At 42.6% G+C, this 71,591-nt stretch overlaps 2 protein-coding genes across 5 annotated transcripts; one reads left to right on the top strand and one right to left on the bottom strand.

Moving 5' to 3' along the window:
• Positions 1-21,762: 21,762 nt before the first annotated feature.
• Positions 21,763-55,503, top strand: tp63 (tumor protein p63). 4 transcript variants are annotated; one of them, XM_023155539.3, is made up of 14 exons: positions 21,763-21,830; positions 27,031-27,165; positions 29,713-29,842; positions 40,072-40,329; positions 47,793-47,979; positions 48,068-48,183; positions 48,476-48,585; positions 48,668-48,792; positions 48,992-49,074; positions 49,157-49,281; positions 52,533-52,678; positions 52,932-53,079; positions 53,956-54,049; positions 54,148-55,503. In XM_023155539.3, exons 1-14 carry the CDS (start codon positions 21,778-21,780, stop codon positions 54,442-54,444), a joined length of 2,007 nt encoding a protein of 668 aa, XP_023011307.1. In that variant the 5' UTR covers positions 21,763-21,777; the 3' UTR covers positions 54,445-55,503. The 4 variants fall into 4 exon arrangements, with proteins under 4 accessions (XP_023011307.1, XP_004552887.1, XP_004552886.1 ...); XM_004552830.4 differs by lacking the exons at positions 21,763-21,830; positions 27,031-27,165; positions 29,713-29,842 and adding an exon at positions 36,318-36,491; XM_004552829.4 differs by lacking the exons at positions 21,763-21,830; positions 27,031-27,165; positions 29,713-29,842 and adding an exon at positions 36,318-36,491 and having other exon boundaries at positions 48,668-48,804.
• Positions 55,504-56,825: 1,322 nt separating this feature from the next.
• zbtb11 (zinc finger and BTB domain containing 11) lies at positions 56,826-68,712 on the bottom strand. Its single transcript, XM_004552827.2, has 10 exons — positions 68,151-68,712; positions 67,173-67,420; positions 66,015-66,246; positions 64,910-65,931; positions 62,772-63,089; positions 62,269-62,689; positions 58,751-58,868; positions 58,512-58,670; positions 57,792-57,967; positions 56,826-57,595 (listed from the first exon to the last, which is right to left on the bottom strand). Exons 1-10 carry the CDS (start codon positions 68,458-68,460, stop codon positions 57,054-57,056), a joined length of 3,546 nt encoding a protein of 1,181 aa, XP_004552884.2. The 5' UTR covers positions 68,461-68,712; the 3' UTR covers positions 56,826-57,053.
• Between the last annotated feature and the right edge of the window lie 2,879 nt (positions 68,713-71,591).

The following is a 71,591-nucleotide window of genomic DNA, read 5'->3' as shown; positions in this document are numbered from 1 at the left end:
TGTTCAGGGTTGCAGAAAAGCAACAGTCACTGTTGGTTTACACTGTGGTTTACACTGAGCTTAACACTTTACAGCAGCTTCTTAACCACAGTGAACCCACCCATTCTACTGATACAGGTTGTTTTTTTGTTTTGTTTTTTTCATTTTGGCTGGTAGTAGTAGATATATCTATCTATCTATCTATCTATCTATTAGGGGTGCAACGATACACAAAATTCACGGTTCGGTTCGGTTCGATACTTTGGTGTCACGGTTCGATATTTTTTCGATACAAAAAAAATGTTCATGCATTTTTAATTTGTCATTTATTAAAATTATAAATATATATTTTAACTCAAAAGTATAGTTTTTAAATTTAACCCTAACCCTTGTGCGTGTTTTTTATTTTGACAGCGAATGCGCACCTGCGGACCACTTATGTGCAGCCCTGGTTATTTAGCTTGTCATATTGCAGCCACAGAAATTCTTTTGTCCATGAAACCATAAAGCTGCACTTTCTTTTTGCCTTATAGTCTGATTTGTCATAACTTTTCCGTTTTGTGGTAAGCTTTTCTTTGGCTGTCACTTCTTCACCCTGACCTGTCTTATTTGGCTCAGCAGAACTGAAATGCTTTTACACACGCACTCACATAAGCTCAGCGATTCTCTGCGCGATCAACCTCTCACATGTTTAAGCTGCGGGAGATTTCACTTGTCATGTTTGCATAGTAAGCTAACGATTAATAAGACGATGTCAGAGGAATTGGTGCACAAATTATCATCACTCACAGATCAGTGCTGTCGCTCTCTATACACAGTTCGCACGATTGCAAAGTGAAAGCAAAAAAACAAGCGCAAATTCAAACGCGACTTCAATATGTCACATATTGACAGTGGCTCACCGATGCCAATGACATAATTACCCAGCTACATTTCTGAAAGAATGCAAAAGCATTGACATATATTTTTCCTACAATAGCCCGACGGGCAGGGAAGAGATAGATTTTGGTAGCCCGACTGAAAAAATCGCTAGCTCCGGGACGTCGGGCTAGCGATATTGCGAGCCCTGTATCTGATTGAGGAATCACTCATCTTTGGAAAAGAGAGTTTATTACAGAGAAATGGCTCTTTCCAAAATAAAAGCTATACTATCCGCTTCTTCTGGGCTATATTCTCAGCAGCATAAGGAGAATCATGTGCTAACAGCTGTCTAAATGACTCGGCTAAAGTTAGTAGCATGCTTGCTTTTTTTTGTCTGCTTCCACTTGTCTTTGCACTAGGATGATGTCGGCGTAAATGTGCAGTCATATTCTTTGTGTTCCCACTAGTGCTTTCAGGTTAATCTCGTTGAAATGACCTTAACGCCACAACACGGCAAATCTCCGTTAACGAGCTACCGCCGATCGCTCCGTGCATGGGGCTAGACGGCCAACACGTTAACGAGCTAACTGCGCTAACACACTAGTTCACACCAATGTAATTGAGCATTGCATGGCACATCCAACATACTGTTTTACTTTAGTCCATGACTCGCTTACCTTCAGGGTCATACGTCACATGAAAACCAAAATAATTCCAAACGCCAGATCTGAATGAGGTTCAATTTGCCTGTTGCAGGGAGAGCTTACTTCTGTCTCGCTAGCTTGCCCTGTGCTCTTCCTTCTGACTATGCTGTCTGTGTGGAGCGCTCAGTGGATCTGCGCTCGACAGTGCAGCCTAGGCAGAGTAGTCGAACACAGATTCACTGAGCGCTCAACACAGACAGCATCGTCAGAAGGAAAATTGATAAAATAAATTACAAATGTTGTATTGTTCGATACATATGCGTACCGAACCGAAAGCACTGTATCGAACGGTTCAATATCGATACGAATATCGTTGCACCCCTACTAACTATCTATCTATCTATCTATCTATCTATCTATCTATCTATCTATCTATCTATCTATCTATCTATCTATCTATCTATCTATCTATCTATGTGTGTGTATATGTGTGTGTATATGTGTGTGTATATGTGTGTGTATATGTGTGTGTATATATATATATATATATACACACACACACGATTAATCGTTAGAAAATCGCGATCTCGATTCATACTTATGTGCGATCTCATTTCCAAATGACAACAATTTAAAAAAAAAAAAAAAAAAAAGACGACGACGATTGTACCACATTTTGATCTGGGACAATCTGCATGAAAACAAGCGCTCACTCTTCCTGCTCAACAAATGACAAGGGCGGAGCCTTATACCACGTGATACAGAAGTTGTGCCGTGTGATGCTAAAATTAGCAGGGAAAAAACAACGGAGAGCACGTCAGGGATGACGAGAAAGTGACAGGAGAAAATCCGTCCCGGTCAACCACCCAAACATCAATAACGGGAACCTTATACAGCGCTTCCCTATACACGCCGAACTCCCGCAGGCACAAAGAAATTACGGAGGCTATCACTTATCACCTGACCAAAGATATGGCTCCCATCAACACTGTGCAAAACGAGGGATTTAGGAAAATGATCAACACCCTAGACAAACGCTACACAGTGCCGTCCCGCAACTATTTTTCTATTGTTGCACTACCTGCTCTATACACGCAGTGTCGAGCAACGGTGGAGACGGAATTTCAAGCAGTACAACATTTTGCGGCAATGACAAAATGTGAGATGTTTGTTGTTTTTATGTTTATTTATTGTTTTTATGTTCAGTCTCAACTGTTACGAAGTTGATGTGCAGTTAATGAGTGCAATAAATATTTATACTGGAAAAGAAAATCGTGAGAGAATCGTGATCTCAATTCTAAGCCAAAAAATCGTGATTCTCATTTTATGCAAAATCGTGCAGCCCTAATAGATAGATAGATAGATAGATAGATAGATATATGGAGAGAGAGAGAGAGATCATCTTTATTTGGCCAAGTTTGTACACACAAACAAGGAATTTCACTCCAACCTACTTTTCTCTCTGCATGCAAAGAAAATAAATGCTTTTTCAATAGACAAGTTAGTATATAATTAATAATGATAACTGCATACACCTTGTCTAAACTAACTAAAACACTAGAGGAAGTGTAACAAAAACTGCTTTTTGCTCTGCATCTATAAATGTTTGTGTATGTGTTTACATTTATTTCACATTCATTTATATTTTATTTTATGTTGTGGTTATTGTGATGATTAATGTTTTTCAGTATTTCCATTTCACTTCATACTCCTATGTCATATCAGTGTGAAGTTGTGTATTTTATTCCCAAAGATGAACTTTGTCAAAGTAAATGTTTGGACTGTATAATTTGGTGGTGCACTGTTATAATATAAGATGCATATAAAGTAATTAAATTGGCCATATCCTTCTCAACTACGACCCTGATGTAATGCTATAGTTGTACTTTATCTCCTCTTCCAGTTGTGGCGTGTTTTAAGGATTTTTAAAGCACTTTCAGGCGTTTTTCAGTTAGGCTTAAAGAAATAAAAAACCCCTCAGAAATACAAAACTGTTCAGCGCATCAGTGTGAAAACACACCTCACATGACCCATGTGTCAAAATAGTGTTATTATCCTCTAAGAATGTTAACCGCACTGGTCTGAGCCAGTGGCTGTTTCTGCCCTGTGGGCCTGTTTCCTCACCAAGTGGAGCAGTTTACGAGTGAGGTTAAGATGTCAGTCTCAGCCCTCCTTTATCTGTCCCCCAGCCTGACCTCCGGCACAGGAGGGAAGAATGCGAAGGCTTGACCCTAAGTGAGCACTCCGCCTCTCTCTCCCTCCTCCCCGACCCACCTCCACCCAAGCAGCAGGAGCAGCAGCCTGTGGGCTCCTCGTGTCAGCCACTGTGTCCCCAGCAACCTCCTCGCGGTTTGCAAATATGCCCTCGATATGGCTGGCATGTCGTACGCACATGTCCCAGCGGTGGGAGATAAATTTGAGAGCAAGGAGATGTCAGGCTGGCGACAGCTGTGGGCTACAATTTCACCAGATGTCTGCCGTTGCTAACCTTCAGCAGACATGAACTGGCCGCCCCCTGCACGCACTTTACATGCACAGTAAATATTTTCTCAACACGAAGCTCAAAGAAAGCGCAAACCAGAATTTGTTTGTCACAGCTTGCATAGCCAGAGCCTTCTGGGCCATGATTTATAAGACGCGCAGGCACGTACTGATGAAATGCAGCCGGTGTTTGATTTGAAGAGAATCACAGCTGGAGCTGTGACGGGAGTCTCGGTATGGATCTGTGCTCCTGGTGCTCACCGGATCACATTAGGGATGAAATTCCTGCTGGAGGGGAGTTTTGTTGTCCACTCTTCAAAAACCTGCTGGTGGCACTGTGATGCTGGATGGTGGATGAAAAGCTTCAATCTTTAGCTTAAGTAAAAGCTTGAATTCCTATTGCATATGTTAAACTCATACACAGTGAACACAGACAATTTAGTGTCATAACAGACCAACAGCCAGTTATAAATAACATCAGAATATAAACACATCACATCTCAGAGAAATGTGCAGTTAAGAATTTGATTTCCTGCTAAATCTGAAGTTCAATCTGTGTCTCCCTGTGGTCAAAATGACCCTCAGCACCACCCAGTCCTTGTCAATGAAGTCATTTTCATGTGTTCAAGCATCATAAACAGCTGAAGGAGCATGCAGCGCTAGCAGTAGATGTGGACAGATGTGGCTAACAGCTGCCTCCATAGTTCAGGTTGCACATCTTGATGCTTGCAGCAGAATCCTTACTGCTTATGCTATTTTGCTCTGTTTTACAAAGCCTAAAAACTGAGCAGTAGCTTTGGTTTGCTTAGTCTTAACCTACTAATTTCCTCACTAGCACTCGTGAATTCTGAAGGCCAACGCTGCCAAAGTGGCGATTAGGCATCAAAAATGTTTGTGTGCCTGTTTGCCTACATGCAAAAATGCTTTTTTTAAACACATTAACCATTTCAAGAATTCAGGAAGCACCTGCTGTTAAAACTGCGTCAGCTGTGTTTTCAACATCGTGTGAAAAAGAAACATCTGAATAAAATGCACACACAGGATCACAGCTGCTCAGGTCCACCTGTTAAGGTGATTGTGAATGAGTGCAATCTTGTCCCACTGTGCTGGTATAAATACTGACGCTTCATGATGGAAGTGGGAAATCACCTCCCTGGTGTGTGTGTGTGTCTGTGTGTTGACACCCGATGTACTGCTGGTGTCAACACACAGATCTATACAGCTGAAAATGTAACAGTATCCCATAGGGCTGTGCGATATGACCAAACTCTCATATCCCGATATAAGAATTCTATCGTCGGATAACGATATAAATCACAGAAATGTAACAAAATCTGTAAATTCTGTGAATCTCGGGCAGCTCGACTTGCGTGAAGTGTTTCCAGCTGCGCGTCATGTAGCTGGAGTCGAGTGTTTTAACCGATGCATGAAACTATACATTTTTAGACATAAGTTGTAAAGGCCGCCGTTTTCTTTGTGAGTATTTATTACACAGCGTGCTGCGGGGAAAAGCCTGTTCTAACGTTTGAGTCTAAGGTTTATTTTTTAGCACCTGGCGGCTCTTTTTTACTTCTCATCCGTAAACACTCTGCATCTTTCACGTGATTCAGTTTATTTTGAAAAGTCTGAACAGGATCTTGAGCTTTATTGTGAAAGGTTTATGTGGAACATAAACAAGCGGACACGCAATGCTGTTACCGTCGTTGTTGCTAACCACAAAGCATAAAAACAGGCACTTGTCCGTCTGTAGTGTGGTTATATAAAATAAAAGAGAAAGAGAGAACTTTAAAAATTAATATAGCCACTACAGTGACCATCAAAACGATGAAAAAATATTTCCGTAAACAGTTTATTTTGCGACACCACGAAACAAACGATAGCGTAAAATGAAACGATAGACGTTTTTATATCATCATCCGATATATATCGCTATATCGAACAGCCCTAGTATCCCAACTGAATGTAAAATAGAGCATTTAAATGAATAGTTTGTACTGAGGCTTGATATTAAGGATTGCCGTTGTCCATCCTCACTTCAGTTAATAATTGATTTTTCCAAGTATGAAACACTTGGACCGTGGCAAAGACTTGATTTCGTAGAGTTGTGATGATGAATTGAGACGTGCTGTGTTTAGACTTTGATTCATGATTCATTACTTCGAGTCAGGTTTGTTCTCAGGGTTACTTTTGAATAAGCCAGCCTGTGAAGTGGAACGGGCAGCAAAGTGTGAAAACTAGGACCTCGGTCTCTTCAAACATAATGGAAAAATCTTTGTACAACTTTTGAAAAATAATCCAGGGCGTCCTTAGTGGCATGTTCTAAGATTATAAATTGTAAACTTTGCTAAATTAAGGTCATATAAAGATTTCAACTTAAAATTTAGCAGATCTGTTTTACTTTGATGTTCAACATGACGTTTCCTACAACTCAGAACATGAAATGAAATTTGAACCATTCTGTAATATTCTTGAAACAGTTTGTAAGCTGAAACTGAAGCAAACTGTAAGCGAGAGTACGCAATAAAAATAAACAGTTAAAAAGTAGATGAAATATTAATGCAATAACATATAAAGTTTAAATTAAATAATGCAACATTAAGATGAAATACAGAAAAAAGTACATTAAAAAAATAAAATCTCTTAAAATGAAATTAAGTGCAATTAAGTGAATAACTACAGATAAATAATGTCTGTAAAGCAAATGCTTTCAGGTCTTCCAGCAGGAGGACAAAAGGTAAAAGCTGCAGTTTTAACAACCAGCAGACCTCCTGCCAGCCAGTTTATGAAGTATATACTCTGTACTGATTGACTAAAATGATGTGGAGACTTAAAAATAGAAGGACAGAACACATTACACCTATCAGCAGAGCTCTGAATGAATTGTAGTACATTAAAATGTTTTTAATTAGCAGAGAGTTACAGCAGTCGAGTTTGGCAGATAAGAAAGCAAGCATCAGTTTCCTTGAGTCACTCGTAGAGAGCGGAGGCCGTGCTTCAGTTAAATTCTGAGTCAAAGCTCATTCTTGGGTGTCTTGCTTTACGGCTTCTAAGTAAATCATTTCTGTGATGAGTATCTCTCTATGCTTTAGAACCTGTTATTATAATTTCAGCTTTATTATTGGTTGAGATGTGAAAGTTTTTGTGACACTAATATCTAAAATGCATGTCAAGTTCTGTGAGACTTCTTAAACATCATAGCTGTCATCACTGCTTTATCTGTTGTGTGCTGGGATCTTCCTGCCACCCTCACAACAGAGTACAAGCATTAAATATAAATTCATGCAGATGGAAATTCTCTTTTAAGTGTAGCAGTCCTCACTGCATTGATACGCTCAAAAATCACGCTATTGTGTTTGAATAGTGAATAAATGGGATTCAGTTGCAACGTGTGCAGTTACCCACCTAAAAAGGTCTGCATTGCGGAGATTAATCACAGATATAAATTTGTACTTTTTGTAAAACAATTTCTTTTAGTACAACAGTATTTGTATAACTCGTCTGTGAGCTCCTTAGCGAACTTCTTATGGGGGCAGGATGGGGGGAGTTCTTCAGAAAGGTGCTCTGACTGATGAGTAATCTTGCTTGTCGAGTTTCAGAGAAGTGAAAAACGTTGGTCCTGACTGTTTTATGTCATTCTATAGAGACGCTTTTAGGATGACGAGATGTCTTCAAATTAAAATGTATTCATTTTCTTTGCACATGCTGTCTTTTTGTCACTGGTGTTGCTTCTTTGTTGCTCTTTGTGCAGTGTTAAAGGTTTTTATGACTGATTATTTCCCCGGTCTCTTCAGCACGTGTAGACAGTGAGGTAAAGTTATCGTGTCAAATATCACACATTTTATAAGATGTGACAAACAATAAGTAACATAAATGATGCGATGAACCATCTGAGGACATGATGATTAATAATGATGAAGAAAACACGATATTTGCCTAAAATATCAATAAGCTATGCAAAACAAACTTAATGAGCAGTTTTTGATAAGGCTTTTCTATACATGTGAGTCACTGGTGTTACCTACAGCCTCTAAGTAAGAGTAATGGCTCTGTTATCTACCTGTAAGGAAGATAACACTGGTTCTGATAAATGAAAAGAGTCGCTGGATTTACTATGAGCAAGTCTTTCTAGAACTTCAGGAAATGATATATAAAGGGAAGTTAAGTGTTTTGTTTTTTCAAAATAATAACCTTTCTGACCTAATAACAGCCTTACTTTTTTATTTTTGCCAAATTTATTTTACATCCTATATCATATATTACATTTATCACATATTTGGTAGTTATATGCATAAAATTACATTAACAGTGGTTAAAACAACACGTTTGTCATCAAAACGCTCAATACTGTGGGGACGAGCACGAGGATATGTTGTTTTATGTTCACATGGAAATAACTTAAGCCTAAAGTGTTTTTTGGGTGTAATATTTCTGTGAAAACAATCAATAGAATAACCTAGAGTACACTTTACAGAGAACAGCAGGGCAGTTGATCCTGAAATTGATGGAAAGATGGGCTGGTTCTGCAGTTCCAGAGAAAAAGCCAGGACTGGGGTGTGGGAATGGGTTTGTTTTTTTTTCTCAAATACACAATGAGAGACTGCGTTGGCAGCAAGGCTGAGAGGCGTTTGTGTACCTGGCTATCGTGGGTGCTGTTATCCACATTTCAACATCTGTAGTTTTGTGATGAATCTCAAAGTAACTTAGCTTGAGTCACTGTTCCAAATAATCCCTTTTTTTCATACTGAATGAATATTCTGCCTCACAGTTTTAGCCCCTGTTAAAGCTTCCTTCTCATAAAGCCTACTTTCCTTTGTCCTTTGAGCCTGTGAGCTGCACTCACTCAACTTTGTTGGCTCTAAGTAAGGAAGCTTGACAGCCTGAAGCATCAGGTCTTTAACTTTGCATACACTTAACGCATTATTCAAAACTAAATTATGTTAATTTTGTACAAATTAAATTTTTATAGGCTGACATGAATCATGATAGAGAGTAAAGATAAGCATAATAGCTCATTTTTTAATACATCAAAAGGGAGAGGCGAGATTGCATTAACAACTTGCTTCTGCAGCCCAAGGATGACAAAAAAATCTTAACAGCTTCAGTTTAACCACACAAAAGCGCTCATTATGCACAAGGTACTACAGATGCCAGCGCTTTAATCTTCCACCAAGCTAAAGTCCAGAGTTTCAAACATGACATAGATTAAATGCATTTTAAGTGTGTTTTAGTATTTTTTTAACTTGCAGATGTCAAACTGCATTCGCTCTTTGAAATGTTGTGGTTTAGTAATGATGCTAATACACAAAGAGTCACTTGTAGCGCGTTTATGAGTATTTCACCTTCTGGAAAAAAAACTCTACTCAGTTTACAAGAAACTCACTTGATCACAGTCCATACAGCGTAGGTTAAAGGCCAGCATCACTAACAGGCCGGGTCAAACAGATTTCAGTGAAGTCGTCATTGTCGGGTGTTTTGGGTTTTTTTTTTTTGTTTTGTTTTCTCCAATTGTTACTTCCATCCATCTGATTTAAAATCAGACCAAACATCTGTTTTGGAGATGTTGGCAATATTTCAGATATTTGGGGGTGAAACACTTAAAAGTATTTGGAGCACTGTCAGAATGAGATGTCCTGTTATGGAATAGTTACCCATAAATTACAAATTGCAATAAAATAAAAGCCTTATAATCTGTTTCAAACAACTGTCCATAATTTGTGCCACACCTATGGAAGAATTCATGTAAGAAAAAAGGTTCTTGGTGAAGCAGAATGACAGATTCATGCTGGAAACATTATTCTGATAACAGTCTGCTTCATAAATGACCTTACTCAATGACTGGAAGGTTAATACACTGGAGTAAAAAGTGAACTATTTTCCTTTATTAATTGCAGTAGAGTCAACTTTTTAAAAACCGTACTCGAGCACAGTAAACGTAAAGTGATTTTTCAGCACTGCAGACAGGCTGATGGCAGTAATGTCAGCATGTGGACGGAGTTTACATTCCAGCAGCATTCAGTCTGCCATGAGGCAAAAGGTACCATCATTGGCATTTCCTGTTGTACGGAGGCGTCTAGAGCTCCGACTCTGGCACACGTGCGGCCGCCGACACTCCCCGGTCACTTCGACACCATTTGAACCAACACCAGAAATGATCTAAGCTACATTTCTGTACTTCCTGGCATTGCTGAAATCTGTGCAACCGCTTTTAAAAATTGTTTTGATAAGTGGGATAGTGCGGTGTTTTGAAAGGCCTTGCATGATGAAAGATAAGCTTCTTTTCTTTGCACGATGACTCGGTGTGAGTAATAGTAACAGAAGGTGCGATGACTCCTTCTGCGTGTGTGTGTCCATATGTGTTTGTGCTGTTGCCTTCACAGAGTCACCTTACAGTAAGTTTGGCACTTGAACTGTGTCCGAGTTCACTCAGCCGTTAATCTCTTTGCCATCCTCCTCTGCACTCTAAAAACAGGCCGTTCGGTTAAGTTTTGGTGGATTCATGTAGTTAAAAAAAAAAAAATGTTTTTTAACCTTTATTTTGGTTAACTTTTCAGAGAAAGTTGTATGTACTCTATGTATGAGATGGAGCAAGATAGGATTTTACCTGATAACAGCAGTAAATTTATAATGAATTTCATACAGAAAATCAAATGTTTTCAGCAGAATTTAATGCAAGGCATGTTGGGAAATATAAGCAAAGACGATCCCAATCTACTCTACATTATTATTCATAGCTGTAATTAATCATTTTTTCTGAAGGTACGCAGTTTTGTGGACAATGCTGAAATAGGTTTCTTACACGTCATCACATATCAATAAAATTGTATAAATCTACTGCATATAAAGAAATTATAAATGGGCTAAAAAGGCATATGCTTCTAAAATCTGGACCTGTGGATTATTTTAGAACATTGGATTTGAGAATTCCCATTAAACTAAAGTGTATTGCAATCTGAGCTCAGATAAGCTGCTGATGTCGCGAGTCTGACCTCTCTGTACTCTGCAAAGAGTTTAGTGTCTTCAAATTACTTGATTTGAAGCCTTGAACTGATGATTTTTTTTATCAATCAGTTTTGTTTTTATCTAATTTGTCAAATAAAGTCAGAAAATGCTCAAATACAAATAAACATGTGACAAAGAAAAGCTGCAAAACCGCACATTCGAAAAAGTTGAAGTGTTCAAATTTTGCATAATCATGTGATTATGAGCTCAAGTTCTAAAGGTAGTGATTTACTAATGCAGCACTGACAAATGTGTATTTAAGTTAATATTAAAAGAAATGGTTGCAGTGGAAGTGATTAAATAAATGCAGATCAGAGGTTTTCCTGCATTCAAGAAAAGGTGCCTCAGAACTTAGTGTTTTTACAGTGTATCAGCACAGAACACCTGAGGGTGTTAAACCGTGTGTGTGTGTGTGTTGCAACTGAGCACAGTCACTTGGCCATGACGGGATGGGGTGGGGCTGAAAAGGAGCAATCTGGCATTTGAAGATTACATGGAAAAGCTGACTGATGACATATTCATCACAGTTTCCAGTCTTCCATTTTTTCCTCCCTCCTAACAAAAACCAGGTGAATAATGTGTTCTTAAACACAAAAATGTGTATCGTGTAGCACCCAAAACAGCAGTGGACGCACACTTGTTTAAACTTACCTTCAGCTCGATGCGTTTGCTTTACAAGTGAAAGCTCAAGGATTTGTCATCACGTTGGGTTTTTTCTCTCTGGCTAGGTGAGAGTGACAGGGCTCTGGGATATGTTGGACGCCTGTCAGGATTGCACACATTTCACAGAGTTTATGTGCTTTATGTAGCAGTAACCGTCTGCGCTGTAGGAGCTGAGTGAGGAGAGAGCCCGATTGCAGAAGCTGAATGGGATCTGCAGGCCCCTGAGGCTCAACAAACCTGTCCTGCAACCTCCTCAGCCAGCCCTCTGTGGTCTTAAGAACAGATTTGTTTTTCAGACCTGTTATTTTCCTGCTTGGTTAATGCTGACTTCTTGTATTACAAACTGAAAACAAACAGAGAAGGCAGCTACAGTGGATTTCATGCAGACACGGCAACACAATTAGTGCTCCTTCTTAACCTCCTACACCCTGATTGGTCACAGTAATTGTGGCTTTGTGCCATTGTTGGCAAAGAGATATTTTCCTAGGAGTTTTACCATCTTCTTGTTTGGTATTACCAGATGAAAGCTTACTCTTTTGCTGTTGCAAATATGAGTAATTAAAGAAAAAAAAAAAATCAGATTCGGTTGTTTTGTTTAGCTGTGTTTAAGCAAAAATAATAGAAAACTGGAAATTATGTTTTGCTTCCACTCTTTTCAGTTTAATAGTGGTACTGTAGAAACAAAGTGGGCCATTCCTGTATTTTCAGTATATCATGTTACTCCACGCTCTTAAAAGATCAGGGCCTCCTGGTTACGTCTCATTAATCAGTGGAAAGTGCAAAGCGTCTAAAAACATTTTGTCTTGTTTTTTTGTTGTTGTTGTTGTTTTTTGGACTGTTTAAAACCCGCACACACTGGAATGGGACCAGTAAACAAAACTACCATCGTCTATGGGGAGCAGTCAATGTTATGCAACATCGTCATTCAAAACAGTGACTCAGAATTTACCGTGTCCGCTGGTACAGTGTGTTGTCACACTTGCAGTGAGTAAGGTCGTATGTTGAGCAATGACGAGTTGTAGTGGATTAAAAAATAAGTTTGATCACACACCTTTACAATAACAAGAATGACATTCAACTCTGTCTTTTAGTTTATACGTTATTAAACAAAAACTTCAAAGATCTTTTGTTTTATACATTGTCACGCTGTGTTTTTTTTTTGTTTTTTTTTAAATCTCAGGTTACGTTTCTGAGATGGTTTTAAAGACCCCCAGAGATCTTCATGGCTGGGTTCATCACTGATTGGTTAAATGTACGGTTACATTAATAACCTGCATTGTTTTGTCAGAATCGCTCCAGACACCACTTACCAGTAGCCAGAATTCTAGATCAGATATATATGGGGGAGCAAGGTAATGAAGCGCTACTTATATCTACTCATAAGTAGCAGTGGTAGTGAATTCCAATTTCTGGAACTCTAGACAGAGATGCAGCTTGCAGCAAACTAAATGCTAACTTAAGCACTCTCACAGTAGCGAAGCTAAAGTCAATTTTATTTATATAGCACGTTTAAAAGAACAGCTGTTGACCAAGGTGCTGTACGTTTAAGATTATCAAATGATATAAAAACATAGGAAGACATAATAAAAGTTAAGAAAAAGAATCATAAAATTAGAAGATTTGAGTAAGAAATAAGACAAATAAAAGTAGTACAAAGTCATTCTGATTTAAAAGCCAAGGAGTGTGCCAATTTAAAAGATCAGAAGCTAGCATGTTGGTGTTTAGTATTTACCTTGTCTGTCACTTATCACATACTGTGTAGTGGACTTTACAATGAGTTTTAAGCCACTTTGTAGTGTCCTCCAAACTTATATTGTGTATTAATATATTATAGTCTATACAGTGCAATAAGAGTGCCTGCCTCACAAAAAACAGTACAGCAGTGTGAAAATGATGGGTCACTTCCCAAATATTTTATAGCATCATACATTATGTTAATGAAAAAAGTAAAGAAAGACAGCAGTGCAGCACACCATGAACTGGAGTTATTTTCTATTTAAGAATGTGAGAAATTGGCTGTATTTATTTATCTAGCCAACACCGATCGTCCTGTTTACACTACGTGACTGCAGTGACATTGCACTAAGAAAATAAACTAAGAAGTTAATTCTGTGTGCTGCAAAATGTATTTGGTTGCATGGCTCTGATCTCAGACCTTGCCGACAACATGAAAGGAAGAACTGGGACGAAGGTGGGTTGCAAAGTGACAAATGACCAACAACTGTAGGCAATGATTACAAAATACAACCGGAAGTTACCTGACATATCCCAAACCATGACCCAGGAATAGGTTTTAAACCAGTGGTAACCTCTGGAGCTGAAAAATCTGCTGTTCCTCCAGTGACCACATGCTGGCCCTAGAAGTGATGCAATCTGCACATCTTCAGCTCATAACATGATAACAGCCAGGTACAAAAACCTCATGGTGCTTTATACTGTGAGGTAAACACCCCACAATAATCGAGAGAATACCCTGACAACCAAAAGATCCCCAATGAGCAGTCACTTGGTAATAGTGAGAAGAAAAAACTACCTTTCAACAGGAAAAATGTCCGGCAGGTCTTTGTGTTATGATTTTTTTTTTCTTTATAAGAAGTTTGATTTTGAGTTGAAAGGTTTTGTAAACAAAAGGTTAAATGACCTTAAAATTTTTTTGCACTGTGTGTAAAAGCCTGCTAAGTGACTCAGACTCCACTTATGTGATGTGAAGCTGAAGGTCAACGCTGACTCCGCTGATTAACAGACGCCACTTATGAACTTATCAGATGTTCAGATCCGTTCTCCTTGATCAGCATCTGTATCCTGAGCGCTCTGCAATACATCACCTGCTGCGAAGGCTCTTTGCTGCCCTGGCATGATTTGGCAGCAGTTCGATACATCGTGTACGGCTATAGCAAGAGTAAGACGAGAAGAAGAAGAGCTGGGCTCTGCATGTCTGTTTCGCACAAGCTCGTACGACCATGCCATGACACCTTAACACATGTACAATTGCAAACCCTCTCACTGCCAGAGATTGACGTGACGTTATCTCGCTGGAACCTGGCATACCTGACACTGAAAACATTCCCTTCCCACTACCTCCTGCTGTCTGGGATCAACTTTCATATGTGGTCATAGCAGTGTAAGTTCTGTAAGCCTATCAATTAGCAAAGAGGATTACACGGTTCTTCACTCGGGCTGACCTCATGTCAGCAAAAGAAGAATGAAAAACTAATAAAAAATCAAGGTCATTGTTGAATGGCGAGCTCCGTGGTGTTTTACTGACTGTGACTCATGGAAGGAATTTAACAGTGAAGTCAACACTGACAGAAGCAGGGCTGTGCCGTACACTCTCTGCTGAATTATCTGAATACTTGAGCCACAAAAATGACAAAATGAGAAATCACCTATAAAAAAAAAACCCCAAGATGTCCCAGTTTTTTTGGTGTACATAGTTTTTTACGACGTGATGAATGAGATGCACAGCATGTTAAACGTGTAATTGTTTGATGGTTTGGTATGTTACAGACAAACTATATCCATCCACTCATCAGAGTCTCGAAGAAATGCCTCTGAAATATCCACTTTCATTTAAGCGTCCCAGAACGTCGACAGCGTGTTTTATTTTTAAAGTGTATCCGGTGACAAAGGACACTTTAACCCCTCACTTAGATTACTTGTGGACGGGTGGAAGCATCATTATGTTCTACCATACATGCTTTTTAATAGGTTGAGGGCCAGACCAATCACACTTGTCAACCTGTTGCCAGGATACCGGCGGTGTGGTTGCTAAACACCGGTCCACAACTTTTACATCATGGGCTATATTTCTGAAAGTTAGAGTATGAAAGTGTATTATATTACCTTACAGAAGTGCTGAAGCAGGTCCCGGCAGCACCTGCTCGTCCAGTGTAAAATATCATCACCCCGCTGCTCCTGAGGACGGACAATTTCCTCATTTAATTCCTGCTCTCAATTGAGGAGACGATCGCCATCTAATCCTCAAAAATGGTCTGCGCTGGAATGATTAGTGAGGCAGAGGAGCATGTTTAGAAGCAGGAAGCACCCTGTAATTCATCTCTGCGATAATGGTTCGGTTACATTTTATCTTTAGTTTGCTAATCATTAACCGCTTTTATTTTAATGTACTTCTTGAATGTCACGTTATAACAAGATTATTTGTGTAATTAGGCTGTAAGTCTCACTGTCAGCTTACTGCTACCAGTGTTTCTGCTCCTTTCTCCACTGTAAATGTAAAATTATTAGCACGGCTCTGTGCTAACAGCGCACCATGTGTGATGGTAACTGACTTCAAACGGCAGCAAAGACAGGTTTAGTGTTGGATTAGCTGTGATTGATGGTTTGTGGTTCACTGGTTGTCTGCCTCTCAGATCTGGGACCGGTTGTTGGAGAGCTTTGATTGTGTTTACCAGAAGTGCTCTGCGCCAGTCGGTGAAGGGATTCAGTCCCCTGGGAAAAAAAACAAAGCGATCCAGTCGTACTCGTCTGAACTGGAGCTGGTTCTAATCCACAGTTTCATGTTTTTGTTTAGTCTTCAGTCCCTTGTGGCCTGCTGCTTATCCATGTCTCTAAACTGTACATAAAGTACTGTTTGAGGAATCGCTGTGTGAAATGTGTCAGTCCCATTGCAAGTACTATTTATTTATACCTCCTGTATTGAGCGTTAATAAATGAACAATTGCAATTTAAGCAGGGATTTAGCTGCAAACAGTAAACGTCCACCGTGACGTATTTATATGTAAACAAAACAACAAAATGGACTCATTAGTCACATGTTCCTTCACTTTAAGAAGACTTCTAGGCATGTTTATACTTTCTGGGAGAAAAATGGATTTTAATAAGATCCAGTAAACCTGATGTCAGACAGTTTTGACAGTTTTTTGTTGCTCTTTAACGCACAGCTTACTTTCATTTTCACTCACTGTTTGTTTTTAGGAAAGATTGAGTGTGGGTTAGGAAAAGGCCATATTTTGGAATAAAATACACAGCATGCTTGAAGTAAACCCCAACAACAGTGAGATTAAATCATGTGGCTGTGAGTAAATTTAGATCAACTGGGATATTAAATCAATGACCAAAGAAATCATATGTATTGTGTCCCTTAAATGAGGAAAAAAAAAAAAAAAAAAAAAAAAAAATATATATATATATATATATATATATATATATATATATATATATATGTGTATAGAAGTTAAATGCATGCTGAAACATGCACAAACATTAGCTATGTTTCTTCAGAGAGACTCATGCTACCTTTCAAGTGCACTGTTTGCTAAAAGTTAATGATGGCTACTTCACACAAATTTTATTTGAACAATCTTACAGAAAATTATAAATGATCATAGTGGCTTTTTTTTTCGTTCTATAGCAGATCTCAGCTAACGGGAAACTGCTTTTGACAACACCTCCAATCTCTTCAGCGACTTAGCACGGACGCCGTAGATCTGTTACATCGGTAATTACGATACCTCTGAAATTGCTATTCTCGGTATGCAGTTTCCCTGGTTTGTTTAACTTAGGAATCACATTTACTTGTTCTACCTTTACCTGCATGTTAGTGGTGTGTTTTGGTTTTTGTTTTGCCTCAACATACTAGTTAAACATTTAACTAGAGGGATGCTCTTTGCATCATCAAACAGATAAACGAAAACTTCTGGAATCTGCCTTGGTTTGAAAAATGAATGCCACTTTAACCGCAACAGCATTAAGAGTTCATTTCTCAGATATCCCTTCTTTACATTTCAACTCATCAGTCTGAGCATAACAAACATTTAACAAACAAATCTGGATTCCAGCTAAAAGCAGTCATACTGGATGTATTTTTCAACTCTGGCTCACTGTCTTTCAGTTGCCGCAGGCAAGGTTGATTTTCCCAACGTGGCAACAACATGATCTCAGGTGTAAAAGTCACTGTGACAAAAGACGCATAAAGAAAAACTTGAATCATATCGTGGGAAAGCATCAATAATTGTCTGGGAGTCTGAATATTACTACAAATGAATCAGTGATTCAATAGAAATACAGGTTCTGTGGGTCGCATGGGAAAGCTGGAGGCAGTTCACGGCTGTTTATCTTTTTTGTCGTTATGGAAGTACAGGACTGGTTGTCTGAGTGTCAAAATATTCCACCCTCCAGGAAGTGAATTTATGCTGGGAATGTTTTGATTCGTTTTCTTGTTTACTACGTTTTTCATCCCTTCCCTCAACGGTTCTTCACACTGCCCGAACACAAGACTTCCCTATAGAGGTGACAGGAACAATGCCAAGTTGCTGGGCAGTTTAGTGCATAGGCTGTAAATTAGCGCTTCTCAGACACTGCATTGGACACTGGTAGTTTTGACTCATCTGGATTTCCCCTGCATTAGTCACCAACTAGAATATACACACAGACGCACACAAGTATGCCCACATAACCCCCACACGGCGTGAGAGTGATTGGCCTCAGCCTGGTGTGTGTGACTGACACTGATAATGCAGCACTCCACAGTGCAGCGAGCGTCGCTGCTACCTCATCAGCTGCTCCACCAACTGCTCGTTGGCATCCTGTATGTAAACTCCTGACATTAATAAGGCTGTGTGAACCGGGTATATAATGCCTTCAGCACGATGAACACACCAGAATGAATTAAGCACACCGATCACTCAGGCTGGTTGCCATTTTTGGCTTGATCTGCAGATACAATTGCAGATTAAAGCGGGATTAACGCTCTCTAACCAGAGGCCTGTGAGAATAATAACCACTTTAGACATATGTGCTCTCCCACTGATGACAGTACCAGAGATGTCCCTGACGTAGCTGCTAACCCATAAACACACACATACATCTCAAATGAAGTAATAGTGGCTCGGTGACTGGTTTCCAGCGCCTGGGCCTTAGAGTAATTAATGATGTAAGGGTTTCGTGTGTCAGTGTAAATATCAGATTTAATGATATCTTGAGGTCAGTTTGTCCTTGTTGTGCTGGGAGGTGGTCAAAGCTGCAGTGTGTGTGTGTGTGTTAGGTTTAGAGAGGCTTGTTGCTTAAATAACCTAATAATCACCATGGGATTTTACAAGTGGGTTTTTACGATAGTCGTGTTTATGTGAGCTGTGATTGGTTGTCATTTTTCAGCTGGGAACCATGTTTCACAGAGCAACCCAACAACGGTCGCTGGTATTTCCAGCAGTGACCTTGGGGGAATAGTTGCTCATACTTTCGCACGGTCGTTGGGTGTGACTCATTTCAGACTTTCACGTCTCTAAAAATTTCATAAAAATTGGCAGCTTGTGGACTTTTTTAAACCAAATTAGGACTCAATGTCATTCTAAAACTATGAGCAGTTAAGCCTAGCTTTACTCATTTTAGAAATCGGATCAGCAGACAAGCAGCAGAACGGCGGATCCTCTCAATGATTCGGTCATATCACAACACGGTCTCACATTTGATCATTTGGTGTTCACATCCGTTGGTGGTTTTTTGTAGAAGATCGTGCACAATGTAGCGCCACAACTAAGCGCAGTGTTTGTTGCTGGCTCTGATGAGGCACTGGGGTTAAATTTCCATCTAAAATTATTTTTCAGCTTGTTTTCAGCTTCTTCTTTTTTTTTTTTTTAATTATTTTTGAAGAAGTGGCTGAAAGTCACAGCTCAGTCACATCTGATGTAACTTAGTGTGTGAGTGAGTTGCGCATATTGTTCTTTTATTTGCTTTCTGCTTGTGAACTTATGTTTTTCGGGTGTTTCTTGTTTACCCGCTTTTGTGGCAGGTTTAGATGTGAGCATCATTAGGAGCCTCCAAGGCTACACGTGAAAGTGTATTTATGTCGTGTCATTCATGTAGCGTTCATAAACTACACCCATAAATTGAAGTTTACGTTTTTTTACTCGTTCAAAATATGAAATGCAGTTAAGGAAAATATTAATAAGTATGTGTCAAAGCTTAGGTAAGTTAAACCCAACTTTAAAAATTACACTCCTGGTGATTTACTGTTGGGGAAGCCCAAAACCTCCTTTGCTGGTGCGAGTTCTTTGTTACACACAGGAAATACCCTAAATATCCCGAATATTAACACTGTCGTTTTAGGTATTTACCCCAGTTTGCACCTCAAAGACAACAACAGAAGTCAGGATAGGTAAACCTAATATATAGAATTAAAACTGTCACTTGGAAATGGCAGTGCTGCTCATCCACTGTCTCTTAGCTGGTTGCTCCAGACCGAAGTACATCAACACAGTTTGGATGGATTAGCAAGAAATGGTGTCTGGAAAGTCACTGGTCCATGACAGAGTAAGGCCATTTTGACAGCTATGAAATGTTTTGAAATATTGTTAATATGAGTGAATTATTTAATTGTTTTCATAGCTGCTAAACTTGCGATCGCTCTGTTTTCATCGATGTGAAGCGAGTGTTGTAGTTGCTTCCGTGAGTGCGTTGATGTCTTCATGCTTTCCAGTTTTTTTGTGACCACGCTGATTCATCAGCTCTGACCCTACACTGCAATGCATGTGTATTTTAGGTTTACTCCAAGCTTGCAGCAGTATAAAAGGAGTGGCTAATGGCAATCATGCAACTATTTATACAGGTGCACCTGTTCAGCCTTTCTAGGGTTGATGGGGCTCTTTTCCATAAACTAGTCAGTACAAAACAATACATAGCCTACAGTAGAATAAAAAAAATACTTCTTGGCTGTTCATTGAATTTGTCACATTTAGAAAGAGATGGTCATTCAGGCTTCAAAAGACTGGAGTGGGAGATTCATGAGTGGATATTTATTGGCGGGATTGTAATGTGACCAATTCTGGGTTTGTTTTTACAATAAACCACAAAATGTGGTCCTGAATGCTTGGGTTCAAGGTAGTTACAGGTCTCTCAGAAGTCCAGTTACCTTCAACTCAAATGCCCTGGATGACTGAGAAAGCACACAGTCCGTCACCAAAATGTGACATGCATCACAAAAGCGTACGGGTTTACTTGATGAGTGGACTGTCCAGATGTTCTTTACACTGAGAAGCAAACAAAGAGGGTGCTTCATTCATTACGAACTCAGCCGAGTGTGAAAATGCTGATATGAAACCTTCCAATACAGTATGTTAAAAATAGCGGCCGTGTGTCCACAGTGTCTCGTCACCAGGTTGGCACACAGTATCCGCTGTATCAGTGCCGTGTCTCACAGGTGCACCGCGGGCAGAGAGAGGCTCTATATCTTTATTAAAAGTACAAGAGAGCAGCATAAAGGTTTGTGTTCCCTGGATACACCACATCTATTTATTATCATTCCTCCTGCGGTGACCCTTCCTTTTATTTTAGCATACTGATTCATCTGCTGTTCATCTCTGAAAACCACACAACACCTCTAGGTTTACATTGCCATACTGCTTGGCTAAGAGGGTGGTTGAATTGGAAGTATGTGCCAGGATGTGGCACGATTTCAGCGTTTGCCTAAATATGAGTTTATGTAGGCTACTGTAATGATGAAGTATTTTTATCTGGTGTCTGTTTAGGTTTAAAGGGGATTCTCATTTTTAGTTTTTTCACGAGAACAGTCAGTTCTTGACCTAAGAGTTTGTTTCACTTCCTTAAAATTGCTGAATCGGCACACAGTGAACAGTTGCTGCTATTTGGGGCGCGTTTGTGGAAATATTCAGCGCGCCCGAAACCCTCTCAGTATTCGCTGAGAAGCGTGACGCAACAGACGTGCTCTCGGGCCGCAAAATCCGCTCGGGAGTCTGGGTGGAAATATCAGAACAAGGCCAGAGACATAGATGGAGGAGTGGGGTGTAAGTGGGGAGCTTTTCAGGATAGTGGCTTCCTGGTGTGTGGGTGTTTGTGTGTTGGGGTCAAATGTAGTTGCTTGATATCTATATCCTAGCAACTGAGAGTGAGTGATATCTTGTACAGCTGGAGCAGGGGATTGGTCAGAAAGAAGGCACAAGCCCCGCCTATTTTGGGTAGCCTAAGAAAAAATACCTAAATTCAAAACATCTCTCAAACTTTCTGCACTCTGCACTGTACCCTCCGGCACTTTAATCCAGGCCTGGTTGTGTTTTTAACTGTATTTTTTTTTTATTGTACTTTAATTGATTCTCATAGCTCAAACACAGCTATTGATCCATTTATGACAAGCTGATCATTCTGAAGCTTTCAGCAAAGTGAACTCTGGCATGACAACATGAATTCACCTTACACAGCTGTGCAGTATTACCCTGAGTTTCCCTTTCGGCGGTAAGTACCTAAAGGTTGTTGAAATTGATGACCTATACTCACACGTACTTATAGGGTAGACTGTATTGAGGTCATGTTTTTTTGCCTAATTAGTTAAACAATATGTGTTGCGTGGATTCGAAGTGTAGCTATACTCCTTCATAATGAGCCTTACATTAAGTTTAAAAGAATGATGTAGGACTTGCTGGCTGGGAATCTCCCTGCTCCTGTTTGACCCGCGCTGCAGTTCACGCTGTCTGGAGGTCCAAAACGGCCTGAGAACAGTTGTGTCTGCCTGGATCCTCAGCTGCTGCTGCTTGGTCCTGATATATTTATAAGGGCAGCATACTTATGGCAGCAATGCATGTGTAAAGGGCAATCAGGGCTGAAGGCAGGCAGATTACATGACATCTGGAGGTCCTCTTCTGGAGATTTTTGAACCTCAATGGGAGTGCATGTGCTAGTACTGTAGCTCTATAGGCTTTGATAATTGCACGTTTTGCACCAAAACTACCTACATGAGTGTTTCTTCTCTCATTCTAAAATATTTAAATTCTTTAAATTCTTTGCAGATTGGATGTGTTCTGTGTGCTTTTTGCCCCTTTAAATTTACCATCACAGCACTCTTGTAGTTGAGTTTAACAGTTACATTTGTAATTTTTTTTTTTAGTTTTTCTGTTTTGCTTGATGACATTTTTGACCGTTCTGGCTGTGGCACAAATTTGAAAACAATGTAACTGTTTTTGAAAAGGGATGAAAAGTATCTTCCTTGGCCTGTAAATCCCTCCACCTGTCTTGTATCCTTTGCCTTCTACGCCTTACCTTCCCTCTTGCACCAGATGATCAAAATAAAAGGAGGAGAAACTCTGGGGCTTTCTATTGTTTTTCACTCGTGTCCCTTTTCCAGCCTCGGCTGACGGATGAGGGGGAGAAGGTCTTAGGCCTTTGAAAAGTGATTAATAATGACACTGGAGAAGGACCCCGATCGGCTGGGCTGTTTGTTTTGATTGCATTTTCATCGGTCGGTGTGCACAACCTGCCAAGAGACAATAGCCATCCCTGTTTAGTGCTGACCTCTGCCCCAGTCTCGTCTGGAGGCGCTGCACTGTGTTTAAGTGGATGCTGAACAGCCTTTGCCTCGGGCTAACCGAAAACCTCTCAGAGTAACCAGACACCCAAACGCAGACAAAATGCAGCCAGAAAAGGGACAAAGCCCATCTTGAAACTTCGTTAATAAAATAAAACTGCTTTGAAATGATGATGAAAAAAGATAGAATATTGCATTTATGTGGTATGCATTTGAACGTGGACATGTGTGCCTTATTACAACAATGAAAATTATTTTCTTAAGCACAAAGTAGTGCAGGACATCAGCAGGGTTAGGCTGCAGATCTTCTATTTTATTCTTCCATTAAACTGTTTTAGTGTATTTATAGGCTTGGATGGCTGTACACGCAGAACCTGATAAACAGCTTTAGTTCTGGATGCTGACTGGTGATCAGACAATACCAAGAAGCAAAGCTAATGGACAAGTTAATGGGATGTCAGTTAAACTAGTTCTTCTGTATTTTAAAAGAAAATTAAAGAATGAAATGGAGTTAATGTGAGGCACAGGTCACGTGGATGACCACACCTAAATCCTTTCTCCTTGAACACAGATGACAACTCACCTGCTCTACCTGCCATTTACCTGTTTTTTTTGTTTTTTTTTAAAGTCATCCTTTGTGATTTTTTTTCCCCTCTTTGGCACGTTTCCTTCAAACTCCTCGTGTGCTCTTGTGCAGGCAGCTAAGCCACCAGGTTTTGATTTGTGTACTGCTGTAAATGCTTTCCTACAAAAGCGTGTTGGCGCTGTTCAAAGTAAAAAAAATAATAAAAATAAATCAATCACTATTTTGACATCTACTCTGAAGAGATACTGCTGTGATTTGGATGTATTCATAACAAAGCAACATGTTGATAAGGATGAAGAGATGGCTTTTATGAATCAGTAAGCCCTAACATAATGGATCATTTCAAGAATATCACAATTTATTTTACTATTATTCTTTACAAATTATTTATTTATTTATTTTTTGCTCTTTAATCTTCAGTGCTTCTGAAGAAACCGTATAAAATCCTGAATTTAAATGTATGGGACGATGTTGCAATTGCAAAAATAGTAGAAAAAAATAAGCATTTAAAACCTTATTCTGGGGCAAATTCTGCATTTTTAAAGCAGTTTATATTATATTATGAATTACTGTGAAAAATATTAATAACTCGGATGTCGATGTCACATGTTTTCTGTTGGCTGTACAACAATATGCACAAATAAGTTGATTAATTTTTTTTTAATTCGTAGATTTAAAAAACAAATAAATCTTGGCATCTATCTGTCGTCAGTTTAATTCCTTCTGTGACTTAATGCTTAGTCTTTAGCAGGAATGAGTTCTTAAGCAAAGGTACTAACAGCATATTGTCAAATAATGCCTTAAAAATTTGTTATGGAAGTACTGAAGGTATTTAGTGTTATACTTTTACACGTTTTATCCTTAGACTGTTAGTCTGGATGAACTGAAAGGATTTTACACTGTAATTGCAAACATGGATTTATTGGTACCTTCATTATGGCCATAGATGAATCTTTAGAAAGTCTTTATGCTCTTTATCTAGCGATCTTTAAACATTTAGCCTGCACAAAATTGATGTGACACAACAGATAAACAATCGCTGCCATCAGTAAATGTCATCTTAGTGTCTGTAGGCTGACGGCAGTCAACGAGGTGCACAGACCAGGATATCTGTGTTGCAGTTGGTTTGGGTGGGGCTTATTGCGTACAAGTTTGTAGCAGTTTTCATTTTTACATTAACGAAACATTAATGTAACATCACATTTGCTCTCAAACATTTTCAACAGCTGCCAATTTGAGAGTGTACAGCTGTAAACCACTGGTCAGTTTGAGTTCTGCAAAACTCATATTTTAGGTTTTTGTTATATATAAAAATCAAATGCATTCGATTTGCAGTGAACTTATTTTGTAAATGTGCTAGGTTGCACTCACATGTGAGTAGTTGACAATATTTAGCCAGTCAGAGAGAGATATACAGTATGCTTTATTCTTTTTAACATTCATATCTTTAAAAAATATATATTTATATTTTCATTACAATTTAAACACAAATCATAAACAAAAAGACTTTTAAAAACTGTAAAACATGTAAATATATTAAATTTGTCTGTTCAGTGGGGTCCAGTTGGTGTGTGTGGGGTCTGTGTTAGCAGTGTAACATAAATTTAGGATCTAGATGGCAACTATGCACACTGTGACTTTTTACATAAAGTAAGAGTACATACAATGAAATTAAAAATTAACAAATTAATAGCAAAAAAAGCAGAGAAGAAAAATCTGCTGGATTTGCTTGAGCATTTTCATATATGCTCTGGATCATAAACCCATGTGTATGCATATAAATAACAATATGTGTATATCTATTTAAAGAGCCCTGTGACTTTTCATAAAGATTTGAATAGTTGTATATTTATTGTTATTTGTAGATTGAGCTCTGTCTGCTTTCCTCATCATAATAATCATAATAAACTCTAAATACATTTTGAACTTTTCAGCTTGACTCAAAATAATTCTGCTTCCTTAAAAGAGCACAGAATGTCCAATTAGAGGCAATAAATTAGGTTATAGACTATTAATGCAGATGTCAACTATAGCTGTGTGAACACCTGAAAAACACTTTCTATATTGTTTTATTAACAGTTTGTAGTTTTCCTTCCCAAATGTGTTTTATAGCCACACAAAGTTGCCACATACTTGAGTACTTTTTTTCTCATCATCATCGCATTTAGCAACATTATTTTGGCTGACTTTCCTCACGTAGTGTATATGGTTCCTTACTTCGTAACACCATCACTTAAATATTGTACAGAGGGGCACAGTGTGCTGGAGGCGCTCTGCTGCTGAAAGGGCAAATCGTTACCGAAAACTATCCGACATAGGATGCGAAAAGTTTTAAAAGTCCCAAAATGTAGTTTTAGTTTTCAAATCTTATGTTAAGGTCAGATGCCACGAATGGCTTACAGGCTTCCCCAAAAACTTATATATTTAGGTTGGTTACAAGTTTAAAACAAAAATCACAAAAACGCAGCTGTGTGAGGAACCGTCCTTGTTAGTAGACTGGTTTAAAGGGGTGCGTGCTATTTTTGCAGCGGATCGACTGACCTTGAGACATTTATTAAATTCTTTTCTGGCTTTATTAAATTATTTACGTTACATTTCAGGTGAAAGAGGTCAGATGAACGATTTCACTGAAGCATTTTGGAGTTTCGGTTTGCTGCATATCGTGTCAGTTTAATTATTGTGCAGGTCTGATATACATGCAGCTTTTTATACAAGGCGAGCTGAAATACAGCTTCCTTGCAAGCCGCTGTAATTTATGATCAATCCAAGCTTTGTCGTGGTCCTAATGTTGCAGAAACATCTAACTTTACTCTATTAAATGTGTCTGGGCATGATTAATATGTAGGCCCTAATCTGTGACATCTTACCCATAATAATTCTTGAGCTTTGCAAAATAAATTCATCTCAGCTCTCAGCGCTCCCTCATATGAGCCTCCTGCATACGTGAAATTATTTGCTTCATTAGATATGCCTGTGTTTGTAAGACAGGTATTAATATCATTCATCACAGCGTTGGGGAATTCCAAAACCTAAAATAGTGCCAGCTTCAGATTATGGCCGCCCCATCGGCCTCCCTCCCGAGCTCGCCCAGCTGTACGCATACCACAAGTTTTAGCGGTGCTATCATATAGACGTTGGGGGGAATTCCGCCTGTCTCAGACTGCAGCGTGCGCCACTTCAGCAGGAACAATGGCGGGCAGAGCTCTGAAGCAGGTGTAATGTTTCAAGGCAGCAGGTCAAAGTGCCTCTGTCTGAATGGTACATAATCACCATTATGTGTAGTACAAATATTCAACATTATGTAGGCTGACTTCTTCACAATGGAAGTGCTCTTCATGAATGGCTGCCAGCAGGACTCCTCCTCCTCCTCCTTTATCTCCACTGGCTGGGTGGCCGCATCTTAGCACAGCACATCAGCTTTTATGTTCGCTGACTTTGCAACTATAAAACGCTTCCCTTTAAAATAGTTTTTCAGAAATGGCAGCTGTAAGTGAGCAGGAATGGGTGTAATAAAATGATTACAACTGATTGAGGGTGTCTTTCTGCAGACTCAGGGACCCTTCAGCTCGTCTGTCCTGGAGAGAGGGCTCATTCCTCACCACCATGTCCCAGAATCAGGCAGCACAGACAACTGACTTGTTCAGCCAAGATGTGTTCAACCAGCTGTTTGATATGCTCGACCAGTAAGTGAATACTGCCAAAAACAACAAAACAAGGAAAAAAAAAGGCCATAGTGAAATATTCATCTATGCACATATTTTAGATATTTGTGCGTTAGTTTTCACTTTGGGGATTTTTTTTCTTCTTTTATGTGGAAATTATAAACCATGTCAGCTTCTTTGCCTGACTTCCTTCTCACTTGCAGCAGTTATCCTCACACTTTAGTTTCTCTTTTTTTCTAGATTTGAATTTATCCATGTTTATGCCCCTGTGTAAAACTTGCCTATGGACACAACAACGTTATTTTCAGCCAGTGGGTAAAAGGTGGACTTAGCCACCGTGACGTCACTCACTTGTTTTTGGGTTAGGATAACCCCCCATTGTTTTGTTTTGTTTTGTTTTTTAAATCAGAAGTGATTGTATTTGGACAGGATGTAAAGCTAACAGTAACAAACTGCACAAATAAACTGTAAGAATGTGGGAGAGATACATCGATACCCTCTAATAAGCACTAATTAAGAGGCTACTAAAATACTAGAATTTCACCAAGCAGGACATAATTTCTTGTCAGTAAAGGCAGCAAAAGCAGTCCAGTTCATTAACTCTTTCAAAGTGGCCACATCCGTGGATAATTTATAAGAAAAAATTCACCCCCTCAGATTCATTATGGACTCAGACTGCAAGTTTCTACTGTAATGTTGGACTTTTTAACATGGGCGTCCATAGGGACTAACTCACCGACGGAGCCTCGAGTGGACATTAGAGGAACTGCAGTGTATGTTGACTTCATTTACCAGCTGCACTTCCATGCAGGCAACTATACACAATTTTGCTGAAAACTCCGAATGGTACTCGGTAGTTTTTATGACAACCGCGTGCTTCGCATCGACGGATGATGTCCTGGGAAATCTAATCTCAGATCTGGTCCAGGTCATCAATGAGCTCCAGGACAGTCTGGTGCAGCCTGACAGCATTGGATGGATCATCACATAAAGTCCCAGAGGTGTTCTACTGGATTTAGGTCAGATGAGCCTGGTCGATGGTATCAATTCCTTCGTTCTCCAAAAGCTGCCTATATTGTACCGCATGAGGTTCAGCACTGTAGTGCACCAAGAGGACCCGAAGACACACTGCACACTGCGCCTCCTGCTACCAGCAGTGATACTGACCCTAGCCAAATGCAAAACTAGTGGAAAAAAACCATCAGAAAAGATGTGGAGGAAAAAAATGTCAGTGGGCTTCACCTGTAAAACCATTCCTATTTTGAAATGGTTGCCCCTGTAGTGTGCCTATTGTTCAATTTAATTTAATTCAGTTTTATTTATGCTCTGCTACTCTGCTACTTAACTGACCAGATCAGTATTCTGTCAGTATAACTTCTATACTGATATTATATCAATTTCAAGTTTAACTGACTTGATTCTGTATTCTGATTAAAAATTGTTCATTTACGGGTTTTTTTTAGCAGTGTACTTTTTCTAAAAATGTTCATATCTGGAAACAAATTAGTTTCAATATTCATTTATTTGTCAATAATAACATCAACATTATTAAGGACTCTGTTATTAATTGTATAAATATACAGTTAACTTGTAAAATAATTAATTTACAGTTGTATTTTAAAGTCTTGTTCTCTGGTGGCTCATTTGTCCCTGTGAGCTGGGTCAGTGTAGCTCTTATATATTTCAGTCAATAGCTAACATCCTGAATTCCTTTTGTATGTGTCAGTTTTATTCCTGTGTCATATTTCCTGAGCTATAGGTCGACTTAAGTAAAAAAAAAAAGTCTCACTTTCCTCTCTCCCCCTTGTCTTCTGTTAGCTCTGTCTGTCTCTGCTCTGTTCACTGGGTGAGCAAACAGTGAGACTTTGCAGAGAGGCAGAGGGCACCGGTGCAAGAACAAAAGTCAGAGAGCTTCTGCTGCTAACCCTAACTTTCTCCCAGAGTAATAATTTTACATGTATCACAGCATGAAATCACAGGACAGATGAGAGAGAGGAGGGAGAGAGACACATAAGCCTGATCAATTTCACGCCCACACCACAATCTAGCCAAACTATCCCACACGCTAACGACATGGTGAACCTTGAAAGTTTACCCAGAATTCATTTTTTGAAGTCTGCGCCAGTGATTTATCAGAAAACGGATAAAACATCCGGCATGCCAGTAATCGATTCTGTTCCTCTGCGTTACAGACAGTTTATTCACACCGATGCACGCAGCTACACACTGCTATAAACAAGAATTTAGATTTGGACTCTTGGAGTGGGTCCAAAATTGATTTGAAATCAGTTCTTAACAGAGCTTAAATGGGTTTAATATTTAATGTGCATATCTCCTGGACTGTAAGTTATGAAGGCTCAAGAATTCTAGAAAATGTAGCACAAGTTAAAAACAATCACTGTGTACTCCAAAAGCTAAAAATATTCATAGTATGATGGGTCAATAAATTCATTGAAATCCCTGTAAATAAAAATCAGCAGATTCTGAGGGGGGGTGTATAGAAACGTTTCTCAGATTTGGTTTATTTTACATGGAACGACCCATTAATCTGTATTGTTGCTGTTTCAGATCTGCCATTCATTCAGTCCAGCCCATCGAGCTGAACTTCAGCGACAGTCCGGCCGACGGGTCGGCAGGAAACACCATTCAGATCAGCATGGACTGCATAACCATGCGTGAGCCGGATGAACCGCTTTCTGTAAGTACATGTGAGGTTTCAGTGGGAAAATAAATGATTTACTTTAAATTCTGCTGCCTGAGAACAAATAATTTATAAAAGGAACAATACAAGTAACCTATGACGTGCTCAGGATTGTTTGAGCCCATTATTTAATAATGCACAGTGCAACCAGTAAACTAAATAACCAGTTTTACTGCCTGTTTTTTGGTTCAATACTCACAGAAACAATCAAATATTTATTTTTGAGGGCTATTATTTTTTAACCAGTAAATTCCAAGGCCTTCATCTCATGCCCCAAAGCGGAAAACCATGCTTCTCCTTAAATGACTCACCATTATCTCGGTAGCTAATTATTTTGTGCATTTTTCATCATTTATGAGCTGTATGCTATCACTTTCATTCTGAGTTGATTGGATTCACAGTGTAAATTACATATGTTGTAAAACACAGAACCTCCTTTCAAATTACCAATGGAATTTCCCTGGGAAGGTTAAGAGAAGGTGGTGCAGAGTGGTTCCACACACCGGTGAAGAAAGGTCTGTTTTTTCCTGAGATGTTGTCTGTAAGCTGGCGATTTTATCTGATTTAGCCTGAGCTGTGCTTGACCTGGGTGGCTCCTCTGAGGCAGGTAGTGAGTTGATGGTAGCGCGCGCCTGTCACTGTCACATGACGCATCCCTCTTTGGACACAGAAGGAGTTTAAGCTTGCAACATCTTAGTACAGATAGTCTGATTTTTCCAGTTTCACCACATATAACAAGACGCAGCTGCAGTGGAAGGAAAATTATAGAAGAATTTTATATCAGGAAACGTGTGAAACCCACCTTTGCAAGTACTGCTTCTCTGCAGCTGCTTGGCTGTACGCTTTTCAGGCATCAACACAATCAGCTAACTGCTAATCAAAGCTCTGTAAGAAGTCCAGCATCCATGAGAAGAAGATTTAAAAAGAAGATTGGTGAAGTCAGGCTAGTTCAGGTGTAATGATTTGCTACCTGCTGGTTTGCCACAGAGAAGATAAAAAGATAAAAACCTCAATGCAGGAGATGTCAGGGCCGGAAACACGTTCGACACATGATTGGCTGTTGGCTCTGATGATTATACCAGCATATGCATACAGGTGAATGCTGCCGTTTTTATTTACAGTGTTTATATGTGACAACTATAAAGTGTTTCTACTCCCATTTTTCCCATTTCTAGGTTTTTCATGTACACTCTTACTTAGTTTTACTATGAAAAATTAAGGAATGATCTCAATTTTTGTTGTATCTTCCATATTTCTCATGCTTCTTTGCAGCTACGCAGCCGGTTCTGGTATTTTTCTTTACATTTGTGCAATGATGGCATCCTTAGCAGCGACGCTTTCATTGCACATCCAGCCTGCACTGATGGGGGATAGTGTGTGAAGGCTTTAACAAGGAAACTCATTCCTAAATCATCTCTCTTGCTCTAGATCAGTGGTTTTCAAACTTTTTCTGGTATGCCCCACTTTAGAAGCCCCAAAAAGTTCACATCCCACACCTCACCATATTTTTTGGTGAAAGAAACGATCGGGGCTGAGTTTTAGTTAAACAAAGTTCAGCTCAGTTGTGTCAGTTTCACCCATCTTTTCACTTCTCTGCGTCTCACAGAGAAAACGCTGAGTTAAAACACAGGTTTGTAAATCCATGTTTGACCTGTAGCACGGGGCATGTCCTTGTCAGCTCTGCTGCTCAGCGATGATGTGCACGCTCCCCTCCCAGTGCAGGAATGCCGTTGTCCAGCCAGGGCGGGAAAAAAATAGCAAATAAAAATTTTGTTCGGGGAGCTGAGTAACGTTACACTGCGCATCCCCCAAGGGGGCCTGTGCTCTCTTGAACTGATGATTAACGGCTCTACCCCCACCACCCACTTTCCACTTTGTGCACCAGAGAGGGGCGTGGTGCAGCGATTGGCACAGCAGCAGATCTGGCAGCATCGCTGTGGGCTAAAAGCTCGCTCCGGTGGCTGCTTGCCAATCACCAAGCCCCAGCCGTTATTACAGAGTCATACCTCTGTTTTGATGAAAAGCTGCGGTGGGCGAACCCACCCTCAACTTGCCCCCCTTCCTCTTCCACCCATGTGGAGGTGTGCCTCTTTCATGAGTCATTAGAATGCAGCTCACTGTTTAGTGCCCCGGGGGACTTATTTGTATTGTGTGGGCTTTACGTTTAATGTGAAATTCCTTTTTATTCTACTTTTTTTTTCTTTCTTTCTTTCTTTTTTTTTGCACTGTAGCTGCAGGGCAACAATTTAACGCAGCACCTGCCTCTGTTGTAGAGGTCCCAGGTCTCATCTATCAGTACGTGTCTTCTCCATGTAAAGGTTGTGGAGGTGGGGTGGCAACGAAGGGGGAAGGAGAGGGTAGAATAACATGAAGGAATGTAGCGGGGATCGTGGCAGGAGAAACGCTATATCCTACCCCAAACAGCTGATTTTACAGCCAGATAAAGCTGTGATCAGCTGTGCGTGGAAGATGCAGTTGTCGAGCAGAGGCACCGAGGTGCTTTTCAGTCGCAGGTTAGAGTTTAAACAACTTTACAGAGGAGTAGCTCAATCAACACGAGGCTCCTTCGAGATCTAATTACATGTTTGTGTTTGGATTTTTTTCCCCTCACCTACTGTGTGTCTCGGCGTGAGTGCCCCTGTGTTCAGTGTTTGTGCAGATGCAGATGAGGGGTTTTCTCTTTTGTTTCCCACATTTAACAGAGCTGAAATTAATGCTTTTTAATGCAGACTTTAGCACATGTGGTGCGCTTGTTACCACAGCGTTTGAGCCCTTTCCTCCAGCCTTTACCTCCCAACGTTATTTTTTTTTCTCTTTCTAAGCAGCGAGAGGCTTGGCGTCAAACTTTATTCGTCAGGACATCACACTTTATTTAATCCGAAGCAAACTGGTGCATGAAGTAGACAGCCATAAAGCGCTCCTTTATTTTGTTTTAATGCTCCACCAGTTTGCCTCCAGCACTTAAAGGTGAAGACCAAAGAACGGTTGCTTGCCACGGTCCACTTGAATGACTGTTGATTTGGTAAGAAGTCAGAGTTTAGATGTGGGGATGTGGGGCCCCTGTTACTTTCTTTGTTGGTCATGGTGAGCTGTGTTTTTACGCCGCAGTTTCATATGGTGCCGGGTTCAACAAAAAAACATGCAGGTTGTGACCAGGTGAAAACATCTTTCAGTAATAATGTTTTCTACTGTTTGATAATATTTTATCTGTCTCAGAATGAGACTTTAGAGCCGACTGTGCACTCGAGTGTGGCTGGTCCAGATGTGGTGAGGACACAGGCTTAACTGAAGTCTGTGCATATCTCATAAAGATGTGCTTTTTTTTTTTTTTTTTTTTATAAACAAGGGTGTGAAGAATATTTTTCCAGTCCAGGTGATTTTCTTAAGAGGAAAAGTTAGAGGCTCTTCAGGGATGCCAGCAGGAAAAACCTGTTATGGATATTATTTTAAGAAATATCATGTTTGAAACCAGGTTTTTCAGCAGTATTGTGAGAGCTGGGGCAGAAAAAACAGGGTTTTACTGCTCAGTGGTTTAAAATCTTTAACTAGTTTATATGTTTTTATTCAGTAAAAGAAACTTTGAAATTCAATTAGGAGCTAAAAAAAGGTTCTTTTGTGTTTCACAGTTTCCTTCTGCACGGCGTCTGTGGTGATCAGATAAATGAAAAAGCAGCGATTCTGTTTGAAATAAGCGGCTGAGTCTCTGTGCTCATTGTTGGTGATACTGGAGGATATTGAAAAGCGGGCCGTGCGAGTGATCATGTTTTCAGAGCCGTGATCTACATTTCATTTTCTAGTGCCAGAGTTTTTCCTGAGTAGAAACATTTTTGGCATTCTCCAAAATGATTTTAACTGTTTCATATATGCAAACAAAATGAGCGTTTTTCTTTATCAGATTGTCAGAAATAGCACAACGGAGAGATTTCTGTTAAAGTAGGTAATAAAGATCAACTCCAGTAGGCCCATTTTGAACCAGGACTCGACAGAGCGTATAAATATAGAAAAAGAACACTTTTGAAACAGATGCAAAGTGCTTTACAGAAACATTTAAATAGATTCACACGGAAAACTCAAAAAGAACAGGTTACACATTTAAACCCGACCAAAGAGTGCGAATACTCGGGGCTCATGCTTGACCCGCACATGGACCTTGAGGCGTTCAGTACTTGAACCTCCAGAAGCTTCAGCTCGGAAACTAAAACTAAAAGTGGGTTTCCGTGGTTGCAGGTGAAGTTGAAAAGTTAAAATACTTTCCATCTTCTCAGTGTGTGAAGTTTAGATTTTAACGGAGTCTGCAGCACTGAATTTGAGCCCTTTTGTATGTGACACAGTGCTAAAACAGGTGTAAAAACATCCCGGCTGCTCTGTTAATGCAAAGATGAAGGTAAGATGCCCAGCACATTGTTTTACAGTGTCGTCACTTGTCTGATTATTTGTATTTAAATAAAAGAATTGAATTAGCGTGCAAACGTGTGACTCTGCAGCCATTTGGTCAGTGAAGGTCGTAAAAATCATTGCTGAAAATGTTCCCAGTTTCTCTTTCACTTATAAAATGTGTCTGTGGATAAATTAGCTTCCCTAAAAGCAGCTTCAGTGATTCAGGATTTGGTGGCAGTTGATTGTGAGGATTTTGGGATTTGCCACCCAAGTGATGCTTTCTGCTGCTCGGTCGACCATCTGCGTCTGTCAGTGAGGACGGCAGCTTACTCTGTTTTAGGTCAGGTGTCTGTGCCTTTGCAGCCTCTGCAGCCCGACACCCGATACTAAACTAATCTAGCGGACTTTAGGACTAGCCTCTTTAAAAGGAAAAACTTTAGCAAAGCCTCTTTTGTCTGAGCCTCTGGATCTGCAGATCTTTAGTCGCCGCTTGCTCCAACTCAGTTTCTCACCGCTGTAGCAGCCGAGGTGACGCAGTTAACCTTCAAGTGACCGACTGGGGTCTTTGAAGAACCCAGCTGTTTATTTCATGACATTTTTAGTCATAATGTTACCCATCACGAATCTAATGTTTACGCTTATCAGTACGTTGCTGTAGAAATGGATCTGTTTTGGAGTTCAGCTCCTGCCTTCGTTGCATTAGCCACAAACTGAGGACTCTAACCTCTTTCGCAGGTCACTGTTGTTTTAACATAATTAGAAGTTTGTTTTGCCAAACAAATGATCACCCTCAGAAGCTGCAGGTTGGCCCGTGTTTGTGGCCGGGAGTCTTAGGAGGCCACTGGCTTGAGCTCTTTAAAGTGTTGATTTGCCTTTTGTGACAGGCTGACCTGCAGGCCTGAAACCCCGGGGCCTGAGCGGGGTGTGGTTGATGATTGGAGACACTGACTGCACGTCACAGTTGTGCTTTAGATTTCAGACAACTTTCAAATCATTCTGACCACAGGGCAAGATTTTCATCCCCCCGTCACCAAAGGAGTGATGTGTGCCCTGCTGACTGGCCTCCTCCTCCTCCTCCTCTACCTCTGTCATGGAGCAGATCAGCTGGCCATATCTAAATATCATTATATCTGCAGTATGTCCTCTTAAGTCAAAATAATTCTCATTTTATGTGATTATATAAAGACACACATGCTCTTTTAGATGTTCATCTGAGCCTATATTGTCAATTTTCTGTGAATTTTTATTTATTTATTTATTTTTTACATCTGCGTTGTGCATGTTTTTAGTTCATATTAATCAAAACAATTCATTAAAAAATGTCTCAGCATCACCCAACAGTTGTAAGAAGCTTCTCTGCACAAACTGTATGATTCCCAATTAAATTGAATCCCACTCACTAGGCCACTCTTATTGGAGCTGCTGGAGTCACAGGAGAGCGAGCGGCTCAGTCCCACCGTCATTACACAGGCCGAGAAACAATGCATGTTTCCAAAACAGATCTACAGCAGTCATCTCTGATAGATACAAGTAATCTACGGGAGTCCCTTTGTTTTCCTGCAGGCCTCTCCATTCAGAGTGCTCTGGGGCTTCAGAGGGGAGCCATTCTTATGCTAACAAGCAACTGTGTATCTGTCCCGAGCCCAGACCGCAGCTCCCACTCAGCGGCCTGCACTGTAGGAATTAATCGTCTCTCTCATCTCTTTTTTTCTAATTTGGAAAATTATTTTAAACCACCCGAGGCGTTTCTTTTTTTTTTGTTAAAAACTCATTTAAAATGTTTTAGTTTTAATTCGTCTGAGAACAGCGCTGTTTTTTGAAAATTCAAGACAAAAACATACTTTTTTCTCCATTTTCTGTCGCTTTGCCTTCTGCGTTGTCACGTCGTTGCATATAAAAATTAATAAAACGTCTGAAATGCTTTATTTTGGTTGCAGTTCATTATAAACAAAGCTGCCAAGTCGACAAAGTCATTCGTTTTCTCTGCAGAGTTTTCTCTGCAGAGCAAGGCCTCTTCTTCTGGGTGTGGACAGGTAAAGCTCCTCAGGCCCACCCCCTTTTCTTCCAAGGTATATATGACCATCCCATAGATTCTTATAGGAGCTTCTGCTTGTCCACTTTGCATCTGTAGTCCACATCACTCCTTTTAGAGTGAGGAAAAGAGATTTGTGGAATCCTGGAGCCAGTGGAGCAAACAGCAGCAGCTCTGCTCAATCTCAGTGCCAACATGTTGTACCTGGAGACGGGGACCACAACTTCTTACAACGAGGTAAGAGCAGTGCGGGAAACAGGGCATCAGCCTTCGCTTCCATTCTTTGGTCCCCCAGCCTCCCTGGCGTGAAGGACACATCAGAGAAAAAGGCCTCGTAGTTTGAAGCGTAGATTTTATGCCACTATTTAACGTTCCGTAGATTGGATTTGTGTATTCGTCTAACTGAGACATAAACTGCAGATGTGACAGTCCAGAGAGCAGGGGAATGTAAACACAAATCTGGATATTTCCTTCTTGTGAAATGGCTGCTGTGTGTGTGTGTGTGTGTGTGTGTGTGTGTGTGTATGTGGCGGGAAAGGATTTAATCTGTTTCTATGTCTCAGAGTTTGTTTCTTGGTAAAAGTTGGAAAATTTGGGGGGACAAAACTGAAAATGGTTTTGATTTAACGTGGCGCCACGTTTCTCTTTCCATTAAATCTTCTGTTCTGTTGAAACCAAAGACAACAAAAGTTTAAAGAGTAAAATGTGAGGAAAAAGTTTTTAATAGATACATATTCTTTAAAAAAAAATGAAAAAAAAATCTGTTCCTGTAGATTCATATTTTACCCTAAGAGGGAAACCATAATTGTTGCCTTATCTGTGTTTGCCGAGCTCGATGGCAAACATATCATCTTAGCTTTATTTTCTTCTTTTTCAAATATGATTGACAACCCGAACTCTAAGTTAAACAATTCAATCTCAGCTCTTTTCCTTGGATCGTGCTTTTGCTTTTCCATATATATGTCTGTTATTTCTTTTTCTTTCTTTCTTTTTTTTCCCACTAACTGAATTCCAAACCAAAGCTAACGCCGAGCGGTGATAGATTCTCAGATTGCAGGTTGCGGATAGCAGGTGTGTCAGTTCGCTGTCTTTTTAAGTTGTTGAGCAGGGGGTCTTTAAGTGGTGTCCAGGTCAGTGTGTGTGTCTGAGTGTGAGTGCGTGCGTGTGCGGGGTATCGGGTTCCCCCCGGTCCCCAGTCTCCTGGGAGCCGCTGCAGCCATTAGATGGTGGCCGGCCAGGCATTGCTGTTTTGTCCGGGGTTGTAATTGCTTTAATGGTATGTTGATGTAGATACAATCACCTGCTCTGCCCACCCCAGCAGGTATGAGGTGCCGATAGACCCCCACCCACCCAGCCCCACCTCACCTCCCCCCTCTCGGCCTTGTTGAGCCTTTAATGTCTCCCTCCCCAGATGGTCTCATACGCTGGTCCAACGATGAGCGGGTCAGCGGAGAGCCTGGAATGAGCTCTTTCCCCCTCAGGCCGGGTCTGATCTGGCTCCTGCTGTCTCTCAAGATTTGGCGTTATCAGTGTTTGCGCTCTGCGGCTACACAAACAGCAGCAACAGGAGGATTTTAGAAGCTCTAGATAGAAACTGTGGAGCTTTCAGTTGGTCAGTATAAGTGCTGAAAGAGTGTGGCGCTTCTGCTCCACGTAGGGGACTGCTGTTACGTCTGTGGAATTTTCTGGGTTTATCAGAGACTGTGATCTGTGTTCTCACAAAGAAAACAATCTCTGCTGCCTCGCGATGCTGCTGATAATGACACTCGCGCTATTAAACTGATGAGAAACGAGTCAAAAGCACCGAACCGACTCTTTAGACAAGAGTTTTGGCGGGAGTGCAGAGAGCATTTTCACCATTAACATTTCATATTTATTCAGTGAATTCATTTGGTCGCATACCCAGCGAGGAATGCATTGATTTGAATGCATGCACGCGCCGAACCCAACTCCGCAGCAGCAACTTCTAAATGAGCCCTGCCACGTGTATTTAAAATATCCCTGCTATGTGTTGTGGGTAATTCAGGCAATCGCTGTGAAGGTCAACAGTGTCCTTTTGCCGCTGGTCTGAAGCGTTAGCCCAGCATTTTCTCTCAGACAAAGAAATGAGCTCTCAGGCCTCGAACAGAAAGCGCAGCTTTTTGTAAACTTTATTAAAGGCTGCTGCTGATTTACTGCGCTTCTGCTTTGCACAGCCGTGGCATCCCAGAGGCCTGAACACAGCGTCAGCTATAAACAGAAGGAATTTTTAAGAGCTGCTAAAGTGGTTATTAAATGCTGGCTGTATTATAGTGGAATAAGATCTGATTAAAGGAAATGAAGAGAAGGCCTGAAAGTCCCTCACGCTGCCCTTTCTAAAAGCTGATATCCTGCTTCCAGCCAATTAAACATTAAAACGCGATGAGTTCAGGTGAAACCTCGCTATCTGGTCAATTACAGCTTTATCCTCAAATCCTCATCTTTGATCCTGATTTTCACTTACACCACGAGAAGCATTATCTCAGGCCCTGTATTTAATGTTAAGTAGTCTACATCAGCCTGTCTGCTTTATGCTTCTGCTTTTATCTATGTTTGGTCTGAGGCCACCATCAGCCTTTTCTTTAGAATAATCATTTGGCATTGATAATTGGTGCCTGTCAGATCCACCATAGCAGCTGCCAGCATCAGGTACTGGGGGAGGCTGTGTCATCTCTCAATGGCTGAGTGCCTCAGTGGAATTGCACCATAGTTCAAAAGAATCACTCTGATATCACCATCGCTCGCGCTTCATTTACGGGAAAACGGTGTACAAACAGGAAATAAATCCACCGAGCTCGTTCCCATGGGAAACGGGGATTATTTTCATTTTTAAAATATGCGTAGGTGGGGAAAAAAAGAACTTTGTTTTTCTTACCATCCATTTTTCCCCCTGATTAGATCCACAGAGCCACTCTTAGACCTGTAATACGTGCGTATAATCAGTCATTTGTGTGAGAGCGTGTGTGTCCCCACTAAAAGCTGCAGGGGCTCCCCCAGGAAGGACTTTCTTTCTTTCTGTGCGTGCGTGTGTGCTCCATTCACAAAACACTTGTCTCTTAACACCTGCATGCCCGGCATAATTGTTTCACGCAGCCTCCTTATAAGCTCCGGTGTCATTGTTTCTGAGGGGCTTAAGCCCCCCTTCCTCTGCCAAACAGCCGCTCCCCTGTGGCGCTGCTGCACAGGTATGCCGAGGTTGACTCCAGTGACCTCTCTCAGGTGTGTCTATGGATCTGTGTGTAATAAAGCGGCATCGTTGATTCATAAGTCACTCCCTTGACTAATAGTTATCTAACCTACCAACCTAGTGTTTTGTTGATCATCTGGAGCAACACTAACACCTGGCAGGGCAGTGGGTGTGAGTCGGACAGCTGTGGCCAGCCGTGCTCGAAATAAACGAGAGGCCCTGGAAAGATTGATGGCCGTCTAAAGAGCACGAGCGATGGCACCTCTTCCAGGAATGTGCTGTTTATAAATGGAAAGGAATGAGGTGAATGGCAAGCAGAGCAAGCAAGAAGGGGCTGGCTACCACCCAGGAGTACTCTCCATCCTCTCTAAAGGGGACATATTTTAATTCCACTCGTCCTGTCTGAATATATGTGGGAAAAGAAATGGCTTTGTAGGGAGAACGTGTTTATTTCATGTGTTGTCTTAATCTTCTACCTTAATCACTGATGTTTGGATGAGGCTAACTGTTTTTATTTCTTTATTACAAAATTTGCACAAAACATTTCGTCTGAAGCATCTGTGACTGAACACCTTTGTCGCTCTTCCCCCTCCCCCTCCTCTCCATCTTCAGTCACAGTACACAAACCTGGGGCTCCTGAATGGCATGGATCAGAACATTCAGAACGGCGGCTCGACCTCCACCAGCCCCTACAACAACGACCACGCGCAGAACAACGTGACCGCCCCGTCGCCCTACGCCCAGCCCAGCTCCACCTTCGATGCCCTTTCCCCCTCACCGGCCATCCCATCCAACACAGATTACGCAGGCCCACACACCTTTGACGTGTCCTTCCAGCAGTCCAGCACAGCAAAGTCTGCCACCTGGACGGTAAGACCCGTGTTCGCTCAGTGTTTGTGGAGTCCTGCATAAAGTTAGCGGGGTTCCACTTCCTTTTCTGCAAGAGGTCTCGCATTAATGTCGTGCAGACCCCACTGATAGGCCTCTGCAGGTGGGACAGATTTGAGTGAATATGATTTATTTCTTAATAATAATTGTGCTGAACTCACAAATTTGACCAGAGTGAGAAAAGACTCGGACTAAGAACATTTACCGAATATTTAATTGAAGTTAATTTTGTAATATTGATCAGATAAATGTGTTTATGGTTTAGTTTGCATTAACTAGAATAACTTTGCGCTTCACTTCTGATCAACAGGTGAGTACTGGAGGTTAAGAGAGTACACTAAGTAACACATGAACTTTTTGATTTAAATAAGATATACAGGAAGCTGGAATTTTACTTAAGTATAAAGACGGAAAATAGGGAGAAGAAGAAGAAAGACTCTGTTACACCATCTCCCATCGTTCCTGTCCTGCTGGACAGAGGCTGCATTCATGTTTTCTTTATCTTATGTTCCATAAATTATGTTTTTAATTACACATCATAACAATCAGCACTCAAGATAAAGATATGACTTTTATAGCTACAAAAGAATGAAAGCTTTTGTCATTTTTTTATTGTGTAATAAATTTAAATGTGCTGCCTGTCAGCCTAACCCATCATTGTAGGAGGTGATGATTTATCGGGGTGGAGGTTAAAGAGACACTTTCACCTATGAACTTCTTATCTGACTTCTGGCTGGGAAGAATGTCACCTGAGATATTTTTACATCAGGACTGAACCTCAGGGTTTTTAAGTTAACTTCTCACTGACAGGGGGAAGAGTGCATACACTGTCAAAATCATGGATGCACTCATTCATGTGATAGGAAATGTGTTAGCTTGAGTAAGTAAGGCTTGAGTTGTCTCACTTGACAGAAAATGTGCTATTTTCTCATATTTCGACCATTTTAGATACAAAAATGTCTGGGAATTGTTAATTTTAGCTAACCAAACTGCTAACAGTGCAGGTCATTTAGTGTTAAAACTTCTTGACAAAGCACCAAAAACAACTTTCTACAGGAAACCAGAGCCCTGCATGTGTGGCAGGTTAAAGTGAAAATGAAGAAGCTTAAACCTTTATTAGTCTCACAGTGACCTCACTCAAGTGAAATGTCCCTTTTCCTCAGAAGTCGGGTAAAGTTTACTGATGCTTTGTTGATGACAGAGGTAAACAGGTTGAATCGTTGCTCCTTTCCCGTGCAGCTAGATGTCACCATCGTCGACTCATTAAACAGACTCAACCGGCTCCTCTCGCTCTGTCATTACGCATCACAGGGCTGAGGGACAGCTGTTGCATCAGTGCCCCGCCTGCTCGGTTGTTAATGTGTGCGATCTGCGGCGATGCGGGAACAGAGGCGCAAGGTCGGTGCACTAATGCACTCTAGCGGACGAAATTGGCGGCGGCTTTTTGTCCCTGCGTCATAATTTGGGACAGCTGTCACATCATCTAGTGACGGCGTGGGCGTCAAAGGAAACCCCGTCTGTTCACATACAGAATCTGGGTGACGTAACTTTGTGACATGTCAGTTATTACATAACGGAGCAGAAAACGCTTAATACAGAAACATATTTATTAAAAATTTCCAATTAACAGTCAAAAATGCGGGCCGTTTGAGGAAAACCTGCTGAGCGCATTGATGCGCCGAATTTAACGTGCTGTAGCTTCCAGGCAAACTCAGGGAGTGCTGGGCGATCTCGCCTTACTCCTTGGCCACGCCGAGTGTGGGATCGTCACATTTGCCCAGTTCCCACAGTGCCTCAGTCATCCCTCTCATTTTCAGTCCAAAAACAAAAGTGTTTGTCTGATGTGCAACCGTGAGGTGGCTCACACTGTGGTTTGTGAGCGGCACGCCCCAGTCGCAGTCGTCCCGTCGTAGACACATGCAGGGAACCAACGATGTGTCCCACAGTCATAACATGATGCAAGACTGGTTTGATTGGTCTGGCTTAACATGGAAAAGTCAGGGATTGCTACTTACAATCATTGCACTGATTAAAGACTTAACTTTATTTAGTAGTTCAGAGTTTAAAAAAACATTAAAAATATTTTTAAAAACTCATTTTTTTTGTATAAATTCTATTTTTTAAAGTGCAGTCGCCAAAGTCTCCACAAGGATAAGAAACGGGCACGAGCGCTAAAATATGAGAGCAGTAAACACAAACAAGTGCTGTTGTGCAACATCGTCTCGTACAGTTAACCAATCGAAATAAAGTTTGTTCTCCTAGCGAAGGATGGGTAGCATTACAAAATCAGAGCCATTAAAAAGTAATTAGCATCACCTTTTGTGCAAAGCACCTCCTTACGATGACTTTTACATTAGCAAGAATAACAACTTTGCACACCTGTGGATAACCAGTCTGTGCACAGAGGCTGTGGAGCCAGTTGGACATTTACATCAGCAGCACCACAAGCTTGTTCACTTCCCTCGGTGACAGCTAAACTCTAAGCTGTTCCTGTTTCAGAGCTGAAGCACCACCATCATTATCCTCCTCAACTGGCCACCAGTGTTGGTGGAGATTGCAAATGTGCTGCTGATATAAAGCTATTGCACTGGGAACAAGTAACTGAGCCCATTTGAGAAGTTAAAATACACGTCTGACTTAAATGTCAATTTATTTCCCTGTGGTAACAGAGGCGGGGAGGTTTCCTTGGTTCCTTTATTTACTGCAGACATGACACGTACTTCCTGTTGTTACGATCTATGTCCATGAAAACAAACACACAGACTGCTTTTTAATGACTGTTTTTAATTGGAGTTTGATTTTGACCATACATAAATAAGAGCCAGGAAGTGGATGCACTGCACTGCTTAGAGTTTAGAGCCTGTTTAGAGCGCTCATCTGGAGTTGGCCTTGAGAACAATAATGCACAAATAAATGATGACCAGCACGTGACTGATTGCTTGTAATGTTTTCTGTGAGGTCGGGCTGGTTCCACATGCTCTGTTGTTGTTTTTGTACCTCGCAGCCAGGTTAAATGTCACTCAACTCTGAAATGCAGTTGATCCTGTCAGAGAGGATTCGTTACAGCGTTTCCCCGCCGAACATCGTTTTGTTGATTTCCAGATTGGCTCATAGAGAGAGTCATTTTCGCTGGCTGCAGCTTCCAGTCTGATTCTAAAGAAGAGTGATTACAGCGTCGGTTCCCATCTCAAAGGAGGCTCCCTCTCCTGATCTCAGGAGATCTTTCGTAAAGCTCCCATAATCTCAGCCCAATAAGCTCAACTGCTGGACTGATGGACTGATGGCAGAGAGCCACCGTAGATGTCACTGCAGCTTTGCTCTGTGCATAGATCCACTAATGCCCCCTTTTTGAAGGCCTGTGGGATCTTCCACGGGGACTTAGTGGACTGTGTACTGTACTGTTTGATGACTGTTCTGATGGAGACACACCTAATCCCTAACCCACACCTTAACCTCTTCCTGTCTAGGATGAGGCACACAGCAAAAGGTGCAACACGTCAGTGTTTCCCAGAAACTGCTCCCACACGGTTTTCCTGCCGGCACTCCTGCAGCCTGCACGGCGTTCCCTCCCCCAGCGCTCGGTTAGAGAAAAACAATCGCCGGGTCAAATGAATACACAAGTTTAGAGATGTTTCATCTTCTTTGCGCCGCTAAAGGAGGCAGCCATTGTTGTCAGGGTAAAGACTAGTTGTGTTTGCGGTGTGTATTAACTGCCACCATATTTAGTCAAAGGAGAGGAATGTCATGGTTCGGGCTATCACTGGGACGCTGTTGAGCCCAGGGGGATTACAGTAATGGATTGAGGGCCTGTAGATAATACTTGTGTAAATACCGTGTGCCTCTTTCCTGAACCCTGTGCTCTTGGAGTGGGCTCTGTCTTTTTTTGAGAGAGTTAAGCTTGATGGTTGCATCTCACATTGCGCCGGAGGAGGAGGAGGAATGCTCAAAGAGAAGAGTGTTCTAGCGAAAGGCGGCAAGACGCAACTTGCCCATGGAACATCTGCGGGCCCGTCCCACGCCTCACGAGATGGGGCTGAGACTTGTTTGTGTCAAGAAGCTTGTCACGACTCGCCCGTCGCAGAGAGACAAACCCTGAAAGCTACAGATGGGAAAAGGTGGAGGGGAAAATTTTTAAAAAGGCAGAGTTGAAAAGGTTTTTATGATATGGGCTATGGGATTTCTCCATAATCTTCTCGGAAAAGCCCTTTCTTTTACAGTTTAAGTTACAAGATTCCTTTTTTTTCCGCTTTCTGACAGAGTACCTGCAGCAGTGATTTACAGCAACAGAAAGCAGGCTCATGCTGTGGCGGTATAAATATAAAAGGCAGATATTAGTCTGTCATCAGGGGGAAAAGGAGGAATTTAAATCAGACCTCACCAAACTGAGTTTGTTGGAGTGCTCTCAACACAGAAATCATTGTTGTGTTATAATTGAAGGTTGGAACGACAAAAAAGTGCTGGCAGCTCAAACGCTTCCTTCAAGGATAAGCAGATCAAACAGTTTTTGAAAATAATTTTAAGCATGTTTAGCAAACTTTGGCTGCTCTCCATCTGAAAAGAAAAGGAGAAAATCCTCGATTGCTTTTTTTTCCCCTAAACCTCTTCCCACCTGCTGTGCTTTCAGTTTTAAAGTTGAAGTTACAGTTGTTCTGCTGAAGACATTTGATTGGCAAATCCCAAGAGGGACAGATACATGTTTGACTCTTTCAACACCGGCTACGTGATGCTGCTTGCCCGGGGGCAGGTGTCATCCCTAAGATTGGGTGGTCGAGATTGGTGCTGATAGCTTCGGCCGAGCAGATTGTCCGCTAAAATGTTCAACTTTTCCCCCTGTTTTAGATTTAAGAAGCAGGTGCTTTGCTTCAGTTTCAGAGAAAAGTAGAGCGAGGGAGGAAAAGAACTCTTTGGATTATTGTTGAATTAAACAGGTTTGGGAGACGCTGTAGGCATGACATGACATGTCAGGTATGAAGAAGACAAGACCAGAGGCGCCAAACGTTGCTTGTTTAAGGCCTGATGTTTGTCAGGACTTGACTTCTGCATGCGCCCGCAGCGCCTGTCAGGTAGAAAGGAACGCTACAACTGTGGGCCTGCCCCAACCTGCGCAACACAGGAAGTGTGTGTCTCTGTGTTCCTGTGCTGTGTGTTTGTGTGCATTAGCTGCATGTGTGCAATTACTTTCTATGTCCGAGTATCAGGACAAATTGCATGTTGCGCGTAGTCAGATTATCCCAGAGACGCATTTTCGTTGTAGCTTGAAAGCTGCAGTGCTGTGTCCGCACGGTTTCCAGCCGAGCTTTCCAGATGTGCACGTAGAATTTAAAAGTCCAGCCACTTTAGGTCATTTATTACTTTTGCCCCGTGCCAGCTGAACAATGCATCACGTGTGTTTCCTGCAAACACTCGCAGAAGTTTTCTTTCAAATGATTGTGATTAAGCGGCTCTGCATTGTGCGCCTTGTGTTCCTCGGCCGTGTAATTCACATTGTGACCAATGAAAGGCTCATAATTACATGTTAACACCTGAGCGCCGCACCCTGTGTGAGCCACTGAATCCCCATCAGTCAACTGGCTGTCCTCCACCCTGAACAGTGTTGGCTTTAACCGCATGCTGCTTTCAGCAATCAGCAGCTCCTGCTCTCACTGCTGAGCAAACACAGCAGCAGCACAGAGCTGTGCACTCAAAGTTTGTAGCTTCAGGGCTGGGGTGGGCCACTCGTGTGTGTGTGTGTGTGTGTGTGCATGTGTGTGTGTTTGAAACTGTAGGATATCATCTAAACAAACTTTGTGTTTCTGGCCTAACATTCGCGATTAGATCTTTAGGCTCAGATTTGTGCAGACCCTTTACACACCACCTCTCTCTTTCTCTTTTGCTCTTCTTCCACACCCTCGCCCCCCTTCCTCCATCTCTCTGCTTGGCTTCTCCACCTCATTTAGCTGACTGACAGAGGCGTACGGGGAGTATCAGGTTAGGAGCGAGGGGGCAACTACAGCCATTCATCTTGGAGGCATTTTTTTTTTAAAAGCTGCTAGAAAGCCGCTTTGATTTTAAGGAAGAGTCAGTTCAGTTGCCGTGTTGAGCTTAAACTGCCCTCATCAGTCAATCTATCGTGTCCTTGTGCACGAATCAAAACGCAGTTTTATTGTTAAAATTTTCTGCTTTGCATTCGTATTTCCCAGCAGTGAGCATCAGCGCTGCAGCGTTGGCGTTGGGTCACTATAAGAGGGTCACTTGAGGAAAGCAGCACATGTGAAAAGTTGCGTTTAATAGCAGACTGCATCAGTGGGCGAAACGCAGGCATAAGGCAGAGACGGGGAGGTGCACTTTTAGGTTTGTCCTGATGAAAGGAGAGGTTGCGCCTGAGGAGAAGAGCAGAAAATGTCCGTGCCAAGCTTGTGTAATATTTAAAGTGAGCACAGACGGTTCCTGGGATGAGCTTCTTTTCATTGGAAGCAAACTTAATAGAGGTGCAATTTTATGTTGCATTGTTCCCGAACACAGCCCCGAGCAGTTTTCACAATGTTCACTTTTCATCACTCAGAAATGAAACTGACAGGAAAATTTCCCCTCCGCCCCTCCACCCTCAGCTCTGTGCACATAGAGGATTTAAAGCTCTGCTTGCACAGCAGTGATTTGAATGGCTTGTGTACACAGTTGGGTTGTGCCTATTAGTAAGAACTCGGTCTTTCTGATGCCTTTACTGGTTATCGCTTCTAACAGTGCCAAGGATCAAGGTGCATCCATTATTCAAGACTCCTGGCTTGCACACTTGAGCCTGAGCCAGTTTGTGTGATCAACCATCACATTTTGGCTCGTCGCTGATGAATCTTTTGCGACTGCCGCGATTAGCCCTCCGCTCCTTCACTCGGAGTCGTTGTCATCCACCTGCACTCAGCCTAATGCAGCTCCAGCCTGCCAGGCGCTTCAGAAGCTGCTCTGTGTGATGAGTGGCCATCAGATGCTTTAACAGAGATGAAAGCCAAGCCCTGTTTAATTGCCCCTGGAGGGGTCCATTTTATGGTGTTCCTCGGAAGTCCCAGAGGCTGTCTGTGAGACATCTTTGAGGTTGGCCAATAGTCACTTGTAGGGCCGAGTGCTGTGTGTGTTTATTTAAGTGGGTCATAATCACAGTCTTCAGTTTAACCCTTTTTGCTTCAGGGGAGCCAGAAGTGCACAGCTGAGGCAGCAGGTGTTACCAAAGTCCTTCAAACACCGCTGTGCACTTATTTTTAAGCTAAATTAGTTTAATTAAATTTTACTGGTCACCAGGAATCTGAGAGTTTCCACCAAAATAAGGTTTCCAAAAGCCTTTCCCCCCTGACTTTATCCATTTACTATCACGTCTCGGGTGTTTCTGTGATCAATCTGTGCTTTTAAAATTTAAGTCAATCCCCCATCAAAACTTTTCTGTAATCTTTTGTGTTTTCTCTCGTTTTGTTTTGCAGTATTCGACCGAACTGAAGAAGTTATACTGCCAGATCGCCAAGACATGTCCCATTCAGATCAAAGTCCTCACCACTCCTCCCCAGGGTGCCGTGATCAGAGCCATGCCTGTTTACAAAAAAGCTGAACACGTGACCGAGGTGGTGAAACGCTGCCCGAACCACGAGCTCAGCCGCGAATTCAACGACGGTCAGTCGAAATCCCACCGCCTCGTGTTTCACTTCGGCCGTCTTTGTTTGTTGTTGGCGTTTGACCATACGACTCGCGTTGCTTCCAGGTCAGATAGCGCCGCCGAGCCACCTGATCCGCGTGGAGGGAAACAGCCACGCCCAGTACGTGGAGGACACCATCACTGGGAGACAGAGCGTCCTGGTTCCTTATGAGCCTCCCCAGGTGAGCTGTCCATCAACCTACAGGGTATCCAAGCGACAAACGACTCGGATGGCGACAGACAGCGAGTTCGCTGTCATGTTCAGCTGCTCGACACTTCGCCAACCTCTCCGTCAAAGCTTTCAGTGCCGCCATGAAAGCTTCAAAGACGCACATTTTTCAAATACTGGTTAAACATTTGGATTCTGCATAATTAAACCAATTTAAATGACCCGAACCTGAAATATGTCCAAATACGACCTCTGTTTTTGCGCCTGCCGCCGTCACTCACCTGCAGTCTCATTCTCCTCCTCAGGTGGGGACCGAATTCACCACCATTCTGTACAATTTCATGTGCAACTCGAGCTGCGTGGGCGGAATGAACAGACGCCCGATTCTCATCATCGTCACCCTGGAAACCAGAGAGTAAGCCGTGCCGCCGCCACCTCCGTCGCCCCCCCTCGTTGGCCGTGCTTTGTTTCTGACAGAGGATGTCTTTGTCTCCCAGCGGTCAGGTTTTAGGGCGCCGTTGCTTCGAAGCCAGGATCTGCGCCTGCCCGGGCCGCGACCGCAAGGCCGACGAGGACAGCATCCGGAAGCAGCACGTAACGGACGCCACAAAGAGCAGTGAGGGTACGAAACGCCGTAAGTAGGGCCGGGGCTGGTGACGGGCTGACGTGCTTTTGGTCTTCCTCGACATGCAGCTGGCGTCGAGGACTCTCACTAACCCGCCTTTCCCCTCGCTTCTTCCCCCTCCTGCTCTGTCTTAGGTCGACTTGTTCTCTTTAGCACGGCGGCCGCTGTATTCACGCTCTCCTCTTCTCTTTTTCAGCCTTCCGACAGGTTTCCCACGGCATACAGATGTCCGCCATCAAGAAGAGAAGATCCACAGATGAGGAAGTTTTTTGTTTGCCTGTAAGTGTGGCTCCGCTGTCTCACACGGCTTGGGGTGCGTCTGAGCTGCTCACTGACCTCTCGTCTTATCTGTTCCCCTCAGATTAAAGGACGCGAAATCTATGAGATTTTGGTAAAAATCAAAGAGTCGCTGGAACTCATGCAGTTCCTGCCGCAGCACACAATAGAGTCATACAGACAGCAGCAGCAGAACCTCCTGCAGAAACAGTGAGTACCAGAACAGATTCTTGGTGGAGTGAAACACAGATGTGCAGAACGGGCAAGCTTCACCGTTGAATTCAACTGTTTCTTTGCATGCAGCTGCACTCTCTGCCTCAGTAAACGTCTTCTTTGCTTGTGCGGAGGTTTGTTTGTCTTTCGAACGCAGGGCACTGATGACTAACTGACTGAACATGGCTCACTTGTTGCTTGAATTGTGGATTGCACTGATAAATGAGACTTCTTGATTGTATTTACTGCCGCCGCTGAAGCGTTGCAGCTAGAAGAGCTGATAATAAACGCTCTGGAGTAGGTGTTAGCCAGCGTTTCACAGAATTTACTCCGAATCAGCTCAGCCTCGCGTCCAAGCAAAAGCTGTTTTTTGTTGGGTTTTTTTTTGTCATTTTCTTTCCTCCTTCTTGCTCTCTCTCATGGGACACGAGCCAACACTGATGAATCGTGACAAATGTACCTGGCTGCGCTTTGTTAGGGAGACGCTTCCAGAAGGTTCCCGGTAACGCCTTTGGGTGCTTTGCCAAGTTTTTACACAACAGCAGCAAACAGAATCCGTGCCTCGGCCTCATCTATCGGCTTCGGCGTAATTAAAAGTGTCTCAAACGCACACGTCCTCGTCCCGCCTCCCTTCTTTCACTGTAAGCTATGGAAACGAGGAGATGGGAGTAAGTGATAGTTTGACAGCGCTGTGATGATAATTACTGCTTATGTTCTAGTTTCCCATTAAGAGAAGGCAGACAGCCTCGCAGTGACGTAGTGCTTGCACTCGCTGTTTTTCTTTGACTTTATTTCTGTTTTTGCTGCCCGTCCGCCCTTCAGTACTAACAAGAGCTTAAAAAGCAGACGTTTAATTTCAGACAGAGAGTGCAGAATTTTTGAAGAGTTTTTCAAATTCGACACTATCAGATTTTGATGCCAACCCCCAGAATCTTGGGATTTGGTGTTTATCCTTCTCCCGTTTGTCCATTTTTGCATGCTTTTCCCAGTTTTCTTTGTAAAACCTTTGACCTGTTGGAGTTTATTACTGTATTCAGCATTGGAAATAAAAGGTTCTGTCAACAGCAGTGTTTCAGACCTTTCCTTCTTTCCCTTTAAATGTCAAATAACACCATTCTGTAAAAAGGCTGTGATCTGTGTGTGCATACTGCCATCTTCTGGACACACATGTTCCTGCAGTACAGTAGGAGTTTCCTGAATCTCAAACTTGAACATTTGTAGAGTTTTCTGAACATCTGGACCTCTCTGGGGTCCCTCGCTCCTTCCTCCTCCTCCTCCTCCTCCTCTGTCAGTGAGCCCTTATTTCTGCTCTTCTCTCTCTCTCTTTCTCTTCTTTCTGGTTCCTTCCTGCAGCCTGATAAAAACCCGTCTCGGTAGCCAGCTCCTGGAACCTGCATTAGAGCAGAGACGGCGGTGCAGCTCCTCCTGAAATCCACATTCCTCCTCTTCTTCCTCCTCCCTCGACTTAAACGGACCTCCTCTCCGCCTCCTTTTCATCAACTCTGATTTCTGTGACCTGCTTCCTCCTGTGCGTCCCGGGACTCTACACCGAGGATGTGAACTTTCTGTTTCTCTCTCTGCTGCTGCTGTAAATGCTGGATGATCACGTCTTGTTTTTATTCAGCCGCGACAGACGGTGTGAGGGTTTCGGTAGGCTGCGGGCCTGCGTGATCCCCCTCCTAATCTGAACTGAACTGTAAATGAACATGTGAATTGCATGCATTATTTTTATCCACAAAGACTGTACTTTGTGGACAGGAATCATTTTAGATTTCTTATTTCTTACTAAGTGTGTTGCGTCTTTGCATTGTTGCGAGAGCTGGACTCAAATCTCTAGATTTTAATTTTGAGTTGGTTTTTTTTTTGCTGATGCTGGTCATGTTTTCTAAAGTCACTGCGGGACAGTTTGTGTGCTTGTTTTTTCATTTTCCTCAATAAAAGATCTCCTTAAACGGAGGAAGATGTGAACCGTTCTGTTTAAAACAGATGATTTTACTCGGCTGCTGCACTTTGTCTGTCAGATTCTAATAAATGGGGTTTTTCGGCTTGAATTTTTCTCCGTTTATAAGTTTGCGTTTGCTGATTTTTGTCGAAACATAGAAAGTTAATGCTGCAGTTAATATTAAGAGTTTCACTTTCAGGTTTGATGAATGCAGTGATTGTGACGCCCACTGCTGATTTTCCCTGTTGTTCTGTTGGAAAATGTGCCTGTTAAGAGATGAAATTGGGGCTAAAGCCTTTTTATTGTTGGAGACTCGAGTAGTCCTGTGCTGTGTGCTCTCACTGGAGTCTCACTGGTCATTAGCAAGACTCTAATGACCTACTACATTTATTCAGGTGTGTTGCAACAGGGACACGTGCAAAAGTTTCAGGACACTGGCCTTCGAGGACTGGAGTTTGACACCTGTGTTATAGACTGTGTAAAGCAGGGGAAGGTGGGGAACTCAAGGCCTCGAGGGCCAGTGTCCTGCAGGTTTTAGATGCGTCTTTGATCCAACACAGCTGATTTAAATGCCTAAATTACCACCTCAACATGTCCTGAAGTTTTCCAGAGGCCTGGTAATGAACTAATCATTTGATTCAGGTGTGTTGACCCAGAGTGAGATCTAAAACCTGCAGGACACCGGCCCTCGAGGCCTGGAGTTCCCCAGCCCTGGTGTAAAAGATGGATGTAGCTCCTGGATCAGAACGGTGAAGCCAGCGTAGCAGTTTCATAAACCTGTCCAGCAGGAGGCGACTCCTCTGCAGGAGATTAAGTCTGCTGGGAAAAATCCCTCAGCTTTTTGATGGCGTGATGATCTCAGGCACTACTTTCAGCTCACACTGAAAATTATGATCGTTATTAGAGTCAGAGGATTATTCAGCACTTATTATTAGAGTGCTAATAGCCAGCTAGTGAATCAGTGTGCAGTTTCCATCTGGTTTTTACTCTGATCAGCCCCCTTCGCCTGTTACATCTGGTTTGAGAGCTTTAGAACAGATCCTACGTCCATCTTTTATATCCCGTGTGGTCGAAGGAGAAATTCTGGGAGAAAGTAGTGAAACGATAAAAAACTAAGTTTCAGTAGAGATGCGTAAAATATTTGTAATATTTCCATCTCCTTGGCTTCCTGGGGCGAGGGTCTGGTGACAGTAGCAGGGAAGACACTGATTGTTTTTTTTCTGTATCACTAGAATAAAAATGTTTCCATGTTGTTTTCTGCTGAATGCTGTCAGTAACCGTCACCTCCTCCTCTCTCCCACCCCAGAACCTCCATGTCATCTCAGCCCTCCTTCGGCTCCACCTCGCCCACTCCCGGAAAGGTCAACAAGCTGCCCTCCGTCAGCCAGCTCATCAACCCCCAGCAGCGTAACACGCTCACTCCGTCAAGCATGTCTGGAGGCCTCACTGACAGTAAGTGCGCCACCTTCTTTCTCCTCCCATCTCTCTCGGGTCGTAGACGCCCCGCGCTCCCCTAAATCCCGTGTTTCCGGGTTTTTTGTAAAGATGGCGGGTCGAGGCAGGCGGGAGGGGACCTGAACGCTTCACTTCCCCTCCCCCAGTGCAGCTTCCTCACCTGTTATGATGCATTATTAGTCAAGTACAGAGTGACCTCTGCACGCCCCCGCACCCCAAAGGCTCACAGTAGCTCCTCTTGTCTCTGCAGTGACTCCCATGATGGGCACTCACATCCCCATGAATGCCGACATGAGTTCACTGAGCCCCACACACGCCCTGCAGCCACAGCTGCCCCTGGTGCCCTCCTCCCACTGTACCCCCCCTCCTCCATACCCCATGGACAGCAGCATCTCCAGGTACCTCACCAAACCACAGCGCCACACATCCACTCATCACCTTTAGTCCTTTCTGAAGACTCTGTGCTCGTCTTCAAAGCGTGCGGAGGCTCAACAACACACAGCGAGCTGATCACGTGACCAAACGCATCTAAGACCGCTTTGTTTTCACACTTTTTCATTTTTTAGTTCATTTTTTTTTTTCTGACAGTGGTTTCACCAAGCACAGCCCCCTCACTTTTCAGCCAGTCACACTCCCTCGCCATCGCTACAAAACTGTAGATTTATGGCTGCACTGATCAGACAACACGATCACTGATTGGACACAATTCTGTGCGTTTTGCTGTAATTTCGGACTATTTGTACGCTCGAGTAAATTAAACCCCAAACACAACAAAAAAAATTCTTTGGAAGGAGGCGGGAGGAACGAAGCAGCTCGCAGAGGCGGGTTTAAACCTCGAGCTGCGTGTGACGTCCGTTCCCACTTTCTGGTTTTAATGCCAGCGTGGTGAGAGGGGGGCACCGGGAAAGTCCACTGTCAGAAACAAACACGACACCTGAGAACGATCAGTGACGCTTCACCTCTCGTTAAATGGAATTTATTTGAAATGACAGTGTCATTATAGTTACCTACAAATACTTAACGGTAGATTTATTAGAATAAGGGAACAGTCGAGTCATAATTACGGCAACAGAATAGAAAACAATAGAAACTAAACATAACCGTGCAGATTGTAAAGGTGACCTCACTGGACTATTTAAAGAATGACACTGAGCATCAACAGAGCGACCTTTAAGCTTTATTCCAAACATACCGAGTAATTCCGTACGTATTTCTGGTGAGAACCTCTAAAAATGTCAAACTCTAACACGCTCCCCCTCCTCTTCCTCCTGCAGCTTCCTTATTCGGTTGGGCTGCGCCGGCTGCTTGGACTACTTCACAGCACAGGGCCTAACCAACATCTACCAGATTGAGAACTATAACATGGAGGTGAGCCCTTCCCTATCCAACACGAGTCATTTGATGGGTTAGAGAGAAGATTGGCTCCCCCTGCGAATACTAACGCTCCCCTGTGTAATGACCATTAGGACCTGTCCAGGCTGAAGATCCCTGCCGAGTTCCAGCACATCATCTGGAAGGGCATCATGGAGCACCGACAGGCTATGGATTTTTCCCCTCCTCCCCACATAGTGCGCACCACCGGCAGCGCCTCCACCGTCAGCGTGGGCTCCTCCGAGGCGCGGGGCGAGCGCGTCATCGACGCCGTGCGCTTCACCCTGCGCCAGACCATCTCCTTCCCGCCCCGCGACGAGTGGTCCGACTTCTCCTTCGACCTGGATTCGCGCCGCAACAAACAGCAGCGCATCAAGGAGGAGGGAGAGTAAGACGCAGCCACCGCCGCCGCTGCGTCCCCACTTGTCATTTCACGCCTGCTGATGAACATTTCATTTGAAAACCTGCTGTTTAGTGCAAAGCCTGCTGAGAACAAACACACAGACGCACTTACTTTCATTTTGTCCCGCCAAGTTATTTTAAAGGTGTTGAGCAAAAGGTGCATTTTTTTGTTTTTGTTTCTTTTACATTTTATTGTTATGTTGTAATTTCTTGAGAGCACTTAAGAAATGCTGAGGACTTCCCAGATTGCTTTGAGGTTTCAAGTGTTCACGATTCATTCCTGAGTCAAAGCGTGAATGGAACCGCGTAAGAGGGCTTTTATTAGGGCTGTGTTTCTGCTATGGGCCGTAGCAAAAGTGTATTTTAGTTTGTAACCCTTTTTTAGTCGAGTACACTGGTTTTCGCTCGTGGCAGGAGTCATTTCAAGCATTTCTTCTCAGAAGTATTACGTCAGCTGATGGGCGATTTGTTTTTCTGCTGTAGCTTCCGTATTTTGCTTTTTAAAAAAATGTTTTTTCATGTGTTGTGAGACCAACGCATCGCCTTGAAAGGTCTGTTTGTGAAGTGTTTGAGTGCGTGCGTGTTTAAATGATGGTATTTCATTTGATGTAGCCACATATAGGCCTAACACTCCACCCAGTGTTTCACAGTTATGACTGATGTCGTTTTATTCTCGTTTATTGCAGAGCAAAAGTATTTTTTTGATCTTTTGGTAGAGGAAACTGGAGTTAAATGTATATAAATTTGTATAGTTCTGTTTTTTTAACTTGCTCTAAGGGAACTGCATGATTTCCTTCATGAACCAAACTGTTTGGTAGCTTTATCACTAAGAACAATGTATTAATCAGTTCACAGGAGTACATGCAGTGTGTCTGTGTGGACACAGGATTTAGCCCAGCTTTCTCTCCAGTAGTCTGCATTTGTTAGAAGCAGAAACCGACTGCAGTTTCATATTTTTGTACAATGTATTGTAAATATGTCTCATTATATCGAGGGTATTTTGATATAAATCTGAAATAAATATCCATACTTGCTGTATTGCATGTTAACACTCCTGTGTGTCAGTTTATTTCTGCGTTGAACAAACTCAAAGATATCTCGAACTTATGTGGCTGACGTCATTTCAAGAAGTCACACGAAGCTGTTTAAGCGTCGGAGCACTGCTGCATGTTCTTTTTATTCTTTGAGCAGAAAGGACAAACACAAAAGCAGGACTGAAACCAGCGAGGAGGTTGAGCCTCTGAAGTCGACAACTAAAAGGTTTCTGTGTAAAGAAAAAAGAAGCTTTAAAGTTGTTTGCAAAAAGCAACAAAGTGCTTCTAAGAATCTGCACAAAGAAGTGAAAGAGACTCTTACCTGTCTTACCAGAAAAATACAACCTAAGATGAACTAAGGACATTTTGCACCATGTCATTAATGAGAAATAACCAAGTCAAAACACAGAAGCAAAACAAAAAGCCTTGGAACTGCGAGATGGCGAGCTTTCTGTTTACCACGAATCTACACGTTACTGAGACGCTCTTAAAAAAAATTAAATAGACTCTTTGTTATCTGCATGTGGAGGTCTGAGGGATCTTCCAGGAATGGTGAGGACATTTTCCAGAGATCTGATTGTGTACATTTTTTTTTTTAAATTGGAAAGAACTACAGTTACCTAACAAAGGGTAACTAACTCCTGCTACAGAGTCCAATTCTCAGAAGAACCACCTTCTGTGTTGGTCTACAAAGAAAAAGAAAACAGCTGTCAACAGCTGGGAACGAAATTACTGGGAACACGATGCCTTCACTGCACACCCAAAAACAGGAAAAGCTGCAATTGCCTTTGTTTGTAGCTGAAATGTTTGGTTTTGAAAAAAACCTGCAGTAACTTTATAAGCTACCTGACAAAAAGAAGGAGGCCAGCTCTTTGGCAAGAGACAAAGAAAAACAGAAAAGGCTCCCAGGATGACAGGACTCACAAACAAGTTTCAACAAGAGCTTTACCTTCCACACAAGTAATCAAACAATATCGGGCAAACCAATAAATTACAAGCTGCTTCCAAACAGCTCCTCAATGTTTTACTGAGATGAGGAGACTTGGTCCTGAAGGAGGTCCAAGCTGTGCCTTTTTAGTGGTGCTACTGTGACACTGAGAAGTATGTGAAAAATCAAATTCAACAAAAAAAATCATCTACTGTACCTTTTACACATAAAAACACCATCTGCAAATCTACAGAAGACATTTATGTCTTTTTGATGACCTGCAGGACGCCGGTGCAGTGACAGAACCACAAACTATACAGAACACAAGGACAAAGGCTTGAGCTGTCATCATCATCTTGGTATTAGCTAAAAAAACAAAACAAACAACAACAAAAACAGACCAGAGGAAAACGTTTGAGCCAAAGCTTTAATTCTGCCTGCATTCCTCCTGAGCGACGACACTTACTGTTTGTTTAGCTATTTACAGACAATGCACACAGTGAAAACCTCGAGTCTGAGATCATTACACTATTTACAAGTTCAGAAAAATAGGATCTGAATGTTGTTTTTTACATTTTATATAGACTGAAGCAACGTGATCAGTCTATGTGGGGAGTCCCCGTCCTCCGGCCCACAGCTATTCTACCTCGGCGACGTGAGCCACCTCCACCTCCATCGTCTGAATCACCTCAGGGTTTTCCTCGAGCTTCCCCCCCGTCAGCGCCTGCTGGGCCAAGACGTAGTTCACGACCTGCATGATGCCCTGATCCGAGAGCGTCGCCACCGAGCCGTCGCTCACCGCCTGCACAGCCTGGACGGCCTCCATGGCCTCCACCGTCTCCTCCGTGATCAGCACCGTCTCGATCTCCTCCGAGGACGGCTGCTGCGCAGGCCGTAGCTCGGGGGGCAGGTCGGACGCCAGGATGCTGACTGCGTGCTCCACCTGTGTGCCCTGGTTGTGAAACTGGAGGGTGTCCTTCTCCAGCATGATCTTCCCAGGCAGGCTGTCCACGTGGTACTTGGCCATGTGCTTGCGTAGAGTGCGTGCGTCGATGTGGGCCTCCTGGCACATGGGGCACACGTATGGACGCTCTCCTGTGTGAGTGCGGACATGGCGCTTGAGAGAGCGTGCATCAGCCCAGGCGACACCGCAAGTCAGACATTCGAAAGGCTTCACTCCTTCAAGAGAAAAAAAAAAAGATGAAGGGGTGTTAATGATCGCATTTATAGCACAGAAAACTAATTCGCCGCCCTCACAGGACAGCAGAGTCAACAAGAGTGACGGGAGGTCTCATTTTAGGTTACGTTGTTATACGTTCGTACTTTAGCGATAAAAAGCATCTTCTACATGAGAAAAGCTGCATGACGGACTTACCCTGGTGGTTGTTGATGTGGCGTCGGTACTCCCGGAGCTGCGTGAACTTCCTGCCACAGTGCTCGCACTCTCTCTCCAAATTCTGCTTCACTCGGCCCTTCTTCCCGTGCGTGGCTTTCTTCACGTGCCTCCTGAACAGAGCCTTCTCGAAGAACTCCTTTCCACAGACGTTACATCTGACGACACAAACAAAGGGCGTCACTGCAAAGCGCACGATGCAAAAACCGAACGGAGATCAAAGCCAGCCAATCGTGTTGTTGCAACAACCATAGCATTTGTAACTGTCCCCACCTCCCAATTTACATCACTCATTAACCGTGAAGGAGTTTAAGTGAAATAACGGTACCGCTTACTTTCCTTTACATGTTTCCATGGCAGCGAGTTTGGTTTTATTTCAGCTGGTATGAAATCATTGATAATCGGCACCAAGAAAAGCAGAACATGAAGTTCTGAAGGATGGTAAAAATGTTTTATAATCAGCAGAAAGCTTCATTTTGTTTTTCAGTGTCACAGCAGGAGTGAAAGCAAAAAATGTGGCTGTTTGGAGAAGTTTTGGGGAGGGGCCACCATTACGTATCAAGTTCGTCTCAGAGGTCTGAAGTTGCATGGTGATAGGTGTCTCAGGGCGCTCCTGTTGTGTTGTAGGAGTAAATTCCCTGAAGCTATTCTACTTCTGATTTCTGGGATGTGACTGGTGCACATCACCCCTGTCACACTTACTTATAAGGCTCGGCGACGCTGTGGGACTTGACGTGCGAGTACCAGTCCTTCTTCCAGCTGTAACATTTCCCGCACACCTGGCACTGGAAAGGCTTCAGGCCCATGTGCTTGTTCATGTGCTGCTGCAGATCTTTGGCTTCGTAGAACCTCTTATCACAACTGTGGAAGAGAGGAAGCAGACTGAGACCGCAGCTCGGGCTCTGAAGCAAAGAGGACGGTGTTGATGAAGAGTTACTCACTGTTCACAGGCGAACGGCCGGACGTCGGGTTTGGGTTGGTGCTTCTTCAGGTGTTTGCTGAGAGCGGAGGCTCGATGGAAGGTGGCTCCACACGTGGTGCAGAGGTACTTCGATTCACCTGATAAGGAAATGGGGATGTTGTCATAAAGGCCACTGCAAACGACTGAGCCAAGATTTTTTTATATAACACTATAGACACTTTGTCAGAGCGGTAATCAGCTGCCTCTCCTGACAGCTCCGCAGCCTCAGAGCATAGCGGCACATGAACCCAAGAGCTCTACTGCAAAGATAAAACTCAAGTTCAATTCAATTGAACAACAGGGGCCTCAAGACACTTTCTATTGTAAGTTAAAGACCCAAAATAATACAAATAAAACAGAAAACCACCAACAATCAAAGTTAAGCGTTTTCTCCATCGTGAAAGAGGCTCTTTTTCTCCTGGCTAAATCACCGTGGTAACTGATGCTGAACACATAACCTGGTCGACTACCACCATCATGACAGTCATCATCTCTGTTTAAGGTTTTGTTGAGCCAACCAATGTAAAGAAAGCCTGTTTTGAACTCAAGTTTGACCCTCCAGTCTCCACCTGCTGAGCGTTTGTTCAGTTCACAGAGGGTCTCAAAGCCAGTGTTACAAGTTACTTTGAAAAAGTAATTAATTATAGTTACTAGTAGAGCTGGGCGATATGAGATTTTTTCATATCACGATATGTTTTTTTCATTTCAGGCGATAACGATATCTATCACGATATAAGCCAAATAACTATATTTGTAAGATTTAAATGTGCCGTTGCTCACAAGTAAAATGTGAAATAATCAGCAGCTTGTTTTTATTTAAATATTTATTTCCCATAATAAGTTCAACAGGGTAGATGTACTTAAGGAACATGAGACTTTTTCAGATAAATAAAGGCAAATATTGCAAACTACACAAAAGGCAGCCGCTAAAGCGTTTAAGTTTCAAAATAGAACAAACGAAACAGACTAAATTGTCAATTCCACTTAGAAACAAAATATTAATTCTAAAAATAAATCTTAGTTTGTGTTACAGAAGAACAGACAAAACTGACTAACTTTTGTCAATATCAAATAAACTGAGAACTAAAAGGAAATTCTCAATCTCTCCTTGTTGTATAGCTGAGCTTTTCAAACAGTTTTAACAGTTACTTTAGTCTGACAAAAGCCGAATGATGAATTAGCGCTTCCAGTCAGAGACTGAGGCTACGTCCACACGTACACGGGTATTTTTGAAAACGGAGATTTTCCGTTTTCGTTTTAAAAAATAATCCCGTCCACACATAAAGGTTAGAAATGAAGGAAAACGCTGCTATGAACATGCCAAAGCAGCAGGTGGCGCTAGATTCCTAACCGTGCAGAAATGTTGGCCAATCAGAAGTCTAGAAGCCTCGGTGGGAAAAAGTAAACAAAGCTGGGGCATAGAAGCAGAACAGAGTCGTATGTGTGGAGGGACAGTAACTGTGTGTATATGTAAGCATTTAAACACTGCAGAGAGTAGAATTAACAGTATTGTAGAAATTCATTTCACCGAAACAATAACGTGGCGCACAGTGTGACGCATGCACCAGTTCATTGTATTTCCAGACTTGCTTTCGGCACAATTTACAGTGCACGCTACTCTGTTTTTTGTCAGACTTGAAATAGCCGAAATACCTTCACACTACGGAACTTCTATGGCTCTTCCGTTCGACAATCTCTCCGGCATTGGAACCATCATCTGTTTTCTCTTCGGTCACGCTCGGTTGATTTTTCTAGTCGGCACACTCATTTCCTCCATTACGCGCTGGCTGCTTCCCAAACAAACACACGTGCGGCTTGGCACTTGTGCTGTACGTAACAAGTCACGCGACGTGACGCTGCGGCTGTGATTGGTTCGGCTCTGCGCTACTTAGTTTGGATTGGCTAAACTTTTATTTATTTATTTTTATTTTATTTTAAGAGGACAAGAGCGGCGAGGTCTATCGCGATAGCTTAATTTCTCTATCAGTAAAAGTTATATCGCGATACATATCGTTATCGTTCTATCGCCCAGCTCTAGTTACTAGTTACTTCTTCAAAAAAGTAACTGAGTTGCAATATTCTAAAAGTAATTAATTACTTGAAAAGTAACTATTGCGTTACTTTAAAAAATGGTTTAACCCTCTGGGGTCCAGAGTATAATGGGCCATTTTTACCTACTTTTGATTTTCCCTCCACATTTTACCTTTAAAAACTATTTACTTTGTCTTTTCTGGTATCATCAACACAACCTCACGTGTCTGAATTTACAGTCATGTTTTCATTTTGACATATTGTATTAACACAACTGATCTAAAATCAGACAAAAAACATAAAATCCGAGTAGAAAAAGTTGTATTTTTTACTGTAATAACCACAAACATGTTTATTGAATCATATTTCATAACTTTAAATGCAAATGTAAATTGTCAATTTTAAAATCCTATGCACAAGTTTTGCAAACAACAAAGTTAGTTGCATCCATTTACCTTTTACCTTGATTTTTTAAAAAAACATTTCAAACGATTTACAGAACAATCAGCTGTTCTGCCTCCAATACGATGCCGCACAAATTATTTGTGCAACTCCAAATATTTCTGTCCACTATAAAGGAGAACATCACAGCCTGATACCTGCAGGTCTGACAGCAGCAGGTGTCATACCCTCTCCTGTTTTCTACCTTGAGACAGCAGTCGCCTCATTGTTCTGACACACAACACAAAACTATCCACAACACTACACACCAACTACACAAGACAACACATTAACTACACACTCCAAACACGCTAAACGTCACAAATCTCTCACATCTCAAAACTCGCTCTCTCGCCGTCACTCCTAAAACTTCCAGTTTTTTTGTTTGTTTTTTTTTGCTCATAAGCAGCGAGTGCTTGCTGCGCTGTCCTTAGACAGCAAACGTAACGAAACTATTGAGGAAAAAACACCGCGTATATATTGTTTATCATGACTCTGGTTTTACGTGGCCTATCAGCACAATTTAAAAACTGGTATATATCACCTTGTTGCTTTGTCTTGAAGTTGTCGTGTGATTGGCTTACCACGACTACTTTATTCTTCCTCAGTCAAACAGCAGCCCTCATGTGATTGTTTTGCCCCCTGAGCTCCAGGTGTTGTGCTAGACAGTGATCGTGATTACCGTCCGCGGGAGCGCGCAGCTGCTTAAAGCTGTAGCGTCCAGATTACTTATGTAGTCAGCTACTTCCGTGCGATTGATATAAGATGCGTAAGCTGAACACAGCTTCAACCGTCTGTTTGTTGAAAAATAGTAACAGACCGCATTTTCATGTTAGTAACTGTAACGGCGTTGTAACGATAGGAACAGTAATTAGTTAGATTACTCGTTAATGAAAAAAGTAACGCCGTTATTCCCATCACTGCTCAAAGCAGAACAAGAAGTACAGTCAGGTAGATCCTGACCAGAAAGAAGAATTTTCAGAAATCCTGGATTAAAGAGAAGAAAGCTGACGTCCTGTGACTGACCTGTGTGGAGGCTGGTGTGCTCCTCCATGCTCCGCTTGCTCACAAACGACTTCTTGCAGAATTCGCACTGGAACTGTTTGGTGACGTCGTGCAGCGCTCGGTGCATCTTCAGGCTGTGTTTGTGGGCGAACGTCTTCCCGCAGACCTTGCAGGAATGAGGCCGCACACCAGTGTGATTCAGCATGTGGATCCGCAGGGAGTAGAGCTTCGGTAAGGTCTTCCCGCAAATGTCACACACAAATTCTCTCTTGGTGAGCGAGGACGATGACGACGTTTTCTCGTCCACCTCGCTGTCCGCTCTCCCCTCGGAGCCCTGCTCCACTGAGGGTTTGGCGACGGGGGCTCGCTGGCTGCTCTGCTGCTTGTGTCGGGCCAGGTGGGCGCGGAGAGAGGCGGCGTACTGGAACTCCTTACTGCACAGCTGCAAGGAAACAGAAACATCACGGTGAGAGCGGGCAGCATTAACAATTCAACACCACGCAGTGACACGCGCCAACACTTACGCTGCACTTGTACCCTCGAGCTTTCTCGTGCTTTAACGTGTGCATGATGAGAGAGTAACGTCTCTGGAAGGACATGCCGCACTCGGAGCACGTGTGCTCGCCGTCTACGGTGCTCTCTGCCTGGATTTTCTCCGGACTGGCTGTGGTCTCTGGCTCCGAAACCTTCAGAGCCCCGGCCTCCTCAGTAGCGACTTCCTCAGTCGTAACACTCTCCGCAGCACTGACCGCCAGATCTGTTGCAGACTCAGGCAGTGCTTCCACCTGACTTTCCACAGGCTGCTTGGGCGGCCTGCCTCTCTTCCCGGGCCTCGACCCAACCTAGAACACAAGTACCAACACCACAAATATTTGAACATGTGCCATATCTTGTTATTTTTAATAAAAACAAAGGTTTAATGTCACAAGTAGGGATGGGTACCAGTATCTGACATAAACGGTAGTAACCAGACCGAAAAGCAGCGCACATTTCAGTGCTTTATTTCCTGAGCTGTGATACACTTTAGATTTTAGCCAATCATTTTACGTTTCCGAGGATAGTAGGCGGGTCCAGGTACGTACGTTCTTTTAGAGCAGAGCTACAGATTAAAAATGTCCAAGGCGAAGCGGTCAAAAGTCTGGCTGTACTTCACAGCAAAATATGCAAACTCAGCAGCAACAAGTGCTTTAAGCTGATACTGTGATACTGTCAAAGGAGGTAACACCTCAAATCCGATGAAACACCTGGCGACGCATAGCATTTTTTTTAAAAGCCCAGAAATGCGCTGTATTTGATAGCTTGCTGCGAGACATCACACCGAGCACATCTACTGCGGGTGGGTTGCCTGTTATCGGACCCGGAGTTAGCAACATCCCCCAAAAACACGAAGAATAGAGTCCTGGCCCCTAGCCCTGCCAGTGTAGCAGAAATGATGAGGATGATGATGGCAGCAGCCGTTCTTCTCTGCGTGAGTAGCTTAATGTTGTTCCAGTGTAATTTACGTTGAGTAGGCTAACCACGTTATTACATTAATGCATGTAAGGTGAACTAGCAAACATCATCATAGCTACATGCGGCTGTCCTCTTGTTTGATGGCAGATGCTCCCTTCACCCTGGCCAAAAAGGCTAAAATGACCAAAGAAAAAGTGGAAAACGGTTAAACATGAGAGGTTTTGGACAAAGTTTGTGTTTTTTCCATTGTTTAAGCACTGCTTCCAGCCAAGAGTGATACCATATATGCCCCATAGCTGCAGAAAAGGCTAACATTGTTATCTTTTTACAAAAAAAAAAAAAAAAACAGCTAAACATGAGAGGTTTTTGGACCAATTTTGTGTTCTCCATTCTTTAAGCACCGATTTGAGCACCGTTTGAGCACCGGCACCGTTTCAAAAGTACCGGTTTGGCACCGGTATCGGATAAAACCTAAACGATACCCATCCCTAGTCACAAGCACTTCTTGTTTGGCTCTCACGGAGCTTAAAGAAAACCAGTTTGCATTTTCAGTGGGGGGGGGTTCAGTATCTTTCTCTACAAGAAATCAGTTTTAGAGCAAAGCTGTTTTTTACTTTCCAAGTAGATTTTATTTTGAGCTTTTTAATTATTTTTTCACTATTAAACTCCGTTTCAGTTCATTATTAGAATGGATTTGCAGAGTTTCAGTTTATATTGTTCAAGTTCATTTAGTTTTATTTCGGGGTTGGTTTTAGTCTTCTTAATTATTGTAACATGGAGGGTATTTTTTGTATCATAGGGACACTTTACAAAAAGACGTGAGGTTGAGAGTTTTGTTGAAGAGGTGAGTTTTGGGAAGAGTAGATCTTATAACACAAAACGCTTGAAGGCAGCCAACTCGGAGTCATGTGAACATCCTAAGTATGGACAAACAAAGCCTCGTGAGGCAGGAAGTGTTGAGAAAAGCAATCAAAATGATAAAGACAAAAACTACGAATATTTCTTGCTTTTAAATTGATTTCAGTTAACTGAAATCTTCTTTCACTGAGTAAATATGTTCTTCAGCCCCAGGCCTGAGCTCAGGCTTTAGACACACCCCTGTGAACTTTTTCATGTCTTTGTTAAATCTACATTGTTTAATGCTGTAAACATGGATTCTGAGGAAGCATTGAAGCAGTGCCGAATTTTTTATGGGATGACTGTTTTGTACCTTCGGGGTGGCAACACGCGGTGAGGCTGAACCTTTCTTTGCAGCCTCCTCCTCCTCTTCCAGCCCCATATGCAGACGAGCGTAACCGCCCTCTGCGATGGAGCGCTGCCGGAGTCGCCTCCTGTTGGGGTCATCTGACGTGAACTCCTGCTTGTCTGAGGGACTTTCATCTGCAGAAGGTTCCTCGTCCTCCAGCGGCAGGAACTCGTCTATCTCCACCTCCTTCCTCACCTTTGCTGGACGTCCTCGTTTGCGTTTCTGCGGCAGTGGTGCTGGTTCGACCCTCTGCTCCTCTGTAGTGGCCTCCTGAGTTGGCGTCACCGCTGCAGGAGCCAGCTGGGTGACCTCCAAGGGGCTCTCTTTGTTCAGTTCCACGTTTATGACAAATGTTTCTGCCTCTGCGACTTGTGGCTCTTCCATCGCCAAACATGCAGACACCACGGCGAGGGATTCGCTGGCCCCGGCCTGCCCACTGTGGGTGACCACAGTCATCGTCTCCCCCTCCAAACTTTCAGCATCCCCTGAAATAAGAGTGACGGTCTCGCCCGGTTCCACCTGCCCGGTGTGTGCAATCAGGGCCACAGTCTCGCTCTGTCCAGCCTCCCCTTCGTGTACTTCCTCTCCTTCTACTGTCTGCGTAATGACCGCCACCGGTTGCTGGATGCAGCCGTCTTCAGAGGGTGTAACAAAAGTCAATGTCTCGCCTGACACGGTGACGCCGCTGTGCGTGACTAATGCCTGTCCGTCACTCTCTATGGTCACCATGTAGGTTTCAGAGTCATTCTTCGGCTCTTCCTGAGTGGCCGGCTTGCTCGACAACACCGTGTGAACGTCTCCCCTCTGATACACCGTCAGCTTCTGTTCTTCCACCTGCTTATGTACCGACTCACAGATCTGCAGCACCTCGGTCATCAGCAGGTGTCGGGCGAGGTTTGCGATGTCCGCCATGATGCAGAAGTTAAACGTAAGCGTGGATGTGTATGCAAAGTCCAGCAGCGGGAGGAAGCTGGCTTTGGTGAACCCTGCAGGAAGAAGGAGGAATGTTAAAGCTGGGCAAAGGAGGAAAACATCCAGCAAGGAATAAAAAAAACCCCAAAGTGCTCACCAGAGAGGTCGACGACCGCTTCGTGCGTGGACGCAGCGCCTTTCTCAAAGAAGAGCTCGTTGAAGTACTCGCTGCACGCTGCCAGCACAGCTTTGTGCGCACGGTACTCCTCGCCTTCGATCAGCAGCGTGATGTCACAGAACTGATTGTTGAGACGCTGCTCGTTGAGTTTGTCCAACATGGTCTGGCTGTGTTTGGACAGGAACTGATTGACCACGCCTTTACTGTCAACCTGAAAAATAAAACACATTTTAGGGAAAAGCATCAGTTTTATTCAGAAAAAAAAAACAACCTCTCCCACATGCAAACTTCAACTTTTATTCTCTCCTCTCTCCCACACCAAGCATGATCAATTTACTACCGAGTGGTCAGCTCTTATTTTGAAAGTCCAGCCAATGCTAACCAGATGAGCCAGGCCCTTCCTGCCTCCTGTTTTTTGCTGGTTGGCAGTCTCAGATGTTGGACGGCTGCTTCCAAAGGCAGGAATTTATCCAAGCTAGCAGGATCCTTTCAGTCATGGATTCAGGTGTGCTACAGATGATAATAACACCTCCCAGACTTGTCTTCACAGTGAAAGATTACAATTTATTAATCTATCACTGGTATCAGATCTGTTTTCACTGTCTGCAGAATCCTGAAGCGCGATGGCGGTCCTGGTTCTGTTCTTAAGATCATCTCTCAGCTAGAGGGTCACTCTAGCCAGAGCCTGCAACAGGTGGTTCTGCTGCAGAACCAGAACTACAAACTGCAGTTCAAGATGGAGGAGATTGAGCTGAACCGCAGCCATTTGTCATTTTGGGACACACACACCCATTCCTGCCTGTCGTCACCCCTCCCTACAAGCTCATTTAACTTAGCTTGAGCCAAGATGGCTGGAAATGAGCGTCTGCTCAACAAGATCTAAGCAGAGGAGGTAAGAGTCGCATTAATGAGGGTGAACCTGTGAAAGCGACTCATGTCTTCAAACGCACCACAAACACGCCCTAATCCAGAGCCAAATTCTAGGGACCACCCCTGATGTCTTTGGAAAGTCAAAGAAAAGCATCAGTAACACCGTGACTTTTGTTTCATCAATGATGAGTCATGTCAAATAATCAACATGCAGCACAAACAACCATAAATGTGTGGGAAACACTGAACGAGACCTCTGATACTCACAAACACCAGCTCATGCTTCGGCGTCCCCTTCGCCATCTTGGACCTCTGTTGCTGAGAAGAATCTGTGAAAAATACATTTTCCTCTCCCTCTTCTTCTTCCTCCTCCTCCTCTTCTTCGTTGGAGTTGGCAGCAGTCTTGCGTCTGCCCGGTCGGGAGAACGATCGCTGCCCCGAGCCGTCATCTGTGCCCCGCTTGCTCTGACAGTGAGCACACTCCCTGATGTGGTCTTTCACGTGCTTCAGGATCCCTAAGGGGGATGATCAATACCAGAAACTGATTTGTTCTACACACGTGCGAAAATTAAAGCATGTCCTGTCACGCCTGTAGCAGTAAAAGGAATCATTTCCTGACTGGTGGTGGATTAAAATTAGGCAGGTTTAAGACAAGGGAGGCTTATTTTGAACACTGAATCATAAAAAGCTACTCCAAGAATAAAAAGATGGATCTGAAATGAGGACTAACCAATCCAGGGCACACAGCTGCAAACAGCTGTGTGCCCTGAGCCATCTCGATCTGTCCAATAACCTCAGGGCATCGTTAGAAAGCGCTTAAATTTGCCTTTCTGCAGTTTCATCGGTGTGTGCAGTAAACAGAGACCTCCTCACTGCATCTGTGCTTGTTTGTGCAAACGCTGGATCGCCTGTCCAGGATATCTGATCTCAATGTACACATTACGATTATTATCGGACAGTTTCAGAGCAGTACATTTTTGAGGTTCTCTTTGGTTCTACGCAGACATGTATCTGATATGTGTCCGAAGCAAGCACAAGAAGCGATTCGTTTTCTCCTTTATATTAATTTAATATTCCCTTCTAATAACATCCATCCGCTCGAAACCAATCTCCTCATTGGCCGCTAGATGGCGACAGGGAGCAGTAGTGAGCATGCGTTTCTGCAGGCAGGCTCATCGTATTTATTTCCACCGGCTCATTCACACTCCTCACACTAACTATGAGCCGCACCCCTCGCTCTCTCACCTCTCCACCAGTACTTCTGGGAGATGACTTCCCAGGTGAGCTGCTGGTTCAGGTGCTCTCCGCCCATCATAATGTGCGCCTCGTTGATAAGTTCCTTCCTGCGCTCGTCCTGCAGCACCACCTCCAGCTCCGTGAAGTCATTCTGGCCCTTCAACCTGCGCTGATAAAATAGGGTCCCATTCCGCACCACGTAGCAGGCGGCCGCCTTGCGGATCTTCCTCTTGGTGTTCCCGGGCGTCCCCGGCGCGTACGGCTCCCGCTCGTCGGTAAGGTAGCGTATGATGGCCAAGTAGCTTTCCTCACACGACATGTCCGAGCCGAGCCGCGCTTCTCAGGCTGAACTGTGGATTTTTCTGGAAGAGGAGGGCCCTCCTCAGCTTACCGAAATCGGACGGAAATTTTTCGACGTCGCTCGGATCGTTGCTAATGCGAAATAGAGCCGCTACAACCGCATTTCAAATTATTTGCGAAGGTGGAACTGCAGTTCGCAACTGACTGGGGAGAAATGCCCGAACAGACAAAATGGCTGCTGCACAACCGGATTTGGCGTAACAGGGGCGGAAGTACGCAAATGTTTTCCCTGCCACAAGAGGGCACAATGTGCAAAGCTTTAACGTCATGGAAAAGAACCCGAGCAATTTAAAAGTGTATTTATTTTTTATTTATAGATTAAATATTTGCACTTAAATAAATCTTTATTATTCTTTAGTGGGCGTAACAAAACCCACAGTCTCGCCTGACACTGTGTAAGGACATGTATTGATCTTAAATTGTATTTATTTAAAAATATAAATTAAATCCCACAAATAAATATTTAACCTAAATAATTATATGTATTTATCTTGAATTTATTTTGTATTTGTCTAACTAAATAACTTTAAGATGAATGTTTATAATTATAAGTAATATTTGAAAAAGAAAAAAGTATGTATGTATGTATGTGTGTATATATATGTATGTGTGTGTGTATCTGAGGAATTGTGTGGTTCTTGAAGGACCAGCAGACCATGGGGGGCGCTGTTGCACACTTTCGCTATTGCAAAAAGAAATTAATCATTCCAGGGCTTCACCACAGCGTCATATTTTCACAGAGTTACACTGGGCCGACGGGGAGGGGGGAGACAAAGTAACACTTGCAATCTCATCCTTGTTTCAGATCCAGAGCCTGATGTTTGGTCATTACATTTTTTACTGCTTCCTCTGCTGCTTTTCATAAAGAAAATGGAATCAATCTTGGATTTCTAGACTGTTTAAGTATCATAAAGCTTCAAATGAAGTGCTGCTGTTTCTTCTTTTGCCATTCCTATCTCGCTTAATTTCCCATGCAGAGTTGATCTGACGTATCCGGTTCCCTCTCCTGTGAGTCAGAGATTTAATATTGTTTATTCCCAGTTGTGCTGGCAGACACCCCAACACGTGTTGCAGAGTGTTTGTGTGAGCGCTGGGGGAAAAAATAAGATCGTTTGCATCCTGTCAGTGTGTTTCTGTGTCACATGACGTTTGTCTGGTCTCTCCAGTAATAACTAGAGGATTAATAGCAGGTGAATCTAAAGTATGACACCTTCACAGGGAAACATGAGCTGCCTGTGTTTCCTTCATCACGTCACAGTTTGATGCCCACTTTGCACATCTTGTCACTTCCTCTTTGGCTTATTGGCTCCACCATTAATCTCCTTCTCCTTTGTACTATTGTTTAGCTTAATGCAGGTTTCCTGGTCTGAAGACAAAGGCACCTATTACTCAGAACAGGAAGGCTGGTGTAAAAAAAACAATACAACACCAGCTAAGAGAGGTTCTTTGTTCAGTCAAACGTTTCAGGATCATACAAACAGGAAGCTTTCTTTTTATATATGTGTGTATATATACCCCCCAAAATCTACGAGGCAGCATTATGCTAAAGAAACTCATTGGGAGTGACATCTCCACTGATGATGCATGTCAGACAACTGGGAGGGTGTAGGCTCATTTAAATACTGACATTGCTTTAAAGGCTATTTTATTTTGTCTAAATTTTTATGTTTTCATTGTAATGTTTCTATAATGTCACCTTATCCATAAACAATATAGCATAAAGCCTCCACAGAGTTCCCAATTCTATAAAGCGAAGTCGCTTTAGAAGTGTCGTAAACCTGTTTATTCAATATCCAGCAGGGGCCGACTCCTGATTGGATAACGTGGCTCTTAGTGCAGTGGGTTACACTTTGCCTAATCAGCAAAATATTCCTGGGACATAAATCCTTCGTGGTTATTTCATGAAAGACTTATAAACTCTGTCAAATCAACCTGCTGTGGCGCTCCCTTGTGAGTAAGGGAGCAGCTGAAAGTAGGTCTAAAACGAGCATACTGCTGTTTTGATGCGTTTAAGGTCTCAGTCAGTAGTTTAACATCTTAATGCGTCAGATTAAGTTCATTTTAGAAATTTTTATGAACAACGTGTGGATAGCCACACCTTTAAAGCTCAAAGTGATATACTTTATGTGGTGCGATCATTCTGAATAAACAAAAAAAAACAGATTTTGTTGAATAACTGAGCGTTGATTCCAGGTGGATGGATTTTTGCTTTGGGATCACTTTTTTAGATCGCTACTTTAACCATAAAGCTGAAAACCAGGTCTTTTCTTACCACTTTACCCTGACAGCAGATAACAGCTTTAACTTCAGAGTCATTTATTTTGTACAAAAAGCTTCCATGGAATCTGTATGTCCTAATGGACCCTCTTCCTCTGTTTATTAGCCACTATCATCGATTTCCCCAGCTTCATAGTGAATCACAGAATGGAAGTTTATCAATAAAAGCCTCCCATACGAGCAATTTATGTGCTTTCTCACCGGAGTTGTACATTTGGACTAAAAAGCCTGCTCATTTATGGTCAGACATGCATTCAGAATTCAAAGATGTACTCATCCTCAGTGCACATGTTGTAACAAAGAAGTGCACATTGCATCATGTGATGCATAGATGTGCATGAGCCAAAAAATCTCAAGTTCAGAGCTTGAAATAAGAGAGAGAGTCAGCATAGCCTCGGGCATTTCCGAGGAGAAAAACAGCACCGATCGTTGCCCCTGTTACGCGCTGGAATGGCCATTTTGTGTTCGGTTGTGCGTTTGCTGTTAAACCACCAGTGGTTTTTTCCACTCACAGAAGAAATATCGACTGTAAACATTTCTTTACAGCATTCATTAAACTCTGCAGATTTCTCCAATGTCAGAAATTTGAGATGATATTTTTTTGTTATTAACTAAAAAGCGTTCATTTGTGTGGACTCTGAAGTACTTGTGCATAATTAGAGTTTATTCAAAGCTGTATCTCTAAAATGTATAGTTATAATATGGTGTAAAAGGCACAAACAATTAGAGAAAACCTAAAGTACAAGAAAAAAAAGGGATTTTTTTGGAGGGAAAACACAAAAATATCCCCAGACAGCTGAATAAGCTTCACCA

This window comes from Maylandia zebra, linkage group LG23, assembly GCF_041146795.1.
Source record: "Maylandia zebra isolate NMK-2024a linkage group LG23, Mzebra_GT3a, whole genome shotgun sequence".
NCBI classification, from domain to species: Eukaryota; Metazoa; Chordata; class Actinopteri; order Cichliformes; family Cichlidae; genus Maylandia; species Maylandia zebra.
Note: the sequence above shows the minus strand (reverse complement) of the source record. Positions and strands in the feature narration are given on the sequence as shown.

Bases quoted from the DNA above. Each gene is read 5' to 3' on its own strand.
- tp63 (XM_023155539.3), top strand. From the start codon at position 21,778: ATGAATTCACCTTACACAGCTGTGCAGTATTACCCTGAGTTTCCCTTT. The intron at 40,330-47,792 runs GTAAGACCCGTG...TTTGTTTTGCAG, and splicing joins CAAAGTCTGCCACCTGGACG to TATTCGACCGAACTGAAGAA. The intron at 52,679-52,931 runs GTAAGTGCGCCA...TTGTCTCTGCAG, and splicing joins GTCTGGAGGCCTCACTGACA to TGACTCCCATGATGGGCACT.
- zbtb11 (XM_004552827.2), bottom strand. From the start codon at position 68,460: ATGTCGTGTGAGGAAAGCTACTTGGCCATCATACGCTACCTTACCGAC. The intron at 65,932-66,014 runs GTGAGCACTTTG...TTCTTCCTGCAG, and splicing joins AGCGGTCGTCGACCTCTCTG to GGTTCACCAAAGCCAGCTTC. The intron at 63,090-64,909 runs GTACAAAACAGT...CTTGTGTTCTAG, and splicing joins CGCGTGTTGCCACCCCGAAG to GTTGGGTCGAGGCCCGGGAA.